This window comes from Primulina tabacum, chromosome 6, assembly GCF_025594145.1.
Source record: "Primulina tabacum isolate GXHZ01 chromosome 6, ASM2559414v2, whole genome shotgun sequence".
In the NCBI taxonomy this organism is placed as follows: Eukaryota; Viridiplantae; Streptophyta; class Magnoliopsida; order Lamiales; family Gesneriaceae; genus Primulina; species Primulina tabacum.
This window is the reverse complement of record NC_134555.1, coordinates 21,263,751-21,335,839: the sequence shown is the minus strand read 5'-3', so window position 1 is coordinate 21,335,839 and position 72,089 is coordinate 21,263,751. Positions and strand designations below refer to the sequence as shown.

The window sequence follows — 72,089 nt, the reverse complement described above, 5'->3', positions numbered from 1 at the left end:
GGAACCGTTTAGAATATACAGTATTACAAATATGAGTTTCATGATACTCATCATATGAGCATCTCATATTCTTTCTACTATTTGTATATTCAAGGGCTTTATCTATGCAACTAGCATGGGTATACAGATAAAGAAGTGCCAAAATGATAAATTCAAATATTATTAAAATAAAGATTGTTTATACATAGAGTTTCATTGTGAACACTCGGCCAACACTTGGCTCGACGAGCACCTACTCTAACAATCTCCCACTTGCACTAGAGCCAACTACCCATATTCTTCAAACCCATTGATTCGCGATGCTTTTCGAACAATGGTCCAGGTAAAGGCTTAGTTAGCGGATCAGCAACATTATCTGCGGAGCCGACTTTGTCAATCGTGACATCTTCTCTTTCCACGATCTCTCTGAGGATGTGGTACTTTCTCAATACGTGTTTGGACTTCTGATGAGACCTCGGCTCCTTTTCTTGAGCAATGGCTCCCGTGTTGTCACAAAACACCGGGACAGGAGCAACTCCATTAGGAATGACGCCCAACTCTTGGACGAAATTCCTTATCCAAACTGCCTCCTTTGCTGCAGCTGATGCAGCAATATATTCTGCCTCAGTGGTGGAATCCGCAGTACTGTCTTGCTTGGAACTCTTCCAAGAGACAGCAGCACCATTGAGCATGAATATGAATCCAGAGGTTGACATCGAGTCATCGATATCGCTTTGGAAGCTAGAGTCGGTATGGCCTTCCAATTTCAGTTCTCCACCCCCATAGACCAAGAACAATTTATTGGTCCTTCTCAAATACTTGAGGATGTCTTTCACAGCTTTCCAATGTGGAAGACCGGGGTTCTATTGATATCTACTCACTACACTTAGTGCGAAAGCCACGTCAGGACGCGTAGATATCATCCCATACATGATGCTACCAATTGCAGATGCATAAGGAATGCTTGTCATCGCCGCTATCTCTGCATCAGTCTTGGGAGACATAGACTTGGATAGGGACACGCCATGACACATTGGTAGATGTCCTCTCTTGGACTCATCCATCGAGAACCGTTTCACGATGGTATCAATGTATGTGGACTGGGTGAGACCAAGCAATCTTTTTGGTCTATCTCTATAGATCTGTATTCCCAATACAAAAGATGCTTCACCCAAGTCCTGCATCGAGAACTTACTCGCTAACCATATCTTCGTTGATTGCAACATTCCTACATCATTCCCAATGAGTATAATGTCATCAACATACAACACCAGGAATGTCACAGCACTCCCACTGACCTTCTTATACACACAGGGTTCCTCAGGATTCTTAGCAAAACCAAACTCTTTGATTGTACTATCGAATCTTAGATTTCAACTCCTAGATGCCTGCTTTAGACCATAAATAGATGTTTGAATTTGCATACCATATGCTCACTTCCGATAGATGTAAACCCTTCGGGTTGAGACATGTAAATCTCTTCCTTAATATCCCCATTAAGAAAGGCTGTCTTAACATCCATTTGTTATATCTCATAGTCATACCATGCAGCTATGGCTAGTAATATCCTTATGTACTTGAACATTGCAACTGGAGAAAAGGTTTCCTCAAAGTCAACTCCTTGTCTTTGAGTATATCCTTTTGCCACCAATCGCGCCTTGAAGGTCAATACCTTCCCATCCGCCCCAAGTTTCCTCTTGTAAATCCATTTACACCCTATGGGAACAATTCCCTCAGGTGGATCCACGAGATTCCACACTTGGTTCGAATGCATGCAATTCATCTCAGATTCCATCGCTTCAAGCCACTTGGATGAATCGGCATCAGATAATGCTTCCTTGAAGGTCCTTGGATCACATCCATGGTTAGGCTCATCATGGCCCTCTTCAAGAAGCAGACCATACCTCATAGGTGGTCTCGAGACTCTCTCGGATCTTCTAGGAGCTTGTATCTCCTCTCTTGGCTCTTCGGGTGTGGGTTCTACAATTGTGGGTGTCTCTCGAACCTCTTTGAGTTCTATCATCTCTCCTTTTCTATCTAATAGAAATTTTTTTTCCAAAAAGGTTGCATTCCTAGAAACAAACACCTTTGTTTCTTGGGGATGATAGAAGTAGTATCCAACCAAATTCTTTGAATATCCCACAAAGTAACATAAAATGGATCGACTATCCAATTTATCTCCCACTACCTGCTTCACATAAGCACGGCACCCCCATATTCTAAGATAAGAATATTTGGGTGGCTTACCCATCCATATCTCATATGGTGTCTTATCAACTGTAATTGTATGAACATTGTTCAACAACATTGCCGCTGTCTCAAGCGCATATCCCCAAAAGGATGGCGGCAGCTCAGTGAACCCCATCATAGACCGAACCATGTCCATCAAACTCCGGTTACGACGCTCCGAAACATCATTCAACTGTGGTGTAGCGGGCGGAGTCCACTGCGAGAGAATCCCATTCTCCCTAAGATACTCTTGGAACTCGGCACTCAAGTACTCACCACCTCGATCCGATCGAAGTGTCTTGATGCTTCGTCCCAATTGCTTCTCTACTTCACTTCTGAATTCTTTGAACCTTTCAAAGGCTTCAGACTTGTATTTCATCAAATACACATACCCATACCTCGAAAAGTCATCGGTAAAGGTGATGAAGTAGGCATGTCCATGCTTAGTAGGTGATGCTAAGCGGACCGCACACATCGGTATGGATCAAATCCAATAACCCTTTGGCTCGCTCCACATGGCCCTTAAAGGGAATCTTGGTCATCTTTCCTTTTAGACAGGATTCACAAGTCGTGAGAGCATTAATATCAGACATATCAAACATGCCTACTCCCACTAACTTGTTCATCCTTCTTAGGGAAATAAGTTCTAATCGAGCATGCCATAATTGTGCCGAATTTAGAGTATCTTGTTTGCGCTTTTTTGTTGTTGTTATAGCTTGGACATTGTTAAGTGGAATATCTTTCAATTATAAGGTGTAGAGATCGTTTTCAAGTTCTCCAGTACCAATTAAACATTCATTCTTGTAAATATTGCAAACACCTTTGCTAAATAAACAAGAAAATCCATCTTTATCTAACATAGAAATGGAAATAATGTTTTTCACCAACTCAGGTACAAACAAAACGTCTCTTAACAACATAAAATCATTGTTCAAAATTAAAGAAACATCTCCAACAGCTTTGGCAGCAACTCTTCCCCCATTGCCCATCCTCAAGAAGGTCTCACCTTCCCTGAGCCTCCTACTTCTTCCCATCACCTGCAAATCATTACAGAGATGTGAGCCACAGCCGGTATCCAATATCCAAGAAGTAGAGTTAATTGAAATGTTTACTTTGATATAGAACATACCGTTTCAAGAACTCTTCTGGGCCAGATATTCCCTGCAATTACGCCTCCAATGTCCAGGCTTCTTGCAGTGATGACAGATGTCAACAGTCTTGTCAGCCTTAACTGGTGCAGGCTGCCACAGCGGGAATCGGAGTCTGCCTCTTCAAGGGCGCGTTCTTGTTGGGACGTTGGAAAGAACGCTTCTTTCCTTTCCCAGGTGGACCGCTCTTCGTACCAGATGAAGAGCCCACAAAAAGAACCGGCTTCTCTTTCTTGATGGTGGACTCAAATGTCACAAGCATGTTCACCAACTCCTCAAGGGTCGGCTCCATCTTGTTCATATTGAAGTTCACCACAAAAGGATCAAATGAGCTAGGCAGCGATAAGAGCAACACGTCGGTGGTCAACTCCGAAGGAAAGATCAGATCCATGCCAACGAGCTTGTCCACGAGCCCAATCATCTTCAAGCCATGCTCATGGACCGAGGCCCCATCTCGCATGCGCATAGTGATCAGCTCCTTGACGGTAGCATGCCTAAGAGACCGAGTCTACTCACCAAAGAACTCCTTGAGGTGCATATGAATGTCAGCATCATTCTTTGCATACTCAAAACGCCTCTGCAGCTCATCATTCATAGAAGCCTGCATATAACACCTAGCCTTCAAGTCAAGGTCACACCAATCCTTGTAGGTCTGCAATTTCTCAGGAGTGCAGCTAGTCGGAGCCTCAGCAGGGGGCGACTCAGTTAGTGTATATGCAATCTTTTCCGAGTTTAGGACGATTTTCAGATTTCTTAGCCAAGTGAGATAGTTAGGTCCGGTTAACACATGTTTTTCAAGTATAGCGGATAGCGGGATGCGAATCGAAGACATTGTCAAAGTTTTGTACTGAAAAGTAAAATAGATAAATGTTAATGACTATTTTAAAATATTTAATAAGATATAAATTTTGGACTTTAACTTTATAAATTTTCGCTCCCACTGTTTTGATATTTTCACTACCCTCTAGTGAAAACGGGAAACTCCTTTCCTCAGTAGGTACGTAAGGTCCAATTAGCGAATTATGATCCCGAATAATATCAGCCAATCATAATTCCTAAAAGGTAGTTTCCAATTGCATCTCAATGCAACCCTTACGTAAACTTTTGTATCACGTTTGATTAGGACCCAATAATATGACGTCGTTCATCTTTACGTGTCAAGCCTTACCCATCGATGTTGAACCTTAATGGACGGTCGCCATGAGTTCCCTCAATAATATGAGCCGAAATCATGGGAGTTCCACGTAGTTCACATCACCATGTCAATGGATGTCACAGCTTTCCGGCACCCAGAGCTCCCCCAATAATATGAGCCGAGCCCCGAGTACGGGTAGCGTTCATCATGCACCCATTGTCGATGGAAGACAAGGAAATTATAAACAATTTTATAATTCCCCTTTTCGGGCTTGATATTAATTTTGAATCTTATTCAAAATGATGGATTTTTAATTTTGAAAGGTCTCATCATTAATTTTATTCTAAAAGCTCGTCATGTTTGATCGTATGTTTGCCGGATTCATGCAACTTTGTTATTATCATAATAATAACGCACATACTCATTATTTATAACATATCATGCATATATTATAAACAGTAAACAAAACAAGGATGATCAATCGCCCCAAAACTAATGGCCCGTGTGAGCTAAACACGGGCCTAGGTCCAATCCTAGAGAAATGTATGGGATGCAAATGCAACTATTACATTAGCTTCCAATATTTACATGTCGTCGATCTTCATAATCATTATGGCCACCATCTTCCAATCTTGATCATCCACTATACTAATATTTACAAATAAATATCCATGGAAAATAGGGATACATCTCATGGGGGTGGGAACGGGCCATAAACCAAGCCCACTTTATAAATTGATAATTATTACAATCATTCAACACAAAATATCCTAGCATACACCTAGCAAATTGGGCTTGGGCTTTTGATCATCCTTCATGCATAATATCACATATCATACACCATCAATTAATTATCACAATAATTAATTGATCCAATATTATATATCTTGATCCAATCACTAACCGCCACGATTATAAACTAAATTAACAAAGTATACAAACACATTTGTCTACTTTCCAATTAATTTATTTATAACTGAATTTCTTATAAATCACAATTTACTATAAATAATTAAAGTCCAACTTCAATTATTTATTTTATGAGAAAAATTTGCAACTTTTGTAATTTTAAACTTAAGGGCCCAAAAACTTATTTTTCACCCAAAACATTTTGGCCCATTTAAAATTCACAATAGGTTAGCCATCTAATGGCCCAACAACTCAAGGCCCATGACACTTTGATAATCCAAAACATTTTTGGAAACCCTAGTCGTCATCGCCGTCGCCGGATTCCGGCAACAAAAAATTTTTTTTATTATTAAAATCATAGGGGGTTTCGGGCAGCCCCTTGGGCTGCCCTTGCTGCCCGTTTCGGGCAGCCCCTCGGGCAGCTTGGGCTGCCCGAAATGGGCAGCAACAAGCTGCCGAAATAAGCCCCAAAAAGGCCTTGATATTGTTGCAAAATTTTGTTCTCATGCGGTTAGAAATCAATCTCAATATAATATCTTGTAATTGCTACACAAAATCGTAACCTTAGCTCGGATACCACTTGAAAGGGGATCGGTTACGGTAACCGGAAGCACAACGGAAGTTAAAAATTTTGATTTTTCATCAAGAAATTTCGGCCACCTCATATTTTGTGTAGCAAATATGACAAACACCAAATATCATACATAGGGTGTTTTAGAATTTACCTATCAATCTCAAGAGATTGATGAATGAAACCAACCAAGTTGTAAACAACTTGGCTCTTCAAGGATGACAAGTCTACAAGCTCTCCTTCCTTCAAAAATTAGGCCCACAACTTGCTAGGTAAATCCCCTCTTAATTTGTACTAGAAAATAAGAGGATTTTTCAAGGAGAAGAATATTTCTTCCTCAACACATGAAGAAGAAATTGAGAGAAAAACTTGGAGAAAAAGATGTGAAGTTTCGACCAAGGTAGGTTAGAAAATGAGGGAGGATGAGTTGCCTTGGTTGTGGGAAAAGTTGATCCAAAAAGTTGCATGCCATGCAATATTTTAATTAAAAGTATTCCACAACCTTTCACCTCCCAAGCATGCATATCAAGTGGACTTGTAACAATTACAAGACCCATGAACTTGTATTTAAATGTCCCAAACATATTTGAGCCCATTTATAGTTTACTTGATTTTACTCAAGCCCATTAGTTAAATAATTATTTCCAATTGGGCTCTACAAGGTCCAATGTTATTTAATTAATTCAACACTTGAATTAATTTAATTATTTGGACTGTACTAGGCCCACTAGTGTTTAATTAATTCAACACTTGAATTAATTTAATTTAGTCCATAATAATGTTTATGAAAATCACAATTTTCAAATACATTATTCACTTGGCCTACTTTTAATTTAGGAACACATTCATAAATTAAAATTTACATTTCTCTCATAGAAGTCATACTTCTATTTTTTTTTACGCTTATAAACTCATTTATAAGCCGTTCAACACATTGAACTACTTTACTTCTCAACGGGATCTAGAAAGCTAGTACTTGTGTGGCCCTCAATGGTTCACCGATACAACTAGCCGTGGGTACACATTTCCATGTGATTTGGACTAAACATGTCCTTATTTGAGCATACCCCAATTGCTCCATTCTTACTTATCAACTCCTTGATAACAAGAACGTCAGAACTCAAGTCTGATAGTACCCAACCAATCATGTTAAACGCCTAGCAGCATCGCTTACATGATTCCCTAGGTATCAAATGATAGTGTCTGCAAGAACCATTCTATTATGGTTAGCGTACAGTACGGTCCCTTCAACTCATATATCCCGACCGATTCGACAACCATTGGTATATCGAGAGTTGTCAATGAATCGATACTATGTCTCATGTCGTAGTTGCATCGATGGTATAATCTAAGAAACCCCTTTCTTAATTACCACCATACTCTGATCAGAGATTTCAAACTACATATACATGAGAATACATAGGATATCCATACCCGAAGGTAAGCGATGAATCCCCGACTACAATGCATCGACTCCTATATGTTTCGACAGAACACCCAACCTTGCCACCTGATGACCCCATGAGAGTCGGTAAACAAGTCAAAGTGTAATTCTAACACATAGAGTCTCAATGTTGTCCCGGGTTATAAGGACTAATGGTGTACAACCATAAACTAGGATTTTTCCACTCGATAAGTGAGAACCACTTGGAAAGTCTTTTATGGAGGGTTTTTCAGTGCACTCTACCAGGAGCACCTATCTGCATGCTCGGACATCACAATGTCCCCTACCAATGAAACATGGTACTCACATCGCAGATACTAGTCTCGAACTCGAGCGGCCTATATCCTTCTTAGCGACGGCTGAATCGACTAGGAACCGTTTAGAATATACAGTATTACAAATATGAGTTTCATGATACTCATCATATGAGCATCTCATATTCTTTCTACTATTTTTATATTCAAGGGCTTTATCTATGCAACTAGCATGGGTATACAGATAAAGAAGTGCCAAAATGATAAATTCAAATATTATTAATATAAAGATTGTTTATACATAGAGTTTCATTGTGAACACTCGGCCAACACTTGGCTCGACGGGCACCTGCTCTAACAAACTGATCATTAGTTCGCTTCAAGATACTCAAGGCATGACACCCAAGAGTGGGCAAAACGTAAATTTAAGGATAAGGAGGCGCGCACGGCTCGACCTGGGTGCAGGGACACGCGTGGTGGCTCAGGTTTTGTTAGAATGGGTTTTGTAGGGTCCTCGATGGGTTCCTCGGTGACTGGGCTCGGTGGTAGACGGGTTGGTGAAACCCGCAAGCCCTAGTAATAGAAAAACAAGGGCTGGTCGCGGGCTCGGCTGCCAAGGCTTGTCACACGGCTGATTTGGGGCTCTAGACTGGTTCAATTAGGGTTCAGGACAGTAGGCTAGGGACTGCTCAAGGTCTAGTTTGAGGTGGCTCGAGGGAGGCTCGGATTTTTGGGAAAAAAGTGGCTTAGGAAGGTTAGGGTTCGGTTACAGCTTGGGAAGGAAAACGGGCTTGAACCATGGCTCAAGGGGTTGGTTCGTGGTTCACGGGGGTAGTTTGGAGATGAAAAGTTTATGTTTAATATTTGCGAATAAAATATTAAGTTTTGAATTTATTCGTGTTTAAAAATATTAAACACAGTTTAGATATAAAGTCAATAAATCAAAAGGCTCGAGTTTACATCTAAGAAAAATATTATAAGTCAAATACAGCTTACATGATGATACTGGGATAGGCTTGAGTCAAGAAAAGTAAGAAAAATTCAAAATTAGGAAGTTCGAGGTTCAAGGGTAAATTGGTCATTTCACGTCTCAGGTAGTTCGAAAGGTCTGGTAGTGTCCTGAAGAATCATAATACATGCTAAATGATATTTTAAAATGCTTATGATGAAAATATGATATTTTATGATATATACAAAGGTTTTATGATTTTTCTCGTAAAATTCTATTTTTAAAGGACACATTATTTTATAAATAAAAGGAAAAGAAAAAAATTTGAAGGATCTGAATTGACTGTGACACCAAAGCTTTAACGAGGATATCATGAGGGAAAAGGCCCTAGAGGAAGGGAGTCTGTTTATGTGAATAGTGTTAGAGTAGGTGCCCGTCGAGCCAAGTGTTGGCCGAGGGTTCATGTTTAAACTCTATGTATCAATAGTCTTTATTTTAATAATATTTGAATTTATTGTTTTGGCACTTCTTTATCTGTATACTCATGCTAGTTGCATAGATAAAGTCCTTGAATATACAAATAGTAGAAAGAATATGAGATGCTCATATGATCTGTATCATGAAACTCATATTTGGGATACTGTATATTCTAAACAGTTCCTAGTCGATTCAACCGCCGCTAAGAAGGATATAGGCCGCTCGAGTTTGAGACTAGTATCTGCGATGTGAGTACCATGTTTCATTGGTAGGGGACATTGTGATGTCCGAGCATGCAGATAGGTGCTCCTTGTAGAGTGCACTGAAGAACCCTCCATAAAGGACTTTCCAAGTGGTTCTCACTTATCGAGTAGAAACGTCCTAGTTTATGGTTGTACACCATTAGTCCTTATGACCAGGGACAACATTGAGACTCTATGTGCTAGAATTACACTTTGACTTGTTTACCGACTCTCATGGGGTTATCAGGTGGCAAGGTTAGGTGTTCTGTCGAAACATATAGGAGTCGATGCATTGTAGTCGGGGATTCACCGCTTACCTTCGAGTATGGATATCCTATGTGTTCTCATGTATGTATAGTATGAAATCTCTGATCAGAGTATAGTGGTAAGTATGAAAGGGGTTTCATAGATTACACCATCGATGCAACTACGACATGACACATGGTATCGATTTATTGACAACTCTCTATATACCAATGGTTGTCGAATCGGTCGAGATATATGAGATTAAGGGACTGTACTGTACGCTAACCATAATTGAATGGTTCTTACAGGCACTATCATTTGATACTTAGGGAATCATGTAAGCGATGCTGCTAGGCGTTTAACATGATTGGTTGGGTACTATCAGACTTGAGTTCTGACATTCTTGTTATCAAGGAGTTGATAAGTAAGAATGGAGCAATTGCGGTATGCTCGTATAAGGACATGTTTAGTCCGAATCACATGGAGATGTGAACCCATGGTTAGTTGTATCAATGAACCATTGAGGGCCACACAAGTACTAGCTTTCTAGATCCCGTTGAGAAGTAAAATAGTTCAATGTGTTGAACGGCTTATAAAGGAGTTTATAAGCTTGAGGAAAAATAGAAGTGTGACTTCTACGAGTGAAATGTAATTTTTAATTTATGAATGTGTTCTTAAATTAAAAGTTGTCCAAATAAATAATGTATTTGAGAATTGTGATTTTCATAAGCATTATTATGGAATAAATAAATTAATTCAAGTGTTGAATTAATTAAAACTAGTGGGCCTATTAGAGTCCAAATAATTAAATTAATTCAAGTGTTGAATTAATTAAGTAACATTGGGCCTTGTAGAGCTCAATTGGAAATAATTATTTAACTAGTGGGCTTGAGTAAAATCAAGCATTGTTTAATTGGGCTCAAATATGTTTGAGACAATTTAAAAGTCCATGGGCCCTTTGTAAATGTTACAAGCCCACTTTATTTGCATGCTTGAGAGGTGAAGGGTTGTGGATTACTTTTGATTAAAATATTGGCATGGCATGCACATGCTTCCTTTAGCTTTTTCCACAACCAATACAAGTCATTCACTCTCCCACTCATACTCACTTGGCCGAAATCTCAAGAGGATTTTCTCCTCATTTTTCTCTCAATTTTGTTCTTCAATTGTTGAAGAAAAACACTTACTTCTCCTTGAATAATCCTCCTATTTTTCTAATGCAAAATATAAGGGGATCTTCCTAGTTGGTGGTGGGCTCGATTTTGAAGTAAGGAAGCTTGTAGATTTGTCTTGCCTTGAAGAGCTTAGTTGTATATCAACTAAGTTGGAGCCATCATCAATCTCAAGAGATTGATAGGTAACGATTTCTCAACACCCTATGTATGACATATTGTGTTTTTGTATTTGCTACACACCTAGTACATCATGTGGTGCTCGAATTTCTCTTGCAGAAACCGAAATTTTGAGCTTCCGTTGCCTTTCGAGCACCTAAAACCGATCCCCTTTCAAATAGACCCCAGAGAGAGCCCGACAATCGTATTTCTATATTTGGCCACGGCCCAGTGACGAGATTTACTGACGCACCGCCCCAAGTACGTGGTATAGCTAGACCGATCAGTCGATCATGATGATATGATATATGATGTCACTTTCAAAGATCAAACTTCATCAAAAAAATGATATATGATGATGAAAAGCTTTACGATTAAATGACTTATGATATGATATATGATTACGAGTTTTTACGCTAGTTTATTTTATTAAAGATTTATTTTAATGCTGCATGTGCCTTTATATGTATTATTTGTTACGTATATTTAGAACGTGCTGAGTCATTAGACTCAGTAGGTTTGGATGGTCCCAGGCGCTGATGATTTTGAGGGAGGCGCTGACGCTCGAGTAGATCGGGTCCGACAGTACACTCCCGATGGACTTTTATTTTTCGCATTAGATTACGATTTAAAGTCTTAAAGTAAAGATTTTGAAGATTATTTATTTAAATATTTTATGCGTTATTTTGAAGTTTAATTTGGACTATTTTAAAATTGACGTACGATTTTGTGGGCGACGATTAATGGATTTTATGCATTTAAGAATTTTAAATATTAGTTTTTATGTTGGATGGTTTTGAAGTTAGAAGAAAATGTTTTTTAAAAAAAAATTCCTTAGTATTTATTTAAATTTTAAAGTTAAAAGTAACAAACATTTCAAGTATTATGATGGCCAAGTCTATGACATCATTCCAAACATCTCATGTTTCAAGAGATCAAAATGTTACTATTGTTGTCGAGCCAACTGATGTGAAGGCTGATCATGAACTAGCTTTCCTTCCTTGACAAAATCATAAAAAAAAAAAAGAAGGAAACTGATCAACAAGCTTCAAAATACCCAGTGATGATGCTGAACTATATGGTTCTCATCACTCTCAATGGCAAATGCCATCAGTTCATCCATCCTCCTCCTTGGTTCCAAAAAATATTTAAGATGTTCCACAAGATCCAAGTGTTGATTCTTCAATTAACTTACCTCTTCCACAAACTGAAGCCTTGGAATTGTTAGATAAAATTGCTAAAAACAGTAGCGTAGAGATAAAGCAATAATCGAAACAAATGTGATGTTTACAGTATGACTATTGTGTAAAAGAAAACAAAACCAAACCGAGACCTGTAGCATGTACAGTTTCTTTAAAACAGATTCGTCCCCTCATGTATGTGCTTTGAGGATCGTCTTGGACGTCTGTTTCCCAGGATACAACGGAACAACCAGCAGTGACTTGGCACGAGACACTACTACAGCGAACTGAAAACGTACCTTTACTTTATCACCGAGATTTAACGGAGGCCAAATGGAAAGATAACAATATGAAATGCAAGAAAATACTTGAAAGAGAGAAGATTTTCATGTACTTGATATGAGGAAATGAACCCACTATATATAAGCCCCAAAATGCACATCAAGAGTCATGGAAGATTAATTAACTCAATTAATCTTCCCATTAACTCAAGAATATGAAGAACCAAAGGTCTTCAAGTAACTCAAGAATGTGAAAAGTCAAAAGACACTCCACAATAATGAGCCACAACCAACTCAAGAATGTGGAGAGCCAAAAGACACTACCACATTCATGAGTCATAACTTTCATTCAAACTCTAAATTTTATTAAAATTTCCAACAGGAATCTCCACTAGTTAGGGGGATATCCCTTGCAAATGTCGATGAAGTTGTGCAGTTCATTGCGCAACAATAGAATAATGAATTTTTGGGTGAACTCCCTCTATTTTATCTTGTTCTTGAACAATTGGTCCTTCCATAAAAAATTCCAGAAACTATTGTGCCAGAAGAATAACTGATTCTGTCAGAGAATGAAGAATCAATTAGGGTTGAAGTTGTGAAAAAATATATTGTACTGCCTAAGTCAGTTGAGTTGGTACATGAGATTGAAATGGTCTGAGTTGGTACATGAGATTGGAATGGTCGAACAAACAATATGAGTACCAGATGGTGCTGAAATTTAAAAAGTTCATAAGTTTGAGTACATCAGTCATACTGAACCAATTTTGGCGATTGATCAGGAACCAAATCTTACTATTGTTCTCACTCCTCCACCAATTGGATCCAAAGAAATTTCAAGGATCATGAACTCTCTACTTAAAAATTCCAGAAAATGACAAGCTCTAGAACATCAATACTAGTTTGACTTCGGTTACCTGCAACTTGACACGCTTGAAGCAAGGAAAACTAACTACTTTTGATGTTGTTAAAAGCTACAAATATAAAATTCTCAAAGAAGTATCTTCAATCTCTAAGAATATGGTGGACTTGTTTACAATTAGAACATATCGAGAAAGTATAGGCTGCCACTGCAACCGATCTTGGTAAAGAAATTCAAACATAAAATTATCAGTTATCTTCCAAGATTGATGAATTCGATTCTCAGATATCTAACAAGATTGATAATGTTAGTACCCAACCGAATTTGTTGATTATCTGAAGAAATCGGGTGTTATTGACAAAAAAGGGGAAGCTAGTTAGTAGAAGACTGAATCCAATCACTCTTGAGAACCATCTAGGCCGATTGATTCTAAAAAGTACTCGGACAGTTACAAAGAACATCAGAGGAAGTAGTGATTTGATTAGTTTCAATTTCTTTATCCGTTTGACAGCTTTTGAGGATTATTTTTTTTAGCAGAAGTATCATCTATCTAGTTAAGTTATAAGAATTCAGTCTTTATTATATGTGCATATTTTGTAAATAAAAAAAGTGAAAATTTTTGGATCAATTAAATTTTGGTGAATTAAAAAAGGCTACTAAATTAAAGAAAAATTAAAATATCCTAGCAAAACTAAAATCTTTAAAATGAAATGATTACTATTGAGTAACCGATCTTCTAGCCCAACCGATCAATGAGCATGACTGAGTATTGAAAGCTAATTATCAAATGACACTCATTCAATGATCACTGATGATCATACCTAACTGAATCAATCAAGCTTTCCAGAAGACATTCTCTTAGAACTATTAGATCATTTCTTGTTAATGATCAGAATCCAACTGACATATCAAATAAAGTTTTCCATATCAATAACTTTTTTTCCGCTGAATGTCAGTGTCAATGCGTGTTGGATCTCGGTTTTCTACGCGTCCAAACGCAGCGTAAGTTTTAAAAATTTTAATTTTATTTTGACAATCAAAATATGTTTTGCTTTGGTCGCTCGTATGATTTTAACAAAAGCATTCATAGGGTGTGATACTCACGGGAAATTTAGGGTCCGATCCAGGCAAACGTCACTAATCCAGACACGGGCTTCAAGATTACCCTGGGCCTGAAATCACAAATAAGACCGTTAGGAGGGGGCCAGGAGGGTGTCCCGGCGTAGCCCCTCCGACGCTCAAGTCAGAGACTGAGGATATATGGGGGGAGCAGCTAAGGGCGCTGCTGAAAATAATATAGTGAATCCAATAATCATACGCTCCAACATGGTATTTATAGAAGAATACCTGGGCTTATCATGGGTCATTCACCTGTGGGCCTTAATGATGGGCCGGGAATTTGGGCCGGATCTTGATGGGTTCATTCCTGGGTATCACCAGTCTCCCTCTCCCGAGTCGAACTGAATCGTAGGTTCAAAGTTCGATTGATTGCGTTGTTCTCGGTTTACAACACGTGAGTTGTGCATTTTCTTCCAGCCCTCCGTCAGTCTCCAAAAAGTTGGAAACAAATCAAATATCAATCCTAGCACCGCTTCATCATCACCTCGCCGCCTGCACGCCAGCCCCAACAGCGTGCGTCCGCCCTTGCGCGCCTCGCCCCCTCGCGCGCTCGCCCGGCGCCCTTGCCGAGCTCGTCCGGCGCCCTGCCGAAGCACTCGCCCCCTCGCGCACCACGCTCGCCTGCTCGCCTGGGCGCCGGCTCGCCCGCGTGCCACAGGCTCGCCCTCAAGCCCTCGGCCATGCCTTCACCCTAGCGCCTGCTCGCCCGCGCCACGCCAGCTCGCCCGCACCCCGCAGCTCGCCCGCCACTCCAGCTCGCCCCTAGCCCCTCGCCTGCCGCTCTAACCCTTGCCCGCCAAGCGTCTGCTCGCCGCACGCCCGAGCGCCACACGCCAGCTCGCCCGCCACTCCGGCTCGTCCGAGCGCCTGCTCGCCCCCGCCACGCCACGCCAGCTCGCCGAGAGCCTGCCTGCCCGCCACTCGCTTGCCCTCGCGCCACAGGCTCGCCCTCACGCCTTCGCCCACGCCTTCGCCTCGTCCAATATGTTGAGAAATTTGATATATTCCCTTGCGAATGATTGTGTGATTTCTGAAAAAATTATGGGGGCGTCTGCTCCCCGTAAACATCTTTTGTTATCGACTAACCAAATAAATTTTTCTCTTCCCAAACTTTGCTCCTCTTCTAGGCGATGCCTTAGCAGGAAAATAAAAACTCAACATCTCCACCCTCTAACTCCTCTGCTAGGTGACACCTTAGCAGGAAAAATAAATTTAATTCTCCTCATCCACTCTTCTCCTCTGCTAGGCGATGCCTTAGCAGGAAAATAACATTTTTCTCCTCCCAAACTCTGCTCCTCTGCTAGGTGATGCCTTAGCAGGAAAATAAAAATTCACTACCCCCACCCTCTAGCTCCTCTGCTAAGCCAGGTCTTAGCAGGAAAATAAAATTCAACTCCTCCATCTAACTCCTCTGCTAGGTGATACCTTAGCAGTAAAATTTAAATTCAACACATCCACCCTCTAACTCCTCTGCTAGGCCGGGCCCTAGCAGGAAAATAAAATTCAACTCCTCCATCTAACTCCTCTGCTAGGTGATACCTTAGCAGGAAAATAAAATCAACACCTCCATCCTCTAACTCCTCAGTTAGGCGATGCCTTAGCAGGAAAATAAAATTCAACGCGCCCACTCTCTAACTCCTCTGCTAGGCGATGCCTTAGCAGGAAAATTAAATCAACACCTCCACCCTCTAACTCATCTGCTAAGCCGGGCCTTAGCAGAAAAAATCAAACTCTCACCTCATAACTCCTCTGCTAAGCGGGGCCTTAGCAGGAAAATAAAATCAACACCTACACCCTCTAACTCCTCTGCTAAGCCAGCTAAGCCGGGCCTTAGCAGGAAAATAAAATCAACACCTCCACCCTCTAACTCCTCTGCTAAGCCAGCTAAGCCGGGCCTTAGCAGGAAAATAAAATCAACACCGCCATCCTCTAACTCCTCTGCTAGGCGATGTCTTAGCAGGAGAATAAAATTCAACGCGCCCACTCTCTAACTCCTCTGCTAGGCGATGCCTTAGCAGGAAAATAAAATCAACACCTCCACCCTCTAACTCCTCTGCTAAGCCGGGCCTTAGCAGGAAAATAAAATTTTTCTTTTCCCCAACTCTCTCCTCTGCTAGGCGATAAACTTAGCAGGAAAATAAAACTTCTCCTCATCCCCAACTCCGCTCACCCCCTAACTCCTCTGCTAGGCGACACCTTAGCAGGAAGACAAAGGTTCTCCACACTCACCCCTAACTCCTCTGCTAGGTGACGCCGTAGCAGGAAAATAAAATTCAACGCGCCCACCCTCTAACTCCTCTGCTAGGCGATGCCTTAGCAGGAAAATAAAATTCAACGCCTCCACCCTCTAACTCCTCTGCTAGGTGATACCTTAGCAGGAAAATAAAGATTCTCCACCCTCACCCCCTAACTCCTCTGCTAGGCGATGCCTTAACAGGAAAATAAAATTTTTCTCATCCCCGACTCTGCTCCTTGCTAGGCGATGCCTTAGCAAGAAAATAAAATTCTTCTCCTACACTCTGCTCCTCTGCTAGGCGATGCCTTAGCAGGAAAATTTAATTCATTTCATCCTCACAATACAACAACATCCACGAACTTAATATAAGAACTTGGCTTTATTAACTTTCAACTGATAACATAAGATAAATTCAGAAACAAAATACAGCAAAATTCACGTCAAGATTAATATTCTCTAAGATGATAAGTGCTCCTGGGCCTCTTTAGAGCATTAACCAGCGCATTCTCCAACTTTCTTCTCTGCTCCTCTTGTATCTCCACAGAACAAAGTTACCCACTTAGAAGCTTCTGCAAATGACTCTACAACTGTAAGACTGAGCTCAAGCTTCCATGCGAATGCTCGCGACCTCTCTTTTCTTCTTCCTTCACGATTCTTTCATAACAACGACGTGCGACTTTTTGGTCCCCGCACAAGACTCCAACTCCCTTTCCCACAGGAAACTTAAGCTTCTGATGATAAGTGGAAGCTACGACTCTAAAATCCTTTAAGGCTGGCTGCCCCAGGATTCCATTATACGATGAGGGAGTATTCACTACGGTAAATGTTACCATCTTTGTCACCCGCCAAGAGTCACGTCCCAAAGATAGGGGAAGAGTAATCTGACCCAGCGGCGGGATGGCATGTCCTGCGAACCCATACAGCGGGGTGGAGACCGACTCAAACTCAAATTCTTCCACCTTCATTTGATCCAACGTGCTCTGGAACAAGACGTTCACGGAGCTTCCATTATCAATAAATATCCTTGCCACATCATAATTGGCAATGGTGGCCGTCACCACCAAGGCATCGTTATGTGGAGTCACAACGCCTCGGAGGTCTTCCGGCCCAAAGCTGATGACGGGGTCTTGTGGTAAGTCTGCACCACTATATATCTCAAAGTTCTCCAATTTTCTCCCATGTGCTTTCCGAGCTCGCCCATAGCCTCCATCGGTAGCACCGCCCGAGATCATATGAATCATTCCTCTCGTAGGGTGATTATCCTCATTCGTTCCCCTCCTCGGTTCGACGGGCTCCTGAAGGACATCTTGACCTCGACCTTCCCCTCTCTGCTCCCCAACCCCCTGATTTATCCATGGAGGGCCTTGACCACGTCTAGGGGACGGGTGAGACCTCGGTCGACTCCCGGATGCAGATCCTTCTCGTCTGTCCCGCGAAGGAAATCTAGCACTGCACTCAACCCTTCGTGACTTCTCCCACCTCCTCGCGGGCTCCCTCACCTCCATCACCTCGTCACGACTCCTATCCAGGGGAACAGGTGATGAGAATTGTCCTCTACTTCTAGTTCTGTCTTCCTCTCTCTCCCCCGCACCCCTCTTCCTTCCTCCTTTCTCCACTCCCTCAACTCTACTTTCTCCGTGCCGGTTCTCCATCCTTCTATACCGTTGGGCATCTTCCAAGTTTACATATTTCTCAGCTCGAGCCAACAGTTTAGCAAAGCTTGACGGGGGTTTCTTGACCAGCGACTTGAAAAACTCCCCTCCTCTCAATCCTTGTGTGAAGGCACTTATAATAATGCCAGGAGTAGCCGCTGGTATTTTCAGTGCTGCACTGTTGAAACGCTGGACAAATTCTCGTAAAGTTTCATTCTCTTGCTGCTTCATCACGAACAGGCTCAAATAATTTTTCTGGTGCCTCTTGCTGCTAGCAAATCGGTGCAAGAAGGCAGCTGAGAAGTCCTCAAAAGAACGTATAGAGTTGGGCTGCAAAGTGTTAAACCACTGCTGGGCTGACCTCACTAACGTGCCCAGAAAAACCCTACACCTAACTCCATCTGAATATTGGTGCAACAGAGCCGCATTCTCAAATCTTCCCAAATGCTCTTCGGGGTCGGTATGTCCATCATATTCTCCAACATTCGGTTGTCGGAAACTCGGGGGAAGTACTTCTTTCAGAATGGCAAGCGAAAAAGGACTTCCTTTCTTGGAGGCCGGCCCTCTACTTCCCACCTGTTGTCTCAACATCCGTATTTCCTTCCACATCTCTCCAATCTCTGCATTCCCTTCGCTTGGGAGGGGCTGGGTCTCTTCAATTCTACTCTGCTGGCCCTCAACATTTTTCTCTCGCTCCTGGCGAGTGGCCTGCTCTTCAATGAACACAGCTTCTTGGTTCCTCTTCATAGCCTCATCCACTGTCCGAGTGATAAATTGACCCAACTGCTCCAGGGTCAAGTTCCCCACATTTTCATTAGGACGGGGTTGCTCGACCCTGGTCTCTTGACGAGGTTGTTCAGTTCTTGTCTCCTGATGGGGTTGTTCCTGCCTCGCCTCAGCATGAGACTGTTTGGGTCCCCTCTGAGGACGCGATGACGCTGAGTTAACTCTTCTACTCCCTCGCCTCCCTACCATCTCTACGTCTCAACTCAGATATTCCCACAGACGGCGCCAAGTGATACTCACGGGAAATTTAGGGTCCGATCCACGCAAGCGTCACTAATCCAGACACGGGCTTCAAGATTACTCTGGGCCTGAAATCACAAATAAGACCGTTAGGAGGGGGCCAGGAGGGTGTCCCGGCGTAGCCCCTCCGACGCTCAAGTCAGAGACTGAGGATATATGGGGGGAGCAGCTAAGGGCGCTGCTGAAAATAATATAGTGAATCCAATAATCATACGCTCCAACATGGTATTTATAGAAGAATACCTGGGCTTGTCATGGGCCATTCACCTGTGAGCCTTAATGATGGGCCGGGAATTTGGGCCGGATCTTGATGGGTTCATTCCTGGGTATCAGGGTGTAAAGAATTTTATACCTTTGTGAATTATATCACTGGACTCCAACTAATCCGGTATTAGCGGATGTAGCTCTTGTTGTAAATCCCTATGAACATTCTTCGATCTCCTAATCCGGTCCACGACTGGAATATTTGTTCCTCTTCTAAATTGCACTAGAAATTTAGAATATATTTTTGCGTAGAGATAGAACACGGAAGGAAAAATCAATTTCTTGCAACAAGAAAGAAATTTTCGAGAGCAGCACTTCAATCCCCTTTAGAAGAGCCGAACTTTTCATTTTAAGTCTTGGAGAAAATCTCTCGAAAATCTGTACCATTTGGAATAAAGAAATCTTTTTTTTTCTTTAATCATGATTTACTTAATTAATCTCATTAATTAAGTAAACTAAATATTTGGATGAATAATAGGTGATTTTCGAACATCATGAGGATGGAGGCTATGTTATTTTAGGTCAAACTCTTATTATTATATTTAACCCATGACCTAATTATCATAGTATAATAATTGGGCCCTTTAATTAACATTAATTGGCCTGATTAATTAATTGAGCTAGTCACACTAGTTTAATCCATTAATCAAGGCCCATTAAAACTTTAATTATTTAATAAGTTGGACTTGTACTCCTACAAGCCTATTAAACATATTACCAACCATATTTAATTTATTAATTAATCAACTCAACTCTTGAGCTTAATAAATTAAATACATTATAAATTCAACATTTGAATTTATTATCTAAATGATAAATTCAACTCCTTGAATTTTTATCACCTCCAAAATTTAATATTTAATAAACCCAACATTTGAGTTTAATAAATTAAATTCTCAAATTTTTATAAATTCAACTCCTTGAATTTATTCTCTCCAAATTTCATAAATTCAACTTCTTGAATTTACTATATCATAAATTCAACTCCTTGAATTTATTTTCTCAAAATTTAATTATCATAAATTCAACTCCTTGAATTTACTATATCATAATATAAATTCAACTCCTTGAATTTATTCTCTCAACGGGAACAAACAATCCAGTACTTGTGTGACCCTCAATGGTTCAGGGATACAGCTAGCCGTGGGTTCACAACTCTTTGTGATTCAGGACATAATCCTTTATTCGGGCTTACCCTAGTTAGCCTCATTCTTTTCATCAACACCTTGATCAAGAATGTCAGAACTCATTTCTGATTGCACCCATCGGATCATGGTAAGAGCGTCTAGTAGCATCGTCCCATGATCCCCTAGGTATCACTGATAGTGCCTGCAAGAACAAGTCGATTATGATTAACGTACAGTACGGTCCCTTCATCTCATATATCCCGATCGAATCTGCAACCATTGGTTCATCGAGGGTTGCATATTAATTCGATAACTATGTGATAACTATAATAGTGGCATCGCGTGTACTATTGGAGAACTCCTTCTCCAACGTACCTCTCATACTCTGGCCAGAGATTCCATGCACTATTATTACATTAAATCACATAGGATATCCACACCCGTAGGTGAGCGGTGAATCCCCAACTACAATGCACTGGCTCCTATATGTGTCGCAACTGTACCCAACCTCGCCACCTGATGACTCTCCTGGAGCCGGTAAACGAGTCAAAGCACAGCCCTAGCATATAGAGCCTCAGTGTTGTCCCGGGTCGTAAGGACTAATGGTGTACAATCATAACCACGGACTTATCCTCTCGATGAATGATAACCACTTGGAAAGTCCGAGGGAGGGTTGTTCGGTATAATCATCATATGACTACCCATCTGCATGTTTGGACATCTCTATGCCCTTACCAAGAAACGCAGTACACAACATCACAGATGCTAGTCTCGAGCTCAAGCGACCTTTATCCAAGTTTTAGGCGGCTGAATCGACTAGGAACGAATTTAGAATATGCAGTGTTTACAAATGAGTTTCAACATCGAATTACGATTCATTTGTATTAAAGCATAATCAAGGACTTTATCTATGCTGATTGCATGGGTATACAGATAAAGTATAACGAAACCATTAAAAAGTAAATTATATTAAAATAAAGATTGTTTATTACACTTGAGTCAATAAATTCCCTAGCCAACCTTTGGCTTGCAGGGCATCTACTCTAATAATGCGCACTATCTAAAGTGTACGATCTCTCTATTTGTAAACGTCTATCAGATTGAAAATTTTGACGTAGGAATCGAAGTTTTTAAATAGATTAGTTGGACAAACTTTTAGGCTCTCACAATTTCTGATTAACTTGCATGATTCTGAGTATCAAATTATTAAAAGCATAATTGATCAAGTATTCTTTCAGTAGATACTTAAAAGTTTCTATCATATTATTGATGATCAATTCATGTTAGTATATTCTTTTGGGAAACACTTATAATTGACAGTAACAGTCTTACAGGTCATTTTTCTTAATTTTGTGAGATATCTAAGAGTTTCAGTAGGCCAAAGATACTCATGAGTTATTAAAAATTTTTTAATCATCAAAGTCTTCTAGTGAAATCCTTTCTGAGAGGAAGGAGTGACAATGAAGTTATTCAAATCTTCTAACATTTAGAAAAAACGACACACATTTTACTTCCTGAAGCATAAGTTTGTTAGCCCAATTGTTTCTTATTTTATCTATCTATTGTGTTGAAACCATTTGAGTAAATTTTTTCTCACGCAGTACACAAAAACTGGTTTATTGTTACCCAACTGAAAAGAATCACAACTTGGTGTTGCTAACCAATCCGAATTAATTTATGAAATTGTTGAGATTATTTATCCATATAACCAAACCAATATCTCGATCCCGACAATAGCACAATGAAAATTACAAATTATATATCCACAAAAACTAAAAGTTAAAGATTGATATGTTAATATGTATAAAATTAAGAGATAACAATGCCAATAAATATTAACACATAAACACTAAATAATAAAAATAATAAAACATTATGATTTTGATAATAATAACAATCATACTCTCAATAGCCATAATCTATTATCAAATATCATTCCTTAGAATTTTAAAAAAAGGCAAAAGTGAAAAAAAATGATATATTAAAACCAAGATCACTCAAAAAAAAACAACAAATAAAATAAAGGCAACACAAATCCACAGTCAGAAATTATAAAAAATTAAAAAGCAAATCAATACTTTAATTCGTTGTAATATCCTACAAAATCAATATTTTAATATTCCACTTGACGTGGAACAAACTATTGATGGTGGGTGGTACTCGAGAAATCTGGTGTGTAATCACAACAAAAATATGATGAATGTAAAGTTAATAATAATAATAATAATAATGAATGTCGAATAAAATCTTCTATTAAAAATTATCAAATGAATATTAAGCTTATTGGGTTGACCATTAAGGGAAGTGGTTAGAATGGGCTTCAAGTGGTCTGCCCCTGCCCAATTTCCCTGGGTAAACGACAAGAACTAAACCTAATTTAAGAAGATGAAGCTAACATGAAAGAAATTTCATAAACGAAAAGAAATTTAATATTGACGTCATTAATTAAGAAGAAAATAAAGACCGGAAGTTGAAACAAAGTGAGGCGGGCCGATATGCCATTTTGGCGGAATTGTCAACATAGCCCACATTTTTTTAAGGCGGGTCGGAATGACCCGACAAGTTAGTCTATTTTGATATATCTAATTAAATATTAATTTGATATAATTATAATAAAACTTACTTTTGTTCATTAACTACCGAACAAGGAAATTGAAATGTCACCAAAACCACTTTTATATTTCCACACCAAATCACTCATTCATCCTCCACTTTACAAATCAAAGTGCAAAAAATGATTCACCATCTTTCTTGAATACCCTTAACTTAGAAGTCAAGCAAAATGGACCTTTTACCATGTCACGTGGACAATACTTAATAACAAAAAAAGCTATGCTTTCTATACTATAATATTATATATTATATAATTATTTCGATAACTTAAAAAATAGAAATAATACTTTAAATTATAAATGAACTCAATTTTTACTTCATTTTAACAAAATAACATTTCATAACAAATCAAAGGTCATGATTTGCCAGGTCATTTGTCCTAAAATTATGCAACCCATCTAACCACTCTCCCCTAAAATATACACTAATTAGAGTGTTCTAACACACTTTAAATATATGTTACTATTTCTTAGGTTTCACTTCAAATCCACCAATTAAAGAACATACACTACATTCATCAGGAGAAGAATAAATTTCTCCTTACTTTCGGATACATGTATTCATTCAGCCATACTAAACACATCAACATTAGAACAAATCAACATTAGAACATCTTCAAACAAATGAAGCCGCCGCCATCGTCGTCCACTTCTTCTTCCTCGGCCACCCTCCTCCGGAAAGGGCGCCTCTCGCCCCATCTCATTGCTCTGTTAGCCTTCATCTTCTTCATTACCATCCTCTACGGCGAAGATTTCGGGTGTATATTGAGCTCCCAATTCCATTTTCATCAACCCTTGCCTCTCCACCAAACCATATCGTCGTCCACAAGTATGTTCGTATAATTTAACATGCCATTGCTCGTCTTCTATTCTATTTCTTTTATCATATATAAATTGATTTTCTCTATCAAAAAAAATTTATTTCACCCCCTCATTCGATATTGCTAGCTCTACGACAGATCCGACGAGCTAGTAACATTTTTTGTGCAGTTATTTAAATAATTGTGATTACTTTCTTGGTGGTAGAGAAGAAATCCGGAAAAAAATTAGCTTTTTCGATCGGAGAGAGTGAAAAAGATTGCGATATATTCCAAGGAAGATGGGTGCGAGACGAGTCGAGGCCGCTTTACGAGGAGTCGGAGTGCCCTTACATACAACCACAGTTGACATGCCAAGAACACGGCCGGCCGGACATGAGCTATCAACATTGGAGATGGCAACCTTATGGATGTTCTCTTCAAAGGTTTTGTTAATTATATATTCATTTATTTTTCAATAATGACATGATAATTAGGTGGTATTATATAAATTTTAATTAATATTATTAAATATTTTGCACCACTCTAGCTAGCTAAGACTTACCTGTTTGATTTTTAATATTATTCGAGCATAATTACGATGCTAGAATCTTATTATGCTATCTAATTTATTGGCATCACCTTCCAATTAAGATTGTCCATAACGTGAATGACTTTTCTTTCTTGAAAAAAATAAATAAATTTAAATCAATCATTACCTTAATTGAAAAATAATCTCAACTTTAAAAGTAAAAGAATAAAAATGAATAATATCAGAATCTACAATTTTTAAATTCAGTAGAATATAATGTTTTGGTTCTACAAATTAATGAATTCGATCTTATATTTATATATAATACCATCTTCTTTTTAGAGAATATTATGTTTAATTTTTGGCACCGAAAGTCCATGTCTTGACCTACCGTCATACCAACTAGTTGTTGACCAGCTCTAACTACTCACTCCACAAACAATTTACAAAGTCGGATATGAGTGACGATTTAATAATTATATTAAATAACTTGAATTTCTAAGTTTATTTTAGGAATTGTTTCCCTATCTAATTTGAATAATATATCTTGAAAATATTATATAAAATCTTGGAAAACACAACAATTCTTAAAATTCTTATGGAGATTATATTAATTGTGACATATATACAGTTTGATGAATAAAAATACCGATCTGATCTATTGCTTAATGAAATTTTTATATTACTGATGGAAATTACTACCAATCTCACTTGGTTTGTATAAAGAACTTTTGAATTTCTAATGGACGTATTAACTGTGACATATATATGCAGGTTCAATGCGACGTTAATGTTAGAATCCCTTCGAGGAAAACGAATGATATTCGTCGGAGATTCTTTGAATCGAGGACAGTATGTTTCCATGGTTTGTTTGCTTCACAGAATCATACCTGAAAATGCTAAATCGATGAAAACTTTGGGTTCGCTAACGGTTTTCACTGCCAAGGTATGCATGCATGGCCTTGTTTATTTAATTTGTTTTTCTATATAAACGTTAAACTAGTGAATAAATATAAATATATATAACATTATAACTTTGCTTTCGATTGAGTATGCAGGATTATAACGCAACGATGGAGTTCTACTGGGCTCCCTTTTTATTAGAATCAAACTCAGATGATGCAGTGATACATAGAATAAGCGATAGAATAGTTCGAAAAGGATCCATTAACAAGCATGGAAAACACTGGAAAGGAGCCGATATTGTTGTGTTCAATACTTATCTGTGGTGGATGACAGGCCTCGATTTCAAGATTTTGTAAGCTCTTGTAATTTCTCTGTTTATACTATACATACACAAGTGTGTGTGTGTGTGTGTGTGTTTGTGTGTATACATATATGTATATTTATTTTATAAATTAAAAAACATAGGCAAGGTTCCTTTGAAGATGAAGAAAAAGATATTGTGGAGCTGCCAACAGAGGAAGCGTTTGGCATGGCAATGAAGAGCATGTTGAGATGGGTGAAGAAAAATATGGATCCCAAGAAAACAAGAGTCTTTTTCACTAGCATGTCACCTTCTCATCAAAAGTAAGCTAGTAGAATACATATAATGGCAAATTATTATTTAATTACAAATTTATATTTATTATATATAGTCTTTATAACCAAGTATCTTATTTGAAAATAAAAAACTTCAATGCTTCTCTTATAATTTTATAGTCACCTTTTCGCATGAGTGTTGACATGACGTTAGATATATTGACACTATCTGAAACCATGTCTAACACTTTTTACAATTTTGATTTCATAAAGAACCAAAATAAAAATTATGTCAACTTACAAGGTGGATTTTACAATTTTTGCTTAATCAAGAAATAGGGTGTGGGTTGCAAGATCAAAAGGATTTGAGTGGAAATTATAGTTTTTGATCATGTGCTAAACTTTCTATCCTATAATCGCAATACACATGGCATCTTTAATTTCCATAGATAGCAAGATGGTGCAACTATGAGAACTAGATGGTCAAGAAGCAATAAATACTCTCAGTGCGAGAGTGTTTGAAACATGACGTTCGAATTATTGTATAATTTAAAAGACATATTTAATTCTAGATATTGCTATCAGCTGGTAATAGAATTGCATTACTAACCTAAAAAATAGTTTTTATATATGTTTTTGTATGTAATTTTTAATGTTGGCTTTTTGACAAATTTGTTTTTTAAACTAATTAGTCTACCAAAACTCACAACTAACCTTAATTGTTATTAAAATTCTGAAAATTGCAGGAGTATTGACTGGGGAGGGCTTCCAAATGGGAGCTGCTACAATGAAACAAGCATCATAGAAGATCCAACATACTGGGGATCAGACTGCAGAAAGTCCATAATGAATGTCATTTCTGATGTTTTCAGTGGATCAAAGGTTCCCATCACATTTCTCAATATCACACAGCTTTCGAGTTACCGAAAAGACGCACACACGTCCATATACAAGAAACAGTGGAGCCCTTTAACTCCCGAACAGATAGCGAATCCGGTGAGTTACGCCGATTGTGTGCATTGGTGTCTGCCTGGGATTCAAGATACTTGGAATGAGCTCTTGTTTTCTAAGCTTTTTTATCCTTGATACCATCGACATGTCGGATGATTGGGGTCGCCGTAAGCTGTGGACAGCTAGAAAATTCATGTAGAGTACCAAAATCAAAGCAGGAAAAAAAATTCAATGATTTTTATTGGAAAATTGAAGAGCTCGCTATCTCTAGAAAGAGTTTGTGTGTATTGCTATCGATTCTTGGAAGAAAAGACGAATTAATGTGTCAATGTATTTTGGTCCAAGAGATGGAAGAGTTATGCTATATATATGTGTCAATGTGTCATCATATGGATTTGATTTATGAGATGAGAAAGAGTTATGCTATATATATGTCTATAATTACACATGGTTACACATTGTTTTTTATATTACAAAATTATCTTAAATAAAGTTTAATTTCAAAAATAACTTTTTGGTCTTTTTACTCATATCACTTCATATAAACCCATTAATGAACATGTATATACCACAGTTCATCCATAGAAAAATAAATTTCTCCTAATTGTTAGAAACTTATTGTGGGGACTCAGACGCTAATCATAATCTTAATCATCATTTGGGACAATTAAATCATTAATAATAAATAGGGTCTAATTTTTTTTTTTAAAAATACAATATGAAATGCGGAACGTAATGGAATTCAATCTAATATAAATATCAGTATAAAGCTACAAGTCTTGTACTACATACAATCATTCAACTAAGGTTTAACATCTAAATCTCAAGTGTCTAAACCCTATCTTTAATCAAGTCCGTAGTCTCCACTCTAATCACGATCTCCCTTTATCTCCTCGACCCTGAACCTGTCCCACCTGTTGCCATGCACACATACAAACACGACAACAGTCGGATAACTCCGGTGAGATAAATATCCCAGTATAAACAATGTAAACATGCAATCATATAAAAGCATATATAAAAGCATGAAAAACATATCAATAACATGTATCAAATCTGAACAACTTGTATCAATACAAACTCTGAATCACACTCTGTGACTCCTAGACTCTGACTCGACTCAATCTAATCTAGGGATCCCGATCTGAATAAGAACGCAACGTTCTCCCATCTACTTTACCCCAGCTAGATGGTGGTACGTTCTTAGTCCCAGACTTTGGCTGTCTATATCAAAGATCTGCAATAGGAGTCGGTCTTCTCCTCAGTCTATCGATATATATCCAAAAGTCCAGTGACTTGGCGGTTCTGCCATGGCGGTTCTGCCATGGCGGTTCTACCCAATTCTGACTCATGCTTTGCTATAATCAATAGAATAAGCATATCAATATCAAGCATTGCAAATATCAAATGCAATAATCATTCAGTATGTGATTTTGGGAGACTCAAGTTAAAGCTAACTCGAGTTGTGCAATCCCGAATCAACATTTATTTATACATTTCTTTCTTTCTATCTGACTCTGTCGAAGTCTCAGATTCACAGCCTATCAATATCAATCTGGTAATGACAATATCGAAGGAATACAATATCAATACCTTCCTCAATCAATACTGGATATAATCAGAACTCAATCAAATTCTGTTTCAACAGCATAACTGCACAATCTTAATATACCCAGCCATACAAATCGATACATATTAATTCCTGCAACTCATGGTCAATAACGATACACATCTGATATCATATCTCAACCCAATCAACTCAGAAAATCATAACAATTCTATACGATATCCGTTCTTCAATCCGGTTTCAATTATACGATGTCTGACATGTCAGAAACACCATATATGAACCACATCCGATTCTGACAATATCATAATTCAAAGACATATCAAAACGTAACAAAACTTACGTCCAGTTGTAGCCTGCGTTGATAGGAACACAGTACTGAAGTCGGATTGAAAATCAAACAGTTAGATTTTGCACAATCGCGACCCTATGATCCACGAATAATTTTTTTGCAAAGTTTCCTTCGATTTCTCCTTTTTGTTGCTGAAGAATGTAGTTTGATACGTTTATATATATATCCTGCATGTTGTGAAGCTAGGTGGCTCGCCCTTTGTAAAACACGTCTCGCGCATATGCGCGACATCACTCGGCGCATATGCGCGAGACCATATGTCTCGGCGCGTCCTCTGCACAGCACCTCGCGCATATGCGCGCCCTTACTCGGCGCATATGCGCGAGGCCTTTGTTCATTTTACCCAACTCTCGGGTACCCTCGCGCATGTGCGCGGATACACGTCGCGCAAATGCGCGAGGTTCTCTGGACATCTCGCGCATGTGCTCGCTCCCCGTCGCGCATGTGCGCCCATTCCGCTGGAGTTAACTTTAAACCCTCGCATAGCTCGCGCATATGCGCGCACACCCACCGCGCATATGCGCGAGACCCTCTGCCCGTTTCGCGCATGTGCGCGTCTCATGTCGCGCATGTGCGCGAAAGGCACTGTCCTCGCCCTTACATCTTTTAATGCTGAATCTCGTGTCCCGATTAATCCTCTCATAATCATATCAAATTATAAATCAATAATTACATATTACTAGGATTAAATTATCGGGCATTACATTTCTCCCCTCCTAAGATATGATTTCGTCCACGAAATCACAGGCAATCAATCATATCAATACGAAGGAATGTAATAGAAACGGAATAGAAACTTACATCAGCGAAACAATGCTGGGAATTCCTGTCTCATGTCTGATTTAGTTTCCCAGGTAACTTCTTCAACGCCATGACGACTCCACTGAACTTTCACAAGTGGAATAGTTTTCGTTCTGAGGTGTTTTTCCTTCCGATCAAGAATCTGAATCGGCTTTTCAAAATAGCTCAATGTCTCGTCCAATTCGGCCTCGTCTGGCTGAATAATATGTGAAGCATCTAGCATGTACTTCCGCAATAATGATACATGAAAGACATCATGTATCCCAGATAATGAAGGCGGTAGGGCTAATCGATAGGCACGATCTCCGATCTTTTCAAGAATCTCATATGGCCCAATATATCGTGGAGACAATTTTCCTTTCTTGCCGAATCTGACAACTCCTCGAAAAGGTGAAATCTTCAAGAATACTCGGTCTCCTGCCTCAAATACTAACGGTCTACGTCGAACATTGGCATATTTGGCTTGTCTATCCTGGGCTGCCTTCATTCTCTTCTGAATTAGCTTCACTTTTTCAGTCATATCTCTGATCATATAAGGTCCAATCTCAGGAACCTCAGAGATATTATCCCAAAACAGAGGGGACCTGCATTTCTTACAGTACAACGCTTCGAAAGGAGCCATCTCAATACTCGTCTGATAGCTGTTGTTGTACGAGAACTCACAAAGATGCAATGCATCTTGCCAATTAGTGCTAAAATCCAGCACTATTGCTCTCAGCATATCCTCCAAGGTCTGGATAGTCCGCTCTGACTGTCCGTCGGTCTGTGGATGATATGCGGTACTAAGATTCAATTTCGTACCTAGAGCCTACTGTAAACTCTGCAAGAAGTGTGAAGTAAACCGAGGATCACGGTCTGAGACAATCGACTTCGGCACTCCGTGTAATCTGACCACCTCTCGGACATAAATTTCTGCCATCTGGTCATGTCGGTACGTCATCTTGTACGGAATAAAACATGTGGATTTGGTCAATCTGTCAATCACGACCCAAATCGCATCACAACCTCGGGAGGGTCTTGGTAGCTTCGTTACAAAATCCATGGAAATGTGATCCCACTTCCATTCAAGAATAGCTAGACTCTGTAACAGTCCTCCTGGTTTCTTTCTTTCTGCTTTCACCTGCTGGCAATTCAGACATTTGGATACAAACTCAGCAATATCAGCTTTCATCTGTTTCAACCAAAACTGTCTTTTCAAATCATTATACATCTTTCTGCCACCAGGATGAATACTGAATCGACTGTTGTGTGCTTCTGACAAAATTTGTCGTTTTAACTCTGAAACATTCGGCACAACCAGACGATCGTTCACATCCAGTACACTATCTCGTACCTGATACTCAGATCGATGTCCTGCTCTAACCATCGATATCGAATTTTGAATATTCTGATCAACTTTCTGCGCCGCTTTAATTCTCAAAATCAGTTCTTGTTCAACTTGAACAGCATATAGTCTCAGCGGTCTATAATCTGTCTCAAATACTAATCCGGACAAACAGCAATCTTCTATCAAATTCGAAACATCAATCGTCGATAAGGATAAAGAACATACCTTTCGACTCAGTGCATCTGCTGCTGCATTCGACTTTCCTGGATAGTATTTGATTTCACAATCAAAATCTTTAAGCAGATCAAGCCATCTTCGCTGTCTCATATTCAATTCTGACTGTGAAAATAGATATTTCAGGCTCTTGTGATCAAAATAGATCTCAAACTTCTCACCATATAGATAATGTCGTCATATCTTCAAAGCGAAGACAATGGCCGCCAATTCAAGATCATGAATTGGGTAACGAGTCTCATGTGGTTTCAGCTGTCTTGAGGCATAAGCAATCACATGTCCTCGCTGCATCAGAATACAACCCAATCCTCGATGAAATGCATCACAATAAACCACACCAGTACCTGATGGGATAGTCAGTATCGGTGCACTGGTCAGTCTTTTCTTTAATTCAAGAAAACTGGTCTCACATTCTTCAGACCAAACAAATGGAGCATTTTTCTGAGTCAACTGTGTAATCGGCTTGGCAATACTGGAAAAATCTTTAATAAATCGTCGATAATATCCTGCCAAACTCATAAAACTACGAATCTTGGGTACTGAAGTTGGTCTCGGCCAAAAAATCACTGCCTCCACCTTACTGGGATCAACTGATATACCATCTCCGGATATAATATGCCCCAGAAATACAACTTGTCTCAACCAAAACTCTCATTTTGACAGTTTAGCATATAATTTCTCAGTCCTCAGAATTTCCAACACAGTTCTTAAATGCTCAACATGCTCAATCATATTCTTCGAATAAATCAAGATATAATCAATTAATATAATAACAAAATCATCAAGATACCTCTGAAAGACACGGTTCATCAACTCCATAAATACAGCCGGTGCATTCGTCAAACCAAATGGCATGACAATAAATTCATAATGTCCATACCTGGTTCTAAATGCGGTCTTTGAGATATCAGAATCTCTGACTCTCAGCTGATGGTATCCAGATCTCAGATCGATCTTGGAATATACAGATGAACCCTGCAACTGATCAAACAAATCATCAATGCGAGGCAAAGGATATTTGTTCTTTACCGTAGCCTTGTTCAGTTGCTGGTAGTCGATACAGAGTCTCATCGAACCGTCTTTCTTCCTCACAAACAGTACTGGAGCACCCCAAGGAGACACACTTGGTCTGATGTACCCCTTGGCTAGTAAATCTTCCAACTGTTCTTTCAACTCTTTCAACTCAATCGGTGCCATTATGTACGGCGCCCTCGAAATCCGAAATGTACCTGGCATTAACTCAATGCTGAAGTCGATCTCTCGAATCGGAGGTAATCCAGGAATCTCATCTAGGAAGACGTCAGCAAACTCACACACCACTGGCAGGTCTGCCAATGAGGGACTCGATTTCAGTAAATCAACTGAATACACAAGGAATCCCTCTGCTCCTTTCTGTAACAATCGAGTCATAGACAATACGGATATCTAAGGAATTCTCGATCTAGAACCCTTACCGTAGAATTTCCACTCATCAGTCATATCTGGTCTGAATCTCACAATCTTGTGGAAACAGTCAACAGTTGCTCTGTACTTGGTCAACATATCAATCCCGATAATACAGTCAAAATCAGACAATCCAAGTACGATGCAATCTAAATCAATCTCATGCCCATCATACTGTAGTATACAATGTTTTACAAAATTCACTGATATTAAACATGTCCCCAACATAGAAGAGACAGACACTACAGACGATAATGACTCAATAGGCAAAGCATGACTCAATGCAAATTTCTCAGAAATAAATGTATGAGAAGCACCAGTATCAATCAATATATAAGCAGGGTAACCAGAAATAAAACAGTTACCTGCAACAACATCATCTGGTGCCTCCTGAGCCTGCTCCTCTGTCAAAGCGAATAATCTGGCTTGCTGTCTAGGAGGCTGGCTCACTGTCTGGCTACCTCCAGACCTCTGCTGTGACTGAGTTGGGGCTGGCTGAAACGAATGAACAGCAGTGGGTCATCTATCAGTCTGTGCCGCTGATCCAGATGATTCGGCTCCCTGGGATCTTTGGGAACCTCTCTGTGGACACACCCTAGCAAAGTGTCCCTGCTGTTTGCAGACGTTGCAACTACCAGTCACTCCCTGGCATTGCTCAGTCAGATGTCTCCCTCTGCAGGTTCTGCAGTACACTCCAGTATAGCTCTGGCTCTGTCGAGAACCACCCGAGCTAGATGAACTGCTCCCTGATTTCTTGAATTGTTTTCCTCTAGCTTTCAAGAAATCTTTCTTTCCACTACTGCTGCTACCACCCTCAAATCTGGGAGGTGGTTGCTGGGGTCTCGGTGCTGAAGGAACATAGGAAGCTCCTTTATGTCGAATCAGACCAGCTTCTGCTCCTTTGGCTCGGTTCAGGGCATCAGTGAAATTATTCGGTCGCCCTGTGTTCACCAATGTAAAGATCTCGGGGTTCAAACCATTGATGAACTGATCAGCAATAGCTTCTTCATTCTCGGCCACATGTGGAGCAAATCGCAACAAAGTAGAAAACTTGGTCACATATTCCTCAATATTCAGTTGACCCTGCTTCAAGTTTGCAAATTCCGCTCCTTATCCTTCCTATACGACACTGGAAAGAATCTCTGATAAAACTCAGTTCTAAATACGTTCCAGGTAATAGCTGTACCTCGATGCTCCAAGGCCCGCTTGGTTGTAATCCACCAGTTCTTTGCAACATCATGCAACTGGTGCCCTATCAGTTTCACTCTCCGCTCATCGGTGTAGTCCAAAGATTCAAACAGCATTTCTATGTCATCAAACCAGCTCTCACAATCGACAGAAGTCTCTGTTCCTTTCAGGGTTGGCGGTTTAAATGACTGAAACCTCTTTAACAGTGTTTCCATCGGTGTTGGTGTAACATCCATTGGAGGATTCGAAGTACTACCCTGTTCTGGTATTCTTCTGGGAGGCATATCTGATTACCAAAAGGATTAGTAACCAAATACAACATATCTGTTTCGGTCCTCCTCTGATCATCTTACTGCTGATCAAGAATCGATTCTTATGCATTCTCAATAAAACACATTACCAAATCAAATCAGATAACAAGGTAAACATGCGTTATAAAGCAGTAAAACATGCTAGAAATCAAAAGCAGGAAGAAAACTCAATCTACCCCGCTCACTAGCTCCTATCTCAGTCTAAAGGATCTATCGCTCTGATACCACCTGTTGTGGGGACCCGGACGCTAATCATAATCTTAATCATCATTTGGGACAATTTAATCACTAATAATAAACAGGGTCTAAATTTTTTATTTTTTTAAATACAATATGAAATGCGGAACGTAATGGAATTCAATCTAATATACATATCAGTATAAAGGTACAAGTCTTGTACTACATACAATCATTCAACTAAGGTTTAACATCTAAATCTCAAGTGTCTAAACCCTATCTTTAATCAAGTCCGTAGTCTCCACTCTAATCACGATCTCCCTTCATCTCCTCGACCATGAACCTGTCCCACCTGTTGCCATGCACACATACAAACACGACAACAGTCGGATAACTCCGGTGAGATAAATATCCCAGTATAAACAATGTAAACATGCAATCATATAAAAGCATATATAAAATCATGAAACACATATCAATAACATGTATCAAATCTGAACAACATGTATCAATACCAACTCTGAATCACACTCTGTGCCTCCTAGACTCTGACTCGACTCAATCTAATCTAGAGATCCCGATCTGAATAAGAACGCAACGTTCTCCCATCTACTTTACCCCAGCTAGATGGTGGTACGTTCTTAGTCCCAGACTTTGGCTGTCTATATCAAAGATCTGGAATAGGAGTCGGTCTTTTCCTCAGTCTATCGATATATATCCAAAAGTCCAGTGACTTGGCGGTTCTGCCATGGCGGTTCTACCAAAGACTAGGCGGGTCTGCCCAATTCTGACTCATGCTTTGCTATAATCAATAGAATAAGCATATCAATATCAAGCATTGCAAATATCAAATGCAATAATCATTCAGTATGTGATTTTGGGATACTCAAGTTAAAGCTAACTCGAGTTGTGCAATCTCGAATCAACATTTATTTATACCTTTCTTTATTTCTATCTGACTCTGTCGAAGTCTCGGATTCACAGCCTGTCAATATCAATCTGGTAATGACAATATCGAAGGAATACAATATCAATACCTTCCTCAATCAATACTGGATATAATCAGAACTCAATCAAATTCTGTTTCCACAGCATAACTGCGCAATCTTAATATACCCATCCATACAAATCGATACATATTAATTCCTGCAAATCATGGTCAATAACGATACACATCTGATATCATATCTCAACCCAATCAACTCTGAAAATCATAACAATTCTATACGATATCCGTTCTTCAATCGGATTTCAATTATACGATGTCTGACATGTCAGAAACACCTTATATGAACCACATCCGATTCTGACAATATCATAATTCCAAGACATATCAAAACGTAACACAACTTACGTCCAGTTGTAGCCTGCGTTGATAGGAACACAGTACTGAAGTCGGATTGAAAATCAAACGGTTAGATTTTGCACAATCGCGACCCTATGATCCACGAATAATTTTTTTGCAAAGTTTCTTTCGATTTCTCCTTTTTGTTGCTGAAGAATGCAGTTTGATACGTTTATATATAAATCCTGCATGTTGTGAAGCTAGGTGGCTCGCCCTTTGTAAAACACGTCTTGCGCATATGCGCGACATCACTCGGCGCATATGCGCGAGACCATATGTCTCGGCGCGTCCTCTGCACAGCACCTCGCGCATATGCGCACCCTTACTCGGCAAATATGCGCGAGGCCTTTGTTCATTTTACCCAACTCTCTGGTACCCTCGCACATGTGCGCGGATACACATCGCGCATATGCGCGAGGTTCTCTGGACATCTCGCGCATGTGCGCGCTCCCCGTCGCGCATGTGCGCCCATTCCTCTGGAGTTAAATTTAAACCCTCGCACAGCTCGCGCATATGCGCGCACACCCACAGCGCATATGCGCGAGACCCTCTGCCCGTTTCGCGCATGTGCGCGTCTCATGTCACGCATGTGCGCGAAAGGCACTGTCCTCGCCCTACATCTTTTCATGCTGAATCAAATCGTGTCCCGATTAATCTTCTCATAATCATATCAAATTATAAATCAATAATTACAGATTACTAGGATTAAATTCTCGGGCATTACACTTATAATACTCAAAACAATATAATGAAACCACCACCTTCCTCCTCCACTGCCACCCTCCTCCGGAAGAGCTGCCTGTAAGGTTCAAAAATAAGAGGACGTAATTCAACTGCATGCAAATTAGAGAAAATGTAAAATAGCTAATTAAATAGTTTTAATTGCATAAACTGAATATGATGTGCATGATTGCATGTATAAAATATACTTTCTACACGAATGCATGTAAACTGTGTTTTTAAAGGTTATTCGATATGCGATCGAGGAATGGGAACCGAGGGCTGAAAAATAGAAAAGATTTTTATTAAATAATTTTAATTATTTAAAATAAGGTTGATGCATTATGATATTTTTAAGAATAAAGAGTTTTGATGTGATTTTATATACGTCGAGACGTAATTTTTTACTGTATTCGATATGAATTTTTCAAGAAATCTGCTAATATTTTCGTGAACTTTCCTAAACGAAATATTTTAAATATGCACTAATGGACTTAATGAATCTATTGTACCATGTTAATGAGCTTAGGCTTGTTTACTTGATAATTAATAAATTTATAAGCCTAAAACCCTCCCCATTATTTTCATAACACACGGCCCTTCCCCTCAATTGCAAGGACTCTCCCCTCCCCCCTCAAACACAGCACACATGAAATTTCAGCAAGGGAAGTCACGTTTTCTTGACGGATATCAGCAAGGGTCCTCCGTTCGTCTCCGTTCTTCGCATCTCAACGTATTTGTCTTGCGTAATATACGCAAAAGCACGCCTTAACTATCTTTTTCCCATATATCACACCATATTATTGTTTTGAATTACGTTTGCATGAAACATGTTTACCTTATGTTTATTTCGTTTTTATGCCTTGACACATGAATAATTTATGATTTCATGATTCAAAACATAGAATATTATTGCATGAAGGGGCCACCATCTTAGGGACACCATAAGGGGGGATTTTAAGAGGGTTTAAGGGCCTAGACAAGCACACACCACGGCTGCACATGATAGGAACAAGGCTGGATGAATTATTGCTTGTTGGTGTTCAAGGGTTCGGATTTGGGGTATTAGGGAGGGAAGCTGCACGGGATCTCCTAGGGTGAAGGGTTGGGCTCGTGAGGGTCCTGGTCTTGTGTCAAGAAGGTCCACATGAAGGTGGAAGGGCTGGAGAAGAAGAGGCTCACGGCTAGGACCCTTCCTAGCCGTGGCCGTATGAGGAAGTAGGGGCCTGCATGTTTCTGTGCATGGGCCGTGGGGGCTGGGCCAAAGGGATGATAAGGAGGTTAATCACGGTCCTAGGTAGGGTTTGGGCTCGGTGGTGGCTCGGGTGGTAGAGTCCTAGCCGATTATAAGTCTCTTAGTCTAGGTAGGTAACTCGCGCGGCTTTGGTTGCGTCGAGCAGGGGGCTGCAGTGGGTTAGGCTGAGTCCAGTGGGTCCAGTTGGTTCATGTGAGGTCTTGTCAGAGGTTGGCTCAAGGTGGCTCAGACATGGCTCGATGAAACTGAGAGTTGGCTCGAGGGGTTCAAGTTTGGGCTCGATTTTTAGGTTAAATGGATAAATGGTCGAATCGTGGTCCACGAGGGGTCGAATCATGGTTCACGACAGTAGTTTAGATATAAAAAGTTTATATTTAAAATTTGAGAAGAAAACATTAAAGTTTGAATTAATTCGGGATTAAAACGCTCAACGAATTAATAATTATGAAATTAAATCAAAAGCCATGAAATTAAGCTAAATAAAAATATTAAAAATTTAATTTAAACTTAAATAATTATTTGAGATGGTCTAGAGTCAACGAAAGTAAGAAAAAGTTAAAATCGAGAAATTTTATGTCTAGGGGTAAAACGGTCATTTTACACCTAAAAAATAATGAACGTCCTGATAGTGCCCTGAATGCTGTAAAGAATGATAATATGCTTATTTTAAATGTTTATGAAATTTTATGATAAAACGATAATGCTAAAAGATATGTTGCTGGAATGGGTGACCCCTTGAGAAGTCTCCTCGGGTGCGTGTGAGTGAGGACTTAAGCACGCTGAAAAGACTCGTCTTGGTACATTGGAGATAGTCGTCGAATCTGGGGCTTTACAGTTCTCAAAAGAACCCATAAAGTGTCAAACTGATGATTCGAATAATGACAAACTGATTGCTACCAGACAACTAAACTGAAACGTTCAAACTCAAAAGACATCAGTTGGAAATGATGTAGTCTAGCTGAACTGATCAATCAACTAGTTTGACTCCTAATTAGTTAGTCATGTCATCAGTTGCAATTTGAATCTCAACAGACAAACTAACAGTCCGCACCAAAGCAGAACAGTCTGATATATCGTACCTCTATCAGAAAAAGTCATCTTCATTGACTAAAAGATGATTCAACGGGTATTAATCATTTAATGCATTCAATGTGACCGTTTGAATCGAAAACTATATATTTCTGATGAGTTCAGTTGAGAAAAGTGTGAATAATCCACGAACAAATACAATGAGAACAAATCATTCAGTTGCGATTCAGTTTCGATTTAATTCAGTTTGCAAATCATAAATTCTAGCTCACACCTCATAAAACTAAGAGTTTCAATTTGTCATTGTTTAAGTCCAACGGAAGTGAGTAATTACAGTTAATTGTAATCAATCAAAAGCTTTTAGTAAATTCTTATCCTTGAAATAGAAAGGGTGACATATGAGCAATTGAAGTCTCTGAACATCCATAAAACTCTTTATGTCCATCTTTTATTCATTCAATTAGCACAATACTTTAGCCATAATCTTCGATCTATCTTTCATTTTGTTTACGCACTACTATTAGTTAACTGATCGATATTGACATACAAGATTTCAGGATCAGTTCCATAAACAACTGATTCATATCCAAAAAGATATCAAAAACTGAAGTGTTTATTCAACTCCCACTTTTAAACACATCATCTATATAAACTGATGCTAACAAAGTCATTTTTCTAGAACTTGTTCGTTGTTCTAGAATTTGGGTTTTTTTTAAATATCTTTTAGTATTACAAGAATTTCTTCGTCTTTTTCAAGGATATTTTTACCTTTTGTGGTACATAATACAACATACTGTCATAATTTTGTTCCATATTTTGGATTTCTCTAAGTCTCGGGAGAGTTTAGAGGAATGCTGCACTATTTCCAGGAACTTATTAGATTGAACCATAATTTCACTTTTAGATTCTGATATGTTTCACTTTGCTCCTGATATCTAATCTTAGTTAGATTTTCTTGTTTCAAATATTCCAAAGTATTGGAATAAGTCCTGCAAATAATTAATCTCGAACATGTATTCAGATCCATATTATTTGAGAAAATTCTGTTTTTCAAACATTTAATTACACAGTAATAATAATTTTGTATGTGAAATAATTTTACTTTGGTTCTGATACCATTGCTGTAGTTAGAAAATCAATAATATTTTTTATCATTTTGTCAAAATTGGGGAGTTCTAACCAATATTTTAAATCTTAAGGAGTGAACCCTAAGTTTAAACTTGAATTGAAGATTTTTCCTCTAATTTAACCTTATTTTAATCAATTCCAGCATGTATATTAAATGGTTAAAATTCTGAATACAAATGCAGGAGTATTCATTAGAGAAGGCTTCCAGATAGGAACTGCTACAATGAAACAAGCATGATAGATGATCCCCAGATTGCAAAAAGTCCATAACGAAGGTCATTTTTGAAGTTTTCAATAGATCAAAGGTCCCCATTACATTTCTAAATATCACACAGCTTTCGAGTTACCGAAACGACGTCCATACATCCATATACAAGAAACAGTGGACTCCTTTAACTCCCGAGCGCACAACGAATCTGGTGAGTTACGCCGATTGTGTGCATTGGTGTCTTCCTGGGATTCAAGACACTTGGAACGAACTCTTGTTCTCTAAGCTATTTTATACCTGATTTTAAGGACATTTTGGAGGATCAGGGTCACAGGAAGATGTGTGGAAAGCAGGAGAATTCTTGTAGATGACCAAATTAGAACAAGAAAAAAATTTATGGGGCGGAAAAAAATCATACATGCATACATTCATATATATATAATTCCCTTTTTTATTTTGTGCTATGTTATTTTCTACGGGGTAGTTAACAAAATAAATTTGGTCAAATATTTTTTTTAAAAATGATTTTATCATCTATATTTGAAAACAGTCTAATATATTTGAAAAGGTCATTTTTTAAAAATAAAATTTGACCTAGGTTATTCACTTAAATGTCTCATTTTTAACATAGATATATATATATGGTATAACAATTTTAATCATATAAATATTTACTAGCCAAATATTGGAAGATATCCAGATAGAGGTTAATTGCGGAAACATTGAATTTGGTAATGTATGTTATCTTGTTTTTTGTGATTTTGACTCATTTTCTGACATGGAATTACGTCTGTCATGCCCCATGCCCAGAGTGATGATATTGACGTTATCTTCAAATAAAGGTTTGAAAACAAAAAATGTCAGTAGTACATAAATTTTAAAATCATTATTTTTTATATAAAAACAATAAAATATTATCTTTAAATTTATGATTCATCAATATAACAGGGAAACAAAAGAGAAAATACAATAACCAAGGGTAACCACAATCGTGAATTTCTAAAATCAACTTCAACACGAGAATACCAAATCATTGTCATCTCTATTTTTTTTATAAAAAAAACACTACTTTTACGAACTTCTCTATGTTAAAAGTAAAAATTTACAGTAAAAAGTAATGATCTGAAACTCTCAAAATATATTAAACTACACACTTTATAAAGTTTTTTCTCTACTCAATTTTGTTTTTCATCACACATTGAGAGATCTATTTATAAAATTTTTTAGAAATAATCCGAAAATAAATACATCATTACATACATCATCACACACAAATTTTCAATATTTACAACTCTTATTTTTAACATTCAACTTTTTATTTTCAACATTCAACTTTCTTATTTTCAACACTCCGCCTTATGATAATGATCATGATAAAATGATTGTCTTCATTAGGTGTTTTTACATTGTCTCGTCAAAAACCTTACTAGAAAAAACTCATTGGGATAAAAATCATAGTAAAGAAAAAAGAGTACAGTCACGTAAACTCCCCCTCATGTTGACACGAACGATTCTTCACAAATTTCGTTAGATTGCGCATCCCAATGTTATACATATGCTTTTTGAATACTGTCGTGGGAAGTGCCTTTGTGAAGAGATCTGATGAGTTTTTACTTGATTGAATGTAACGAATATCAATATCTTTATTCTTCTCAAGTTCTTGGGTGAATGCGAAGAACTTAGGGGGAATATATTTAGTTCTGTCGCTTTTTATATATCTTTGTTTAATTTGAGCACCATAAGCAGCATTATCTTCATATATTATCACAGACTTCTTGTTGAATGATAATTCGCATGAGATTCGGATATGTTCGGTCATTGATTTTAGCCGTACACATTCACAACTTGCTTCATATAGTGCAATAATCTCGGCATGATTTGATGAAATTGTTACGAGTGTTTGTGTAATGTACCGTACTTTTAAACTATTTGAAATTTGCGGAAAAATAAAAATTTTCTTAAATAAATAATAATATTTCAAATTGCGTTAAAAATAAAATGCTCGTCTAAAAGTATTTGAAATAAAACAGTTACCTACAACATTTGCAAAAAGGTAAACGTTTAAACAACATAAACAATCTCGTAGAAAAACAAAGTATTTGAATCAACATTCATAAATTCTTAAAACATGGCGGTCCTCGGGTTTAGCATTCTGCGCAGTCCAAGCCAGCTCATTGGTCCCCACCCCTCGTCTCCTCATACTCTTCCTCACCTGCATCGATTGTGGGGACCCGGACGCTAACCATTTCCTTAATCGTTTCTAATATCAAATGAAACAATAAGGTAATGTGGGACATAAAATTTTTTTAAAATACACAGCGGAAACGTAATGTAAATAAATCTAATTCACATATTAAAGTTCAAGTTCAAGTCTAGTACTTAATACATTCCTATTAAACTAGATTTCAATTACTATAGATCAAGTACTGAATCCTAATCCATTTCTGAGCCCGGATCTCCACGCTATCTAGTCCAGCCTCGTTCTCTTCTTGACCCTTATCCTGTCCCACCTGTTGTCATGCACACATACAAACAAGACAACAGCCAGATAACTCCGGTGAGAATTATATTCTCAGTATAAACCATGTATACATACAATCATAAAAACAATATAAAGCATATAACAGATATTCCTAACATGTATCAAAATCAGTGACATGAATCAAATATTCATCACATGTATTATAATCCTAAACATGAATCAATATCAAGAATAAATCATATTCTAAACATGTACCATCATCAGGAACATAATTCAATATCAAGCAATGAATCACTCTCCGTGATTCTCAGACTCAGACTCGACTCAGTCCTAATCTAGGGATCCCGTTCGGAATAAGAACATACACCCACCTACACTCCCGATCGGGGTGGTGGTATGTTCTTATTCACGGACTTTGGCTCTTTCCATATCGAACACCAGTAATAGAAAAGACTCCAGTTCTATCCACTCCGATATAGCCAAACGTCCGGTGTCCTGACCTAACCGTCATGGACTATGGCCCTATCGCCAATATCCTATCCTGCGACAAAGTGCAATGGGCCAGTGACGAGTCCTCACTATCCGGCCCTTCTGTCACAAGATCAAATGTCTACGACTAGGCACATTCGCCTATGACTCAAGACATACATTGTCTATACATCCATAGACCAGAGATATCAATCGTATTTAATTGCAAATAACAATGCAATAAAATAAAGTATGTGATTTAGGGAAACTCGAGTCAAACCTCACTCGAGTTGTGCAATCCCAACTCAACATTAATTTATACCTTTATCTTCACGGTCTGACGAAGTCGAAGTATCGAAGTCAAGTCTGTCCATATCAAATCTGAAATAACAGTATCAAATAAACCGTGTCAATATACCGCTTAACTGAAAGCCTGTTCTGATCAATACACAACTCAAAACATAATCTGATCAATATCGAATCAAGACACAATCTAATTCATATCGACGATATCACGATATAATCGAAGTCACTACTGAATCTGATCAATATCAACCCATAGCTGTTTCGACGGCATAACAGTACAGTCTCCGCAACCCCGTCAATTCCAACATCATAGATATAATACCAGCACTCATAATCAATATCGGTACGAATCATAATCTCAACGATAATAAATCTGATATCGATTCTTAATCAAATCGATTCCGAAAATCATAACAATTACATAAACAGTCTGTTCTTCGTTCTGACTTCACATATACGATGTCTACTGTATCAGAAACACCATACGTGATTTTTATTCAATTCTGAGAATATCACATTTTTAAACGATATCTAAACGTAACAAAACTTACGTCCAGCTGAAGCTGTCGTTGCTAGAAGCACGGTGCTGTACTCAGATTTAAATTCAGACGGACGGAATTTGCGTGACGTTCAATTTTCGCACATATGCGCGCCCAAGTGCCGCGCATATGCGCCGAGAGCTCTGTCCGAATATTTATCAACTCGCGCATATGCGCGTCCTCTACTCGCGCATATGCGCGAGACCTACTGTCTCGGCATGTAATGTCCTCGGCTACTCGCGCATATGCGCGACATACTTCCGCGCATATGCGCGAGGCTCTCGGGTCATGACACTCATTTCTCCGCACCACTCGCGCATATGCGCGCCCACTCCTCGCGCATATGCGTGAGGTCTTCTGCCCATCTCGCGCATATGCGCGCATCCGTGTCGCGCATATGCGCGAGGTGTACTGTCCTCGCACATATTTCGTGTTTCCTTCCCTCTTTCCCGATCTAATCCATTCCGTTTATAACACATTCAATTACCAATAGATTATAATAATTATCGTCAAATCATTTCAGATTACAGTAATCAAATTCTGGGGCCTTACATTTCTCCCCCCCTAAGATATGATTTCGTCCCCGAAATCACAGGTAATCAAATCAGATAAAGAAGAAATGTATAATAGAATCAGTCATAACTCCCTTCAGTGTAATGAATTTGAACATCGCTACCTCATATCAGACTTAGTCTTCAAGGTAGCCTCTTCGATGTCCTGATAACTGTACTGTATTTCCAACAGCGGAATAGTTTTCATTCTGAATTTTCATTCTTTCATACATCCCTGATTTCTGAAATAAAAATTCAAGAGGTATAATATCGTCATCCCACATAAGATCATTCTGATAAAATCAATTGCAAATACTGGCTATACCACATCCGTATATACCAATCAATAGCTCCTAACAAGTCAATCTCGACCTCAAATACCAATAGTCATCGCCCGACGTTGTCATATTTCATATCAATTTCCGAGCTATCTTCATTTGCTTCTGAATCAGTTTCATTTTCTTTATCTGATCTCTGATCCTATCAAATCCAATCTCAAGCATCACCGCAGTTTCATCCCCATACGAAGGAAATCCACAGTTCTCACTGTTCAATACCTCGATTAGAGCTATTTTGATACTCATCTAATAGCTATTATGGTACAATAATTCATACAGTGACAAGACATCAGGTCACTGGTGCTAAAATCTAGCACTACAGTTCCTGGATATCCTCCAGTATCTAGATAGTTCGTTCCGACTATCCTTCAATCTATAAACCATAGATGAAAAATCATGCTATCCATTCTGTCAAAAGTACAAAATTAATTAAAAATCACGGTATAATATAATCAACTCTGGCATTCAATACAAGTTGACCCCTTTTCTGACATACCTCTCAGTTGTCTAGTCATATCTGTAAGTCATCCTGTACAATATATCACATGCAGATTTGAACAATCGTTCAATCATAACCACATCCTGGTACAGTCTTGGCAAGACTTCGGTAAGTCTATCACCAGATTCATAGAATTGTACTCCTATTTCTATTTAGGAATCGAAAATCTGTATAACCAATCTCTTGGTTTCTCTCTTCCTGTCCTCATCTGTCAGTGGTTTAGACATTTCAATACAAATCCTGACTTAACTGATTTCATTTGTTTACATTAAAACTGTCCGTTCGAATTATCACACATTTTCTGTTACCAGAATAATACAAAATCTACGACTGTGTGCATCTGACAATACCTGTCATTTAAAATTCGAATATCTGGTACAAACAATTCAGCTAATTATATAAAATAAAGCATTACCTACCTGGTATTCTGATTGACACACTGTTCTGACTATCGAAATCATGTTCTGAACAATCTGATCAACTTCTGAACTGCTGTAGTTCTCAAAATCAGTTCTGAGTCGGCTTGAACTGTATATAATCCCAACGGTTCATAACAATCGGTATAAAATACGAATTCAGAATAACAGCAATATCGGATCGGATTCAAAATACCAATCATTTATATTGATCTAGTAAACTCATAAAACGCGATTTCTGACATTTCTGAAGTTGTTCCATCTTCAAAGTCGTTTTCAGCCACTGATCACGGTCTTAATTGTGCTACAATCAATCATACGCTGATAACGAATCAAGGCTGAAATCGCTCTCCCTGATATCAGACAAACCCGAAATTTCATCTGGAACGACTATAGCAACTCTCCTGCTACTGGCAAATCATTCTCTGATAGGCTCAACTTCAGTAATCAATTGAATACGTAAGGAATTACTTCATTCTTTTCGATAATCATCGAATCATACATAATACGGATATCAAGGAATTCAAAATCGAGAATCCTTACCGTATATCATTCATTCTTCAGTCATTTCAGGTTCGAATCTTACCATCTCCTGGCATGAATCTATAGTAGTTCTGTACTTGTTAGCATATCAATATCAATAATGTAGTCAGAATCAGACAACACAAGTACAACACAACCTAATTCAATCTCATTCCCTTTTTACTGTAGTATACAATATATCACAGAATTCACTGATATCAATTCCTCTCCCCAAAAGGTACAAAGATCAATACTATAGTAACACAGACTCAACAGGTACAACATATATCAATGCAACTCAGTCAAAGATAATCGTAGGAAATGCATAAGTATATATCAATACATATGCGACATAATCATAAAAGAACAGATACCTGTCACTACATCATCAAGTGCATCCTGGGTCTGTTCCTCGATCACTACCACCAGACGCTCCTACTCCTGGGAATCTTCGGGAACCTTTCCGTGGACATACTCTTGCGAAATGTCCTAATTGTTCGCAAATACGGCAACTACCAAATACTCCTTGGCATTGCTCAGTGGGATGTCTCCCTCCGCAGGTGCTGCAGTACACTCCGGTATAATTCTGACTGGAACTACTTGAGCTAGAAAGACTGCTGCCTAACTTCTTAAACTGCTTCTTTCGAGCTTTCAAATAGTCTTTCCTTTCACCACTACTACTACCAGTCTCAGGTCCGAGAGGTGGTTGTTGTGGTCTCAATGCTAGAGGCGCAAACGAAGCTCCTTTATATCTTGTCAGACTGGCTTCGACTCTCTTGGCCCTACTCAGAGCATCAACGAAACTATAGGGTCGGCCTGTATTTACTAATGTCAATATCTCAGGATTCAATCCCTTAACAAACTGATCAGTCACAGCTTCATCATTCCCAGCCACGTGAGGAGCAAAACGTAGCAAGGTAGAAAATTGAGCAACATATTCTTCAACGCTTAAATGACCCTGTTTCAAATCTTCAAATTCTGCCCTTTTATCATCTCGGTACGAACTTGGGAAAAATCTTCGATAGAATTCAGTTTTGAAGATCTTCCACGTAATCACTGTACCACGCTGCTCTAAAACTCCTTTGGTTGCAATCCACCAACTCTTTGCGACTTCTTTTAACTGGTTCCCAATCAGTTTAACTCTCCGTTCATCTTGGTACTCAAGTGTATCATCCAGCCAATTCTCACAATCAACAATCGTCTCAGTACCTCTCAGAATCGGCGGTATCAATGACTGAAACCTCATCAACTGTGTTTCCATCAAAGTTTCTGCCACATCCATCTAATTATTCGAAGTACTACCTCGTTCTGGAATTCTTCAAGGAGGAATATCTGATGATCACAATATTCAACAATCATATGAGACAAATCCGTCTCAGTCCCTTCCTGATCAGCTTACCTCTGATCAAGAATGGGTTCCGATTCGTTTTCAAATAATACACATTACCAAATCAACTCAGATATTCAAGTAACATGTATTTAAAAGCAGTAAAACATAATATCATGCTAGCATACACAATGTAATTCACCATTATAATGAATCCCATGCTAGCAATCACATGCAAGGAAAGAAAACACATTCTACCCCGCTCACTAGCTTCTATCTCAGTCTCAAAAACCTACAGTTCTAGAATCTACTGTTCTGGAACCTAACGCTCTGATACCACCTGTTGTGGGGACCCGGACGCTAACCATTTCCTTAATCGTTTCTAATATCAAACGAAACAATTAGGTAATGTGGGACATAAAATTTTTTTAAAATACACAGCGGAAACGTAATGTAAATCAATCTAATTCACATATTAAAGTTAAAGTACAAGTCTAGTACTTAATACATTCCTATTAAACTAGATTTCAATTACTATAGATCAAGTACTGAATCCTAGTCCATTTCTGAGCCCGGATCTCCACGCTATCTAGTCCAGCCTCGTTCTCTTCTTGACCCTTATCCTTTCCCACCTGTTGTCATGCACACATACAAACAAGACAACAGCCAGATAACTCCGGTGAGAATTATATTCTCAGTATAAACCATGTATACATACAATCATAAAAACAATATAAAGCATATAACAGATATTCCTAACATGTATCAAAATCAGAGACATGAATCAAATATTCATCACATGTATTATAATCCTAAACATGAATCAATATCAAGAATAAATCATATTCTAAACATGTACCATCATCAGGAACATAATTCAATATCAAGCAATGAATCACTCTCCGTGATTCTCAGACTCAGACTCGACTCAGTCCTAATCTAGGGATCCCGTTCGGAATAAGAACATACACCCACCTACACTCCCGATCGGGGTGGTGGTATGTTCTTATTCACGGACTTTGGCTCTTTCCATATCGAACACCAGTAATAGAAAAGACTCCAGTTCTATCCACTCCGATATAGCCAAACGTCCGGTGTCCTGACCTAACCGTCATGGACTATGGCCCTATCGCCAATATCCTATCCTGCGACAAAGTGCAATGGGCCAGTGACTAGTCCTCACTATCCGGCCCTTCTGTCACAAGATCAAATGTCTACGACTAGGCACATTCGCCTATGACTCAAGACATACATTGTCTATACATCCATAGACCAGAGATATCAATCGTATTTAATTGCAAATAACAATGCAATAAAATAAAGTATGTGTTTAGGGAAACTCGAGTCAAACCTCACTCGAGTTGTGCAATCCCAACTCAACATTAATTTATACCTTTATCTTCACGGTCTGACGAAGTCGAAGTATCGAAGTCAAGTCTGTCCATATCAAATCTGAAATAACAGTATCAAATAGACCGTGTCAATATACCGCTTAACTCAAAGCCTGTTCTGATCAATACACAACTCAAAACATAATCTGATCAATATCGAATCAAGACACGATCTAATTCATATCGACGATATCACGATATAATCGAAGTCACTACTGAATCTGATCAATATCAACCCATAGCTGTTTCGACGGCATAACAGCACAGTCTCCGTAACCCCGTCAATTCCAACATCATAGATATAATACCAGCACTCATAATCAATATCGGTACGAATCATAATCTCAACGATAATAAATCTGATATCGATTCTTAATCAAATCGATTCCGAAAATCATAACAATTACATAAACAGTCTGTTCTTTGTTCTGACTTCACATATACGATGTCTACTGTATCAGAAACAGCATACGTGATTTTTATTCAATTCTAACAATATCAAAATTTTAAACGATACCTAAACGTAACAAAACTTACGTCCAATTGAAGCTGTCGTCGCTAGAAGCACGGTGCTGTACTCAGATTTAAAATCAGACGGACGGAATTTGCGTGACGTTCAATTTTCGTACATTAGGAACTTGGAGCTTCGGTTTCTCTCTTCTTTTGTTTCTGAATGATTGACGTTGCTTATATATATACGTTGCACGGTGATGGAAAGTGGCATCCTTTCGCTTTGCATGATTCGCGCATATGCGCGCCCAAGTGCCACGCATATGCGCCGAGAGCTCTGTCCGAATATTTATCAGCTCGCGCATATGCGCGTCCTCTACTCGCGCATATGCGCGAGACCTACTGTCTCGGCATGTAATGTCCTCGGCTACTCGCGCATATGCGCGACATACTTCCGCGCATATGCGCGAGGCTCTCGGGTCATGACACTCATTTCTCCGCACCACTCGCGCATATGCACGCCCACTCCTCGCGCATATACGCGAGGTCTTCTGCCCATCTCGCGCATAGATTATAATAATTATCGCCAAATCATTTCAGATTACGGTAATTAAATTCTCGGGCCTTACATCGATCAAGTCTAGTGAGTCTAAAGACTCAACACGTATAAACTGGGAATAGCAAGTAATGCGTAATAAAACCACATGCATCTTTAAAGTAGAACGTACATACTTAAACTTGAACGTAATAACATAAACTTAGACGTGCCATCATCATAAAATTTTTCATAAACATGCTTGCATCATACATACTTGAACATACATAAACTTCATTATTTTGCGTAGAGATATATTTCAAAGTAAGTGACCATACATAAATGTGTCTGATCAGATTAAACTACAGTACTGGCTGGCAAGGAAGATCCACTACCACATACTTGAGATACCCGGTCATGCTTTACCGGGTGGATTGGTCTCTGGTCATACTTTACCGCTTCCCAATCCTGATCTAAACACGGTCATGGTTTACCGGGATGGAGAGGTCATCGGTCACCGTTCACAGACTTCCAAACTCGTTTATAATGGTCAAAAGACATTTAGCATACCTCAAAAACATAAAATATTTTTCTTTTTCACGTCGAACATACTTACATGGCATTGAGGGATTCATTGGGTCTCTCTTGGGCCACTGCTGCACATACTTTCATGCACTTAATTTTTCCATAGCTTAGACGTAATAGTAATGCTCACCACCTGAAATGACAAACTTCTTATGACATTATAAATCACTCGGGACTTGCCTTCGTTTAATCATCATACTAAACATGACATCAACCCCAAAACAAATCTTAAAATGATGTGTGAATATTTTCCAAAACATATAAGACATGAGCCTAAAATAGTGGTTTAAAGTCATGTTCAAGCGCCTAGGCGCTGGGGCCTTGCTGCGCTACAGCACTACCTAGTGCCGCAGTGCTAGAAGGGCCACAGCCCTAGTGCCGCGACGCCTCCAGGCAACGCTGCGGCACTCCGACATGCGAGTGTCGGGCGCTGCGGTGCTAGTTCTGCGTCCAATCGACCCCAAAAGCTCAAATTTGCTGCAAAATCTATGTCACGCCTATCGATCGAACCGATGAACGAGAGTCAACCTAGGACGCTATGAAAATGTTCCAAACTCACACAACGCCCAAAAACAACGACACACAACAACCAACGCAACACAACCCTTGAATACGACATGTTGACACCAAACGTTTCCTACGACTTCTAATGCAACCAAGTGCCTCGACACGAAATGGAGCACCAACAATCATCCCAACCATACTCAATTTACCTAAACACAGCAGCGATCATCCAATGGTCCCCAACGAAGCCTGCAACAATAAACTTAAGAACACGTCAAGAACGCATTTTCAAAAATTCACAGTTTGAGCAGTCCCACGAAAATGATCATAACTCGCTCGTTTCTTGTCCAAAAATTACGAATTTACTGTCAAATCGAAGATATAAAAAATTACTATGTTTTAGATGTTGAAAACTTTTCCAAAAATTGACCAAATGTTCGCAGTAATCGAAATGACAGCAGACACATTTTTAGATCTAAAAAATTTGATACAAAAATCATTCCAAACGTTTTCGCAATATACATGGATTTTCACGCATAATAAACATCACAACACATATATAACGAGATAGATGCAGAAACAATAGAATATACATGCCTTTGATCTTTAGAAATTCTGAAATGACGATACCGAAGCGGGGAAGGTGCGAGGGTTGATTCGGGACGAACGTGACACGATTTTTCTTGAAGAAAAGTGGACGGGAATTGATGGAAAAATGAAGAGAAAGGGCTGCTACTACTGAAGCTCTTAGAACCCTAAGTCTTTTGCTCTCAAAAATTGAAATGAAAATAAAGGAAAAATGTGTGTGTGTCGTGTAGGTGAGTGTGTGTTAAAGATTGTGTGTGCGTATGTTTTAATATAATTAGGGGGAATGCTTAATTAGTAATTAAAAATATTAATTAAAAAGTTAATCCCCACTACTATCACAAATCCCCTAATTAAAAAAAAATACATCCAAGTGTTAAACTTTAAAAGTTTAAAAATCCTAAAAATCACCTAATAATTAAATTAGGCTATTAAAATGCTAAAAGCTTAATAAATCATATAAAATGTCACAATCCTAACTTAAAATAAAACACCACATTTTAAAATCTTCAAAATCGTCGCCGATCTCTTTTCCTCGATCCCGCATCGAATAATCACCTGAAACATGAAACTCAAGAAAACATTTGAACGTGCACACATAAACATAAATAATTTAAAACAATGCAAATTCATAAATCATACATCGCTCAAATCATTTTAAATTAAATTAAATATTTAACATTTAAATAAAACATAGGTTTTACGTTTGCTATTTTGGGCTCTACAGTTTGTTTCTGTGAATGCAAAGAAATTGCAGTGCCTCCACGAGTAAATACATATCCGGTTTGGAAACGTGCCTTGTGTGGATCAGATAAGTGCCCAGCATCAGCATAATCAATTATACTTTGATCGGTATCTTTTGAATACAGAAGTCCCAAGTCTGTCGTTCCTCGTAGATGGAATATATGTTTAATTCCGTTCCAATGTCTCTTTGTTGGATATGAACTAAATAAACCAATAAATTTAAAGCAAAAGATATAACAGGTCTTGTACAATTTGCAAGATCATAAGGGCACCGATATCACTTAGATATGGTACTTCTGGACCAATAATAACTTCATCATCTTCACATGGATGGAATGGATCATTTCTATGTTTAATGATCTAACAACCATTGAAGTACTTAAAGAATTTTATTTATCCACATTAAAACGTCTAAGGACCTTTTCTGTATAATTTGATTGGTGAACAAATATTCCACATTCTCTGTGTTCAATTTGCGAACCCAGACAATCTTTTGTTTTTCCAATGTCCTTCATTTCAAATTCTTCCTTCAAGTACGACACAACTTCTTGAATTTACTTATTCGTTCGAATGATGTTTAATTCATCAACATGTACAGTAATAATTACGCATCCAGATGTTGTTATATTATTGAAAACGCAAGGGCATATTGAATTGTTTACATATACATTTTTCATTAAGTGTTCACTTAGCCGATTATATCACATTCGACCAGATTTCTTTAACACATATAATGATCTTTGTAATTTCACCGAATAATTTTATGGGTTTTGAACTTTGTGCTTCGGGCATCTTAAATCCTTCAGAGATTTTCATATATATTACTATCGAGTGATCCGTATAAGTAAGCTGTGAGAACATCCATAAGACACATTTCTGAATTTTCAGATACCGCCAAACTAATCAAATAACGAAACGTAATTGCATCCATAACATGAGAATACGTTTTATCATAATCAATTCCAGGCCTTTGATAAATCTTGTGCAACAAGTCGAGCTTATATCTTACTATTTCATTTTCTCATTTCGTTTTTGAATAAAAACTCATTTGTATCCAACAGGTTTAACAAGTGTAAGGACTATAGTCCCAAAAACGTTACGTTTATTTAGAGAATCCATTCAACCTAGATGGCGTCTTTCTATTTTATCCAGTCCTGTCGATTTTTACATTCACAAAATTATTTTGGTTCATGATCTTCACTGCTATTTATGATGTCAAATGCACATTGTAAGAAATAACTCATCAATTTTTTTACATCTTTGGTTCCATATTTTGTAGAACCCGTAAATCAGTAGACGTATAAGCCATGCATAATTCTAGATTTTTAAATTTAATTGACTTCATTGCATGATTATTTTAAATGCATTTGTTTGAAGTTATTATTTATATTTCAGTTCAGTAGTTTGATTTTTAGCATTTCAGTTATTTCAGTGAGGCCGGACCGGAGTTGAGTTTTGAGATAGAATTTAAGATTCGAGAAATATTTCCAGAAGTTAATTTAGCTAGCAACTAAGTTCATTTAAGTTAGAAAGGGAGGTTTGAGGATTTAATTTAATTATTTGAGGTGATTAAGAAATGAACTCATTTAAGTTATTAAATTAAGGGGTTAGCTCACTAAATTATTTAAAGGATTAGTAAGGCTTTCAAGGATTATTAGTTGACTAGATAACAACATTTCCCTCATTTTATTAGCATGATTTCGGTCCCCCTTGGATTTATTAACATTCATTCCAACTCATCAACTTTGACCAATTCTTTGCATGTAATTAGTAGGATAATTCTAGGATTTTTGGGAGCACAATTTAATTAATAATGGACATATCCTAGACTAGAAAATAAGCAAAATCGGCCACTACCTCCTAGAAGCATCCACCAACTCATTTGATATCAAACTAATTCAAAATTCAAATGGGAAGACTTGGTCTTGATCTTCCTTATATCTTGCACCCTTCCCTCACCCCTAACCATTTTCCCCCCTCTCCTTTCGAAAATTCAGAGTGAATTCACACTCATTTTCAGTAGAAAAATCGTGAGTCTTAGCTAGAGGGAAGGGAAGAAAAAATCGAGAGCAGAAGGTAGAAAAGAAGCGCTCCACCTCCTCCGGCGCGTCTCGTTTCGTTTTCTTTCTTTCAAACGAAACCAGGCATGTCTAGATTTCTTTCAAACCTCAATCAAGTCATATTATCATTTATTTTTCAGTACATGATCATGTTTATTCAAGTAAAAATCGAGATCCATGTCAAAACATTTTGAAACAACACATGCAGAATTTTCGATTTCCTTGGCAAGCTTCACGTTTCTTTTGGTTTGTGAGTTTCAGGTATTGGATCGACTCCAGGCTCCCAAGGCGACTATATACATGTAGTAGGATGCATTAGGACCATGTTGGTCCATTCAGCCCCATGCTTGCTGGAAATTCAGAATGACAGCAACCCCATAGTGCTTTGTTCGAAAATTTCAGTTTTTGTCAAGGGTTGGATCTGATCTTGGCTGCCCTAAGGGCTCATCCATGGTTGGATCACTTCCCTAGCATGTCTAAGACGTGACTAAGTTCCCTTTTGGTGGCTTGGTCCATGGTCATCGGTTTTTAATAAAACATCACAACAGCCCCTATACCCCTTCGGCTACTTCGTTGGACAGCTTGGTTCGTTTCTTTTGGTTGCTTGGTATGGATCTTGGTTGGCCTATGGCCCTTAGCCACGGTTCATATCATGCTCCTAGATGTCTAGATGTGCCATGGTCAATCAAAGGCCACTGGAACGACGCATGACATCGATCTAAGCAAACACTACACAACGCATGCACGTTGGCTCTCGGTTAGACCCTTCGGTTGAGTTTTGGTATGATGCGGATTGTGGCTGGCCTAGGGCCCTTAGCCATGGTTCAAATCATTCCTTGGGATGTTGGTAAGAGTCTCTGGTCGGTGGTTCACGCCCCAATGGCCGGTAGTCTCGAAAACAACACAAGTTACACGGGTGTGCAGCTGCTGGAAATTTACAGCAAGTTGCTGTGTCGTTTAGAAGGCTCGTTTGAGTTCTTGGTTGGCTTTTAGCCCATGGCCTTGGACTGGACAGTGCCTCATTGAGTTAGGAAGGTCATGTTTTTGACCGTTTGTCTTGGATCATTTTTGAGGTCGTACGAGAATTTACGGTGCAATGTGCCAAATTGACTCTCGAAAGAGCGTTTCGTGTTTTGGCCTCCATTCCACCTAGATTTCGACCCTATCATTTTAGGAGCATTTTTTATGATTTTTCAGCGTATTTTAATCATGACTATACGTCGGTTCAGTGTCGGTTCAGGTTGGCTCGGAGTCATGATTAAATGCGAAGTCATTAGGCGTCATAGTCGCATCTTTTGAACGTAAATTGCATAGTTGGTCAAGTTTAAGCTATTGCATATTTTCATGGCACAGTTAGGTTGCAGCGAGCCTGGGACGATCCAATCCAATCCAGTTGGTAAAATTACAGGAATTTTCATTACGCCAGTTAATTATTTTACGTGCATTAAATAGAAAATGATTATTTTTGAGATTTATGCGATATGGCTTGTGGTTCATTCACTATGTGGGAGTGTTATTTTATACGGTCGCCAGTGACCGATCAGTTCAGTATGGTACCACCCGGTCGCCAGTGACCGGCCAGCTCAGTTCAGTTTCAGCCTCCCCGGTAGCCAGTTACCGATCAGTTCAGCTTAGTGCAGTGGCCACAGGCGTAAAACATAATCTCAACAGAAAATTTTACCAGATATTTCAGTACAGGCTCCAAGGAGCAAATATTTTACAGTGATTTCCAGTTCAGTTATGCACGTATTATAATTGCTCAGTACAGATTATTTTCATGCCTCAGGACAGGATATTTATCTCATGCATATTTTAAATTCAGATTTTTACTCGTTACCTGCGATATGCATGCTGAGTCTTTAGGCTCACTAGACTTGATTGTTGTAGGTACTGATGAGGCCAGGGCCGAGGGCGGGGACCAGTGAGCCAGCTTGGGTCGGCAGTAGTGGCACCCGAGGACCTCAGTGCAGCAGTTGTTATTATTCCGCAAACAATTTTATCAGTCGTTGGATATTTTTAAATGTTGTTGTTGGCAAAACTTTATTTTCTTCCGCTGCAATATTTTAAATATTGAACTTGATTCACCAGTGATTTTATGAATGAGGCCATTTAAGTTCTTTTAAAAAGAAAATTTTTAATTTTCCGCAAATTTTCAAGAAAGGAGTTTTAGGCCCTTCACAGTTGGTATCAGAGCGGTGGTTCTGTATAGGGTTTCACTACTACTGACCGCGAGAAGCTCACGAAGCCACGTTTGGTCTGTAAGTTTTTCAGTTCAGCATTTTGTTCAGCATTTAGTTAAAGCATGAATTATTTTGTCAGCATGCTTCCAGATTTTCAGTATTTCAGTGTTCATTTAAAATAAATTATGGAATTATGCATGTTAGTTACGTATGGGTTATGTTGGAACAGTATGCCCCCTAGACGCATTTTAGAGCGCAACAGAGAGGAGGAGCCTCGCCGAGAGGACAGGGAGGAGCGTAGACCGGAGGGAGACCTACCACCTCCTCCACCCCCCACCGGACATGAGTGCCCAGATGTTAGCTGGGATGGCACAGTTCTTCGCACAGTTTGCGGGGGGCAATGCCGCAGCCGTAGCCCAGCCGCAGCCAGGCCGACAGGGCCCGAGGCTGTTATGAGCGATTCATGAAGATGCGCCCGAAGGAATTCTCTGGGCATCTGACCCCATGGTTGCCGAGGGATGGATCAAATCCCTCGAGGTTATCTTCGTTTATGGAGCTGGGGACGCAGACCGAGTCCGATGTGCCACCTACCTGTTCACTGGAGACGCCCGCTTATGGTGGGAAGGAGCTTCGGTAGCCCTGACATTGGCTACACTTTCTTGGACCCGCTTTACGGAGGTTTTCTACTCCAAGTATTTTGCTGAGGAGGTTCGCACCAGGCTGACCACCGAGTTCATGAGTCTGAGACAGGGGGATATGTCGGTTACGGAGTTTATCCGTAAGTTCGAGAGGGGCTGTCACTTTGTGCCCCTGATAGCGAATGATGCCAGAGCCAAGCTGATGCACTTCCTGGTGGGTTTACGGCCGATCTTGCGCCGGGATGTTAGGGTATCTGACCCTGCTACTTATGAGATTGCCGTCTCCAAGGCCTTAGCCGCAGAGCAGGATCTGCGGGATATCGAGAGGGATCGCCAGGGCAAGCGCCCAGTCCAGGCACCGCACCGCCCTCCTCCTCATCAGCATCAGCAGCAGAATAAGAGGCCTTTTCATGGACCGCCCAGGAACCGAGGCCAGCACAGCAGCAGCAGCGGGGACGCCCAGCCCCGAGGACTCAGGAGCACCCAGTGTCCCAGGTGCTCACGTCGCCATCCTGGAGCATGTATGGCTGGCTCAGGAAAGTGTTTTAAGTGTGGCAGTCCAGACCACATGTTGCTGCAGTGCCCTCAGAGGAATCTGCCTACCCAAGGCAGAGTTTTTGCTCTCCATGCCGCGGAAACCAACCCGGAGACTATGTTGTTGACAGGTACCTTTAAACTTTAAGTTATTATTGAATTTCGCATTTTGGGAATCGGGATTTAGATTTTGAACTTAGAACTGTTATAGGATTGCATGCTCTACTCAGATTTATTTCGGGGAATTAAGCTAGAGGAACCTGACCTTTGCATGTCTATAAGTTTAGATCTTGTAGTGGGATTCAACTTAGAGCTCCGCTCTTTCAGGGAGAATTTTTATATCTGGTTCCGCTACCAAGGCCTTGATAGATTCAGGGGCCACTCACTCGTTTATTTCGGAGGTCTTTGCAAACTTTCTCAAGATCCAGACCATTGGGCTAGATACAGCCTTTTCAGTAGTGTTGCCGTCAGGCGAGGAGATGGCAGCTACCAATGTTATCCGAGATATAGACCTTGAGCTGCACGGTAATCTTGTTTATGCGGATCTGATTGTGCTACCGATGCCGGAATTTGACATCATCCTAGGGATGGACTGGCTATTGAGGAACAGAGTGTTGATAGACTTCCAGCGGAGATCCGTTCTTGTCCGACCGCCTGGAATGGAGCAGTTCTTATTTGAGCCGGACAGGTACTTTCCTTTACCGCGCATTATTCCTTATGTTCAGGCTAGGAAGCTCATGCATAGAGGGTGTCGGGCATTTCTAGCGACCTTTTTATCTGTCCCCGAGGAACCCAGCCAGTCAGCCTCAGATGTTCCGATTGTCAGAGATTTCTTAGACGTTTTTCCCGAAGACGTCTCTGGTATGCCACCGAGAGAGAGGTGGAGTTTTCCATTGAGCTTATGCCAGGTACGGCTCCGATATCCAAAGCGCCGTACCGACTAGCACCGACAGAGATGGCAGAGCTTAAGAAGCAGATCAGGAACTTCTCGACAAGGAGTTCATTCGCCCGAGCTTTTCTCCATGGGGCGCGCCGGTCTTATTTGTGAAAAAGAAGGATGGCTCGATGAGGCTTTGCATTGACTACCGGGAGTTGAACAGGGTTACAGTGAAGAATAAATACCCACTGCCGAGGATTGAGGATCTGTTTGACCAGTTGCAGGGAGCTTCGATTTTCTCCAAGATAGATCTGCGTTCCGGTTATCACCAGTTGAGGGTGAGAGATGCTGATGTCTCGAAGACAGCTTTCAGGACTCGTTATGGTCACTACGAGTTCCTGTGATGCCGTTCGGTCTGACGAATGCGCCAGCGATCTTCATGGATCTAATGAATCGCGTATTTCAGCCGTACCTCGACCAGTTTGTGATAGTGTTCATAGATGACATTCTCGTCTACTCCAAGAGTCGGGAGGAGCACAGCAGGCATCTGACCACAGTGTTGCAGACATTGCAGAAACAAACTATTCGCAAAGTTCAGTAAGTGCGAATTCTGGTTAGAGAAGGTGGCGTTCTTGGGCCACATTGTTTCTAGCAGTGGCATTGAGGTAGACCCGGCGAAAGTTGCAGCAGTCAGAGATTGGGTTGTGCCTCAGAATGCATCAGAGATCCGCAGTTTCTTGGGCTAGCAGGATATTACAGGAATTCATTCAGGGATTCTCATCCATTGCCGTTCCACTCACAGCACTGACAAGAAAAATGTGAAGTTTGTGTGGAGCGAGGAGTGTCAGAAGAGCTTCGATACTTTGAAGCAAGCTCTTATCTCAGCACCCGTTTTGGCTGTACCGTCAGGATCGGCGAGTTTGTCCTTTATACCGATGCTTCGAAGCTTGGTTTAGGTGCAGTTTTGATGCAGCATGGGAGAGTGATAGCGTATGCTTCTCGACAGCTGAAAATCCACGAGAAGAATTACCCTACCCATGATCTGGAGTTAGCGGCCGTAGTTTTTGCTTTGAAGATTTGGAGGCACTATCTGTATGGAAGAAGTGTCAGATCTTTACCGACCATAAGAGCCTCAAGTATTTCTTTACGCAGAAGGAGCTGAACATGCGTCAGAGGCGTTGGTTGGAGCTTGTGAAAGACTACGATTGTGACATTAGCTACCACCCGGGTAAAGCTAATGTAGTTGCGGATGCTTTGAGCAGGAAAGTCGCAGTGATGGCTCATTTGACGATTCAGAAACCTCTTCAGATTGAGATGCAGAGGTTTGATCTTGAGACTTACCCTCGAGGTAGAGTTCCTCGTTTATCTACCTTGACTATCCAGTCCTCTCTTATTGACCGTATTCGCAGCGGTCAGGCAGCAGATGAGCAGTTGGCACAGTGGAAGAAGAGAGATGAAGCCAAGGGCAGTGTTTTGTATCAGTCAGCGACGGTATTGTGAGATACCGAGATAGGATATGGGTTCCTAGCAGTGATTCTATCCGAGCAGACATCTTATCAGAGGCCCATACGTCCCCGTACTCCATTCACCCTGGGAGTACGAAGATGTACAAAGATCTGCAGCTATTGTATTGGTGGCCAGGATGAAGAAGGACATCAGGCGTTTTGTATCCGAGTGCCTGACTTGCCAGTTAGTGAAGGCCGAGCATCAGAGACCAGCAGGTTTGCTCAAGCCTCTTCCTATTCCCGAGTGGAAGTGGGAGACATTACCATGGACTTTGTGACCGGATTGCCGAGGTCAGCCAGAGGATCGAATGCTATCTGGGTGATTGTAGATCGTCTTACCAAATCAGCGCACTTCTTGCCTATTAAGACGACTTTCACCATGGTTCAGTATGCAGAGCTGTATATCCGAGAGATAGTCCGACTCCATGGTATTCCAGTTTCTATCGTATCCGACAGAGATCCCAGATTCACTTCCTCGTTTTGGAAGAGTTTGCATTCGACTTTGGGTACGAAGTTGCTGTTTAGCACAGCTTTCCATCCGCAGACAGATGGCAGTCGGAGCGAGTTATTCAGATTTAGAGGATCTTCTCGTGCTTGCGTCATTGATTTCTCTGGGAGTTGGGAGTCGAACTTACCATTGGTAGAGTTCACCTATAACAACAGTTTCCAGTCTATAGGTATGGCTCCGTATGAAGCGCTGTATGGCCGCAAGTGTAGATCTCCTGTTCATTGGGATGAAGTAGGAGAGAGAGCAGAGTTGGGTCCAGAGATTGTTCAGCAGGCAGCAGATGTAGTAGTCAAGATCCGTGATAGGATGAGGACTGCTCAGAGCCGACAGAAGAGTTATGCCGCGGAGGAGAGAGTTAGAGTTTGCAGTGGGCGATCATGTCTTCGTGAAAGTGGCACCTATGAAGGGTGTCATGAGATTTGGCAAGAAAGGGAAGCTCAGTCCGAGATTCATTGGACCGTTTGAGATCCTCGACAGAGTTGGGACGCTAGCGTATCGTGTGGCTCTTCCGAATCTGGCCGGAGTACACAATGTCTTTCACGTCTCCATGCTGAGGAAGTATATGGCAAATCCTTCGCATGTGCTGAATTTCGAGCCGTTGCAGCTTACTCCGAACTTATCTTATGAGGAGAGACCCGTGCAGATCCTAGACAGACAGGAGAAGAAACTTCGGAACAAGTTGGTTAAGCGAGTCAAAGTCAAATGGCTCAACCATTCAGAGGAGGAAGCTACGTGGGAGTCTGAGCCGGAGATGAGAAGTCGATACCCTGAGTTATTCGGTGAGTTCTAATTTCGAGGACGAAATTTATTTAAGGGGGGAAGGATTGTAGAACCCGTAAATCAGTAGACGTATAAGCCATGCATAATTCTAGATTTTTAAATTTAATTGACTTCATTGCATGATTATTTTAAATGCATTTTTTGAAGTTAATTATTTATTATTTCAGTTCAGTAGTTTGATTTTTAGCATTTCAGTTATTTCAGTGAGGCCGGACCGGAGTTGGAGTTTTGAGATAGAATTTAAGATTCGAGAAATATTTCCAGAAGTTAATTTAGCTAGCAACTAAGTTCATTTAAGTTAGAAAGGGAGGTTTGAGGATTTAATTTAATTATTTGAGGTGATTAAGAAATGAACTCATTTAAGTTATTAATTAAGGGGTTAGCTCACTAAATTATTTAAAGGATTAGTAAGGCTTTCAAGGATTATTAGTTGACTAGATAATCAACATTTCCCTCATTTTTTAGCATGATTTCGGCCTTATTATTAGCAATTCATTCCAACTCATCAACTTTGACCAATTCTTTGCATGTAATTAGTAGGATAATTCTAGGATTTTTGGGAGCACAATTTAATTAAATAATGGACATATCCTAGACTAGAAATAAGCAAAATTTCGGCCACTACCTCCTAGAAGCATCCACCAACTCATTTGATATCAAACAATTCAAAATTCAAATGGGAAGACTTGGTCTTGATCTTCCTTATATCTTGCACCCTTCCTCACCCTCAACCATTTTCCCCCCTCTCCTTTTCGAAAATTCAGAGTGAATTCCACTTTTCAGTAGAAAAATCGTGAGTCTTAGCTAGAGGAAGGAAGAAAAAATCGAGAGCAAGAAAGGTAGAAAGGAAGCCACCCTCTCCTCCGCGCGTCTCGTCTTTCTTTTCGTTTCTTTCAAACGAAACCAGGCATGTCTAGATTTCTTTCAAACCTCAATCAAGTCATATTATCATTTTTTTTCAGTACATGATCATGTTTATTCAAGTAAAAATCGAGATCCATGTCAAAACATTTTGAAACACACATGCAGAATTTTCGATTTCCTTGGCAAGCTTCACGTTTCTTTTGGTTTGTGAGTTTCAGGTATTGGATCGACTCCAGGCTCCCAAGGCGCTTATATACATGTATAGGATGCATTAGGACCATTGGTCCATTCAGCCCATGCGCTGGAAATTCAGAATGACAGCAACCCATGTGCCTTTGAGTTCGAAAATTTCAGTTTTTGTCAAGGGGTTGGATCTGATCTTGGCTGCCCAAGGGCCTTAGCCATGGTTGGATCACTTCCCTAGCATGTCTAAGACGTGACTAAGCCCTTTTGGTGGCTTGGTCCATGGCTCGGTTTTTAAAAAACATCACAACAGCCCCTTCCCCTTCGGCTCTTCTTTTCAGCTTTGGTTCGTTTCTTGTTGCTTGGTATGGATCTTGGTTGGCCTATGGCCCTTAGCCACGGTTCATATCATGCTAGATGTCTAGATCGTGCCATGGTCAATCAAATGGCCACTGGAACGACGCAAGACATCGATCATAGCAAAACACTACACACGCATGCACGTTGCTCTCGGTTGGACCCTTCGGTTGAGTTTTGTGTGATGCGGATTGTGGCTGGCCTAGGGCCCTTAGCCATGGTTCAAATCATTCCTTGGGATGTTGGTAAGAGTCTCTGGTCGGTGGTTCACGCCCCTAATGGCCGTAGTCTCGAAACCACAAGTCGTGTGCAGCTGCTGGAAATTACAGCAAGTTGCTGTGTCGTTTAGAAGGCTCGTTTGAGTTCTTGGTTGGCTTTTAGCCCATGGCCTTGGACTGGACAGTGCCTCATTGAGTTAGGAAGGTCATGTTTTGACCGTTGTCATTCGGATCATTTTTGAGGTCGTACGAGAATTTACGGTGCAATGTGCCAAATTGACTCTCGAAAGAGCGTTTCGTGTTTTGGCCTCCATTCCACCTAGATTTCGACCCTATCATTTTAGGAGCATTATTTTATGATTTTTCAGCGTATTTTAATCATGACTATACGTCGGTTGTGTCGGTTCAGGTTGGCTCGGAGTCATGATTAAATGCGAAGTCATTAGGCGTCATAGTCGCATCTTTTGAACGTAAATTGCATAGTTGGTCAAGTTTAAGCTATTGCATATTTTTCATGGCACAGTTAGGTTGCAGCGAGCCTGGGACGATCCAATCCAATCCAGTTGGTAAAATTACAGGAATTTTCATTACGCCAGTTAATTATTTTACGTGCATTAAAAGAAAATGATTATTTTTGAGATTTATGCGATATGGCTTGTGGTTCATTCACTATGTGGGAGTGTTTTTTATACGGTCGCCAGTGACCGATCAGTTCAGTATGGTACCACCCGGTCGCCAGTGACCGGCCAGCTCAGTTCAGTTTCAGCCTCCCCGGTAGCCAGTTACCGATCAGTTCAGCTTAGTGCAGTGGCCACAGGCGTAAAACATAATCTCAACAGAAAATTTTACCAGATATTTCAGTACAGGCTCCAAGGAGCAAATATTTTTACAGTGATTTCAGTTCAGTTATGCACGTATTATAATTGCTCAGTACAGATTATTTTCAGTATGCCTCAGGACAGGATATTTTATCCATGCATATTTTAAATTCAGATTTTTACTCGTTACCTGCGATATTGCATGCTGAGTCTTTAGGCTCACTAGACTTGATTGTTGTAGGTACTGATGAGGCCAGGGCCGAGGGCGGGGACCAGTGAGCCAGCTTGGGTCGGCAGTAGTGGCACCCGAGGACCTCAGTGCAGCAGTTGTTATTTATTCCGCAAACAATTTTTATCAGTCGTTGGAATTTTTAAATTGTTTGTTGGCAAAACTTTATTTTCTTCCGCTGCTATTATTTTAAACATTGAACTTGATTCACAGTGATTTTATGAATGAGGCCATTTAAGTTCTTTTAAAAAGAAAATTTTTAATTTTCCGCAAATTTCAAGAAAGGAGTTTTGGCCCTTTACAATATTTTGGAGTATTAATATAATTGATAGATATTTCACGATTATCATCAGTTTGTGGTTCTGACCGAACATTTTCATCATCATGTATTTCTGTCGAAATATCATTCTCTATTTTGTGATCATTGTGTTTCTCTATACATTTTCTTTTTTGAGTGTTTTTATCCTTGGAACCGATTGGCCTTCCACGCTTTAAGCGTTTAATAACATCATGAGTGTCTTCAATTTGTTTCTTTGTAATTTCAATTCGAGTAGGGGTATTTACAGCATGTATATATGATTTAATTACCCCTTTTGTGTCTGCAAATACATCTGGTATTTGATTTGTTATTCTTTGCAAATACACAATTTGATGTGCATCATTTTCACATTGTTTAATTCTAGGATCTAGATGTAACAATGATGATGTATACCATGTAATTTTTTTTCGATATGTTTCTTTTCTCTGCTAACATTGGGAAGATTTCCTCATTAAAATGACAATCAGAAAAACGTGTTGTAACATGTCGCTATCTGAGGCTCAAGATATCGAATGATTGATGGGCTATCGTAACAAACATAAATTCCGATCTTTCTTTGAGGTCCCATTTTTGTTCGTTAAGGCGATGCAATAGGCACATATACCATACATTCAAAAAATTTCAAATGAGAAATGTCTGGTTTTTTACTAAATGCAAGCTGCAATGAAGTATTTATGATACGCACTTGGTCTGATGTGAATTAATGCAGCAGCATATTAAATGCATGTCCCCATATTGAAAAAGAGAGTTTTGTTTTCTTAATCATTGGTCTAGCAATCAGTTGTTGACGTTTAATCAATGATTCAGCTAATCCATTTTATGTATGTACATGAGCAACATGATGCTCAACAGTGATTTCCATTGACATACAATAATCATTGAACTTCTAGGAAGTAAATTCACCGACATTATCAAGTCTAATTTTCTTGATTGTATGATCGGAAAATTGATTCCGCAATTTTATTATTTGAGCAAGTAATCTTGCAAATGCCACATTCCGAGTTGATAATAAACATACATGTGACCATCTGCTGGAGGCATCAATAAGTACCAAATTATCTAAATGATCTACATGGTGGATGAATTGACCCACAAATATCACCCTGAATACGTTCAGGAAACATGAGTGATTTAGTTTTGATTTTAGCTGGTGGTGGTCTTATATAAGTTTTCTAAGAGAACATGCTTTGCATTGAAACTTATTATTTTGAAAGATCTTCTGGTCTTTCAGCGGATGACCATGTTTATTTTCTATAATTCTTCGCATCATTGTTGAATCAGGATGTCCTAATCAATCATGCCAATTGATCAGTATTGAAGAATTATCAACTAACATGTTTGATTCAATTAGACTATATGTATAATTCAATCCAATAGGGAGCATTGGTAGTTTTTCGACTACATATTTCTTTCCTGATTTATATGTGGAAAGACACATATATTTCTCATTTCTTCATTTAGTATGAGTATCATACCCATGAGAATATATGTCATTAAAACTCAACAAACTTCTTTTCTATTGTGGTTAATACAAAGCATCATTTATAAAAAAAATTGTACCATTAGGTAAAAAAATGTGATTTACCACAACTTTTTATCAAGTCTATAGGTTTAAACTTAAAAAAAAATATGCAATGAAAAAATTACTGACAATACATATATAATTTATTGAAAAATATAACAATATCATAATGTACAATAAAACATTATCATATGAGTATATGAAAAATAAATTATTTTACATTTATAATCCACCAATATATTGTTCATTTTCAGAGAAATCGTTGAGAAAATATGCAGCATCAATATTTTCATTTCTATTTCAGCATATTGATCATTTTCAGAGAAATTATTAGAAAATCTGCAACATCAAATGATTTGAATAACTCAAACGGCCACTATGTTCAATGAAGTTGGTCTCTTTTTCTTTCCCCTTTATTGATTCTTATAGAGCTTGCAAAGATGCTCGGGGTCTCGACAAATACAAGACCAATGTCCTAGAGTGTGCATCTAAAACAAGAACTTTCAAATCGTTTTGAGTGATTTTCATTAACACTCATGTTCTCATGAAACCTTTTCCGTGGGTTGTTCGTGACGCTCTTTTGATATGAGTTATAGAAATAACTATCTCGATTGTTTTCAAAACCACGGCCGCGACCACGACCACTTCCACGCCATGTCCACGACCACGACCACGACCTCGACCATAACGTTGTCTCTGGATTTGATTTTGGTTTTCAGGTTTAAATTCATTTTTACTTAGAGCATTTACTTCTCGAAATGCTGTTGATCCATGGGTTGGGACTGATGATTTCTGATTAGCAGCTCGTTGTTCTTTTCCGCCACAAGAAGACATGCGATAAGTTCAGAATATCTTGCAAATCCACGCATTCTATATGTTGTTGTAGAGTTATATTTGATACGTGAGACGTAAAAAATGTTTTTTCAAGCATTTCTGATTCTGTAACCTCATGTCCACAAAATTTAAATTGCGAGATTATTCGATACATCGTCGAATTGTAATCAGTGACTTTTTAAAATCTTGGAATCTTAACATATTCCATTCATCACGAGCGGTTGAAAGTATAACTTCCCTTATATCTTAAAATCTTTCTTTTAATCATTTCACATAGCCATGAGATCTTTTTCGATGAGATATTCACATTTTAAACCATCATCAAGATGTCGACGCAAAAATATTATAGTTTTTGCTTTTTCTTGTGATGAAGAGATACCATTTTCTTTAATGGTTTCGCTTAGACCCAATAACTCAAGATGCATTTCTACATCAAGAGTCCATGGCATATAATTTTTTCATGCATATTCGAGCGCAACAAATTCGAGCTTTGCCAAATTTGACAAGGTGGTGCTAGAAAAATAACAATGCATTTTATATTTAAGATCTAAATTTATTAATATGACAATAAAAAGTAACGGATAAATTATAAGTACAAGCATTTTAGAAATAAAGAAAAAACGCGAAGCGGATATTCTCCGATAAATATAAGACTAGTGAGTAAAATAACTAAAATAATTATACAAAATAACCTTGAAAGAGCCATCTTCTTTTTCTTTGAAAATTTTAATGGAGAAATTTTTAAGAAGTAAGAATAAGTTTGTAGTGATTGAATGTGTTTGTGAAGTCATATTTATAGGTTAAAAACTAGCCGTTTATGACCGTTACAAAATATTAAAAAATAAATGTATGCATATGTAAATTTTATGGTAATAATGATGTATATAATGTTAATCATGTTTAAATAATTATGTGTATCATATCACAATATTATAGTGAGGTGTCAATTACTCCTTTTATATAATATTATGACATTATACAAATATATATATATATATATATAATTATATAACACAATAAAAATATATAATAATGAAATAATCACATCACATTATTATAATGATGTGTCATAGTCTCTTTTATGTAATAACATTATATTATTCAAATATATATACAATAATTAAACAGTAACACAACAAAATTATACAAGCAGTATAATCACATAATGTTATTATAATGAGGTCTCATAGACTCATTTTATATAATAACATGATATTATATATTAAATATATATACAATAAAAAATTAACAGTAAAGTAAATACTCTTACTTTTGAATATTGTTACCTTTTTATTGTGTTTTGAGCTTGGAAAAATATAGAGAACCGAAGCTTCGAGTATTGTGCTGATAACGTGTTAAAAGTAAAATTTACCGTAAAAATTAAAATCTCAAACTCTCAAAATATATTAAACTACACACTTTATAAAATTTTTGTCTACTCAATTGTGTTTTTTCACACATTGAGAGACCTATTTATAAATTTCTTTGGAAATAATTTAAAAATAAATACATCATTACATACATAATCACAATAATTTTCAATATTTACAACTCTTATTTTCAACATTCAATTTTTATTTTCAACATTCAACTTTCTTATTTTCAACAATATACACAGTCCTAAACTCAAAAAATAACCTTTTTATGGGTCCCATTAATCATCTCTACACATTATCCTGCAATTTTATATACTCTATTTTAAAATCTTAACTTATATAATATGATAAATATATTTATTTTAAATAATTGTTAATTATATACAGTAATTTTATTAATAAATTTATCTAATTAAACAATAAACATATAATTAATAACTAATATAATTATTTTATGTATAAAATAATATAAATTGTAAGGTCCATAAATTTAATTCACGTAGCCTGAATATAATGCATACAATCTATGATTTTATTTAATTATAGGTTTAATTATTTTTATGCATTTTATGCGTTATTCTTGCACGATAGAATTTATTTCATGAAATTTTATAGGCTCATGCATTATAGATTTTTACGTTGCATTTCGCGCTCGAACGAGGAACGGAGACCGGAAAAACTATCAGAAAAATTATTTTATTACATGATTACTTTTTATTAATTAAAATAGATCTTTTAAAGGTTTTTCAAGAAAAGGGTTTGTTGGGTATTTTTACCCGTCAGAGCATATTTTTCATCAGTACGCAAATTTTATCGAATCGGGGGACTTTTTACGGGTTCGGCTAATATTTTCAGGAACTTACCTAAACTGTATATTTTTTTGAGGATATTTTAGACCTAATGGGCCTATTTTAAGCTTTTGGGCTTAAAACCCTTTTTAAACTTTTAATTAGCAACTTAGGGTCCATTAGTTTATTTGATAATTATTTAAATAATACCTAATAACCCTAAACCTAATATTATTCACACCAGCAGCCGACACCCCTTCATTTCAGAGTTTTCCCTCGGTTTTCAGTGCCCCAGCTGCTAGTCTCGGCCACTTCATTTCCTTGCAAAAGAAATTTACCCGGCACTCGTTCTTCGATCTCCTCGAGTCTATAACATCAAGGCATGCCATGTACTTTTGTTTTTGCATCATACATGCTAAATATTTGCTGATATATGTGTTACATGCATAAAAAATTTCGATCGAGATGATGCAAGCCTTCGGCTTCGATTTTGGCATGATTATTGCATTGTTTTCATGCTTTCACTTGCAAGGGGCTGTGTTCGAGTTGTTAAGAGGCTGAAAAAGTTTATAATGTGTGGTCTTGGGGTTCGATCTGGTTGTTGTTGCTGTAGGTGGAAGAATCGAAGAGTGTTCTTGGTGGTGTGCCATGCGTGAGTGATGGATCGAGGTAGGGATGGTTCCGGTGGTGCAAGGACTGAACTGGGGCTCGGACAAGACCCTGGTGGGTCTGAGTCACGTCCCATGGTGGCCCAACCACCGCTGGAACCATCGGAGGTAGCGATCGCACGCATGGAGGAGAGGAGCTCGGTGAGGTGCTTTTGGGGTTCTAGCGATCGGGTTTGTAGTGTAGGCTGCATGGGGATGGGGCGATGGGTCCAGTGAATCAGAGGGGTCCTAGGGTGGTCAGGTAGAGATGGGTTAGAAGCTGGTCCCTTCGGTTTTGAGCTAGAGTCAAAATAATGGGGGTGCGGTGAGCTAGGGCTTTCGAGGAACACTAGTCTTCATTTTCCAGCAACGTGCAGGGCTGGTTTGAATGGTTTAATAGTCTAGTCTTGACGGTTTTAGGGCCTTCTAAGTGTTTACAAGATGTGGTAAAAATTTGGGAAAATTCTGGTTAAGTTTCGAGTCGATTCGGGTTAAAATCGGGACCTCGGTCCAAGTTTTAAAACGAATCGGTTAAGTCGGATATTGGGCTCGAGTTTATGTCTAAAAATTCCTTTAAATATGTTTTGGGATATTTTAAGGACTTGGTAAGCTTCGGGTCAATTTTAGAGGTCAGGGGTAAAATGGTAAATTTGGGTTCATAGGGGCAAAATGGTCATTTTGCACCCGGGGTGAGATTTTGGTCCTAGCAGCACCATGAGCACATTTTGTCATGTTTTAAATGTTTATGTATCATGCTTACAATTTTTATGAAATTATGATAATACGGTGCATGCTTGGTTTGAAGAAAAAGTTACGTATATGCATGTTTTTTTTAAGTGGTGAATATGATGATGTTTTTGAAGGATGAGAATTAGTTGTGATTGGATGTATATGTATACGATGACATGAGATATGATGAGCTGAGGCCAAGGCTCAGTGGATGGTAATGCCGTCGTGATGCCCGCGTCCGGTACCGTGGTTATACGTAGATGGATCCATCGATACAGCTGATCGATAGAGCTGATACGAAAGTCACAACTAATGATCTGAATTCAATTAAATGAAAATATATACGATGACATGAGATGACATGCTTTGACACGATATGATTTTACACGACACGTTTGTGTTATGCTTTTAAGTTAATGAAAAATATGTTGAGTATGATATTTTTCATTGCGTTTGCCATGTATATGTACTTCTTATTCTTGGTACAGGTGTGTTGGGTTTTAGACTCACTAGGCGTGTGTGATGCAGGTGAACCTGAAGATGAGGGAACTGGAGGTGCCGAACTCTGAGTAGGCAGACCTGGTACGTGACACGACCTGAGTACCGCATGTTTCTCGCATTTTGATTATGATATTTGAGAGGAGATGATATTTTCATACGTTAATGATTTTTCGACTTTTACTCGTTTATGTTTACGGTTGATCTTAGATGATTTTAGTTATTTTAAACTGCACTATTTTTATTGTCAAATAATTACGATTATTTTAAATGTCATTTTGAAAACGTGAGCTTTAAAATATATATTTTTTCGTACTTTAAAATGAGAGACGTTACATAAATAATTTCATATTGGAAACGATTTATTATATTTTATTTTTTTTTAATATATAATTATTATTATGTACAAAATTAAAACTTAAAGCATTATAAATATATAACAAAAAAACACAACATAATTAAAATATTCTTAATTAATAATAAGGACCAGCATAATTAATCGTATCATACACCATTGACAAAGATAAACATAAATTAAAAAATATAAATCTGTAAAAGTGACAATACCCAAGATAAATTTTGAAACATAAACATACGCAACAGACAAATGGAATGATACTAAATTTATTTGTCACTAATCGCATTTGTTCCATGCCGATGATGTGTTCAATTAAGTCGGCTCGAAGCTGGTGATGTGCTTTTCTGTAAGGCCCGAGAGTATATCATTTTAATTCGAGATTATTTAATTGACGAATTGATATGATCATGAAGGACAAACTTCGAGGAAGACATGTGAAAGCATGGGATACGTGTGGAGGCCAGAAGACCTCGCGCACATGCTCGGAGATGGCGAGCAGGTGTAATTCTAAGCGCCGAGACAGTAAGTCTCGCGCATATGCGCGAACATTGGACGGGCATATGCGCGAGAAGTGCTGTATGAAAAATGTGACACATGTCTTGCCATGCATATTAACATGTAAACACACCCTCCATCCACTTCAGAATTGAGCAGCAAGAACCGAGACCTCCATGCTTAGAAATCCTCAAGATTTTCATATCTTAGAATTTTGATTGTGCAAGATTCGGTCATCCGATTTTCGATCCGAGTATAGTTCTGTGCTTCTCTCATCAAGAGCTTCGAAGGGATGTAAGTTTTATTACTTTCCTGCATGGTTCGAAAATTGTGTGTTGGAGAATCATAATTTAATTGATATTATGTGTTCTTGAGATTATGGTAAGCATGTAATCGAAACCGGATAGAATAA

At 38.8% G+C, this 72,089-nt stretch overlaps 1 protein-coding gene across 1 annotated transcript; it reads left to right on the top strand.

Annotated features, from left to right (window-relative positions):
* Positions 1-23,740: 23,740 nt before the first annotated feature.
* LOC142549189 (protein trichome birefringence-like 33) lies at positions 23,741-27,400 on the top strand. The gene is made up of 6 exons (XM_075658019.1): positions 23,741-24,100; positions 24,298-24,514; positions 25,375-25,546; positions 25,659-25,858; positions 25,972-26,130; positions 26,829-27,400. Exons 1-6 carry the CDS (start codon positions 23,896-23,898, stop codon positions 27,166-27,168), a joined length of 1,293 nt encoding a protein of 430 aa, XP_075514134.1. The 5' UTR covers positions 23,741-23,895; the 3' UTR covers positions 27,169-27,400.
* Positions 27,401-72,089: the final 44,689 nt, after the last annotated feature.

Coding starts and splice junctions, on each gene's coding strand:
- LOC142549189 (XM_075658019.1), top strand. CDS start 23,896: ATGAAGCCGCCGCCATCGTCGTCCACTTCTTCTTCCTCGGCCACCCTC. Junction 24,515..25,374: donor TATGGATGTTCTCTTCAAAG/GTTTTGTTAATT, acceptor ATATATATGCAG/GTTCAATGCGACGTTAATGT. Junction 26,131..26,828: donor ATGTCACCTTCTCATCAAAA/GTAAGCTAGTAG, acceptor TGAAAATTGCAG/GAGTATTGACTGGGGAGGGC.